The 70,023-nt window shown below is 46.0% G+C and overlaps 4 protein-coding genes across 7 annotated transcripts in view; 2 read left to right on the plus strand and 2 right to left on the minus strand.

The window, feature by feature from the left end:
* Positions 1–5,386: 5,386 nt before the first annotated feature.
* DPEP2NB (DPEP2 neighbor) lies at positions 5,387–8,011 on the minus strand. The gene is made up of 2 exons (XM_039223336.1): positions 7,892–8,011; positions 5,387–6,511 (listed from the first exon to the last, which is right to left on the minus strand). The coding sequence occupies exons 1-2, from the start codon at positions 7,956–7,958 to the stop codon at positions 6,213–6,215; spliced, it is 366 nt and encodes a 121-aa protein (XP_039079267.1). The 5' UTR covers positions 7,959–8,011; the 3' UTR covers positions 5,387–6,212.
* A 2,532-nt stretch (positions 8,012–10,543) lies between these two features.
* On the minus strand, positions 10,544–12,432 carry DDX28 (DEAD-box helicase 28). The gene has a single exon (XM_039222710.1). The coding sequence runs from the start codon at positions 12,403–12,405 to the stop codon at positions 10,783–10,785; it is 1,623 nt and encodes a 540-aa protein (XP_039078641.1). The 5' UTR covers positions 12,406–12,432; the 3' UTR covers positions 10,544–10,782.
* DUS2 (dihydrouridine synthase 2) lies at positions 12,414–59,508 on the plus strand. Of its 3 annotated transcripts, none has more exons than XM_039222729.1 (16): positions 12,414–12,553; positions 22,521–22,663; positions 34,091–34,136; positions 36,829–36,920; positions 37,711–37,754; positions 39,346–39,406; positions 43,408–43,455; positions 47,910–47,975; positions 48,134–48,204; positions 50,437–50,523; positions 51,885–52,053; positions 54,744–54,865; positions 56,163–56,312; positions 57,389–57,476; positions 58,626–58,699; positions 58,837–58,919. In XM_039222729.1, coding segments are annotated over exons 2-16 (1,245 nt in total). In that variant the 5' UTR covers positions 12,414–12,553; positions 22,521–22,537; the 3' UTR covers positions 58,838–58,919. The 3 variants fall into 3 exon arrangements, with proteins under 3 accessions (XP_039078660.1, XP_039078648.1, XP_039078656.1); XM_039222717.1 differs by lacking the exon at positions 58,837–58,919 and adding an exon at positions 58,928–59,508 and having other exon boundaries at positions 12,417–12,553; XM_039222725.1 differs by lacking the exons at positions 43,408–43,455; positions 58,837–58,919 and adding an exon at positions 58,928–59,508 and having other exon boundaries at positions 12,417–12,553.
* Positions 59,509–64,812: 5,304 nt separating this feature from the next.
* The window catches only part of NFATC3 (nuclear factor of activated T cells 3), a 137,834-nt gene continuing 132,623 nt past the window's right edge, over positions 64,813–70,023 (plus strand). For both annotated transcript variants that reach the window (XM_039221750.1, XM_039221752.1), the window contains exon 1: positions 64,813–65,179. In XM_039221750.1, the coding sequence (XP_039077681.1) occupies positions 65,077–65,179 (103 nt within the window). In that variant the 5' untranslated portion in view covers positions 64,813–65,076. The remainder of the gene's footprint in view (positions 65,180–70,023) is intronic.

Raw genomic sequence — 70,023 nt, forward strand, 5'->3', positions numbered from 1 at the left:
AGACAGATAGACAGAGAGAGTGAGGATGAATGAGGGAGAGGAGTAGAGGAAAAGTGAGAATTCCAAGCATGCTTCATGCTCAGTGTGGAGCCCGACACAGGGCTTGATCCCACAACTCTGGGATCACAACCTGAGCCAAAATCAAGAGTGAGACACTCAATGGACTGAACCATCCAGGTGCTTCTACCCTCTTAAAATTTTTAAAAAATTTTTAAATTTTTTTTATTTATTTCTGAGAGAGAGAGACAGTGTGAGCAGGGGAGGGTCAGAGAGAGAGGGAGACACAGAATCTGAAGCAGGCTCCAGGCTCCGAGCTAGCTGTCAGCACAGAGCCTGACATGGGGCACGAACCCACAAACTGTGAGATCATGACCAGAACCGAAGTTGGATGCTTAACTAACTGAGCCACCCAGGCTCCGCTTAGAAATTTTTTTTTAATGTTTGTTTATTTTTGAGGGAGAGAGAGAGAGAGAGCGCATGCACGCACATGCACAAGTGGGGGAAGGGCAGAGAGAGAAGGAGACCGAGGCAGGCTCTAGGCACTGAGCTGTCAGCGCAGAGCCCGATGCAGGGCTTGAACCCATGAGCCATGAGATCATGACCTGAGCTGAAGTCAGCTGTTTAATGGACTGAGGCACCCAGGTGCCCCATGTCTATCCTCTCTACAAAACAGGAATGTGGGGGCACCTGTGTGGCTCAGTCAGTTAAGCATCCAACTCTCAGTTTTGGCTTAGGTCATGATCTCATAGTTTGTAAGATTAAGCCCCTCGTTGGGCTCTGTGCTGAGTGCAGAGCCTTCTTGGGATTCTCTCTCTCCTCTCTCTCTCTTCTCCTCACCCCATACTCACTCACTCTCTCTCTCTCTCAAAATAAATAAACATTAAAAACAAAAACAGGGGTACGTGGGTGGCTCAGTTGGTTGAGCGTCTGGCTTCGGCTCTGGTCATGATCTCACCGTTCATGGGTTCGAGCTCCGCTTCGGTTTCTGTGCTGACAGGTAGCTCAGAGCCTGGAGCCTGTCTTTGGGTCCTGTGTCTCCCTTTTTCTCTGACCCTCCCCTGCTGATGCTGTCTCTCTCAAAAATAAATAAAAATACATTTAAAAAATTAAAAAAAAACCCAAAACAAAAACAGGAACACGGATGAGCCTCAGATTGCTCAGGTTCAGGTTTGCTGGAACCTTTCTCTCCCCCCCGCCCTTTGCCTTTGCTGCCTCCTCCTAACGGAAGTCTGCAGTGGCTGGTCCTGCGAAGCTGGCATGTGAATTCAGTGAGGCCATCAGCACCATATTCTGGCCCCTAGTACCACACCTGCACACAACAAATGTTCAACCAACATTTGTGGAAGAGCTCAGGAGACTTCTGCCTTTCCCCTTTAGGGAGTAAGAGCATGGGACAACAGTAACAACACGTCAGAGCAACCAAAGTTACTGTGTGTCCAGAACTGTGCTACCAGTTTGATGTGTTTCAGCCCATTCAATCTTGACAATAGCCCACAAGGTAGGTTTTTACCAGCCTCATTTTCTAGGTGAGAAAATTGAGATTCATCTAGATGAAGCCAGCAGGTGGAGCTGATTTCTGAAACCAAAATTCCCCTACTCCTAGATTTTTCAAGCTTTGATCCCTCTAATTCTGTGATCCATCTGTAACCACTCCAGGTATGAAGCAGTTGCCCCAGCTAATAGATGCCCTTTGTTAACCTCTTTATCAAGAGTCTGTAGGCCTCCCTGAATCCAAATCCACAACACTGGGCAGGGGGATTCATGAATTTGGGGTCAACTTGTGAGGACAATGGGACTGAGATTGTGGTGGAGGAATGTACTTAGTCTTCTGACTTCCAGGGCTCTCTGGGACCCCAGGCCAGAGTTACTCAGCGTTTTTATCTCTTTGGGTTCCTCCTCTGTGGGTGCTCCAGGCCCTGAAGGAAGAGAACTTTGGAGAATGACTGCCAGCCATTTCGTAAGGTCTGTTCTGCTTGCTTCTGCACGTGCCACTCACCTCCTGTTTACCACTGTCAGGCTTGCCAAAGTTGGGCTAGACTGGCTCTGTCTTCAGTGTGGCCTTGTGGGACATAAGGAAGCCATCTGGGAAAGCCAGCAGTGGTAGAGAGAGTAGCCTACTAGCCCTAGGACAGAACCCTCCTTGAACCTGGCTGAAGGGGAGGAAAGTTAGGTAGACCAGCAGCTGGACAGGCAAATGACCACATGACACCCTTCTGGCCAAGTCAGATAGGGGTTCCATGGACTTCTTGACTTCCAGCTGCTGCTTCTCTCACCAGGAGGGGCCTCAGGTCCCTTACATCATGTGTTTGTCTAGACATTCCCTACTGATCACTCCCTGGAGCTGGCCCCTTACTGGGGTGTGCAGCGAGGGGGCTGGACGAGTCTTCAGTTGTCTACCACACCTGCTGACATAAGCATCCAGAAGGGTGGGCTGTGTGGATACCAGGTGTTGGGAACCCGCTCTGACCAAACAAACATCTACCATCTGGCATATGTGATTTATCATTTGGCCTCAAGTTCAGACATGCTATCTCTTTGCTCAACCTAGCCTGCTCTTCTCTGAGGCCTGTCAGATCTGCAACCACACGCTGTGCACAGCGTCCCCTGCCTCAGAGCGTTTGTGCTTCCTGTTTTTTTTTTTTTATAAATAGTTTATTGTCAAATTAGTTTCCACATAACACTCAGTGCTCATCCCCACAAGTGCCCTCCTCCATGCCCATCCCTCCTCCCCCCGACATCCATCAGTCCTCAGTTTTTGTCAGCATTCAAGAGTCTCTCATGGTTTGCCTCTCTCCCTTTCCCCCACCATTTCTCCCCTTCTTCTCCCCCTTGTTCCCCCGTCAAGTTCTACCTAATCCTCCTATACGTGTAAACATATGATATTTGTCCTTCTCTGGCTGACTTATTTCGCTCAGCATAACACCCTCAAGGTCCATCCACATTGCTACACATGGCCAGATTTCATTGTTTCTCATTGCCATGTAGTAGTCCATGGTATTATAGATAAACCACATCTTCTTGATCCATTCATCTGTTGATGGACACTTAGGCTCTTTCCATGTTTTAGCTATTGTTGAGAGTGCTGCTGTGAACATTGGGGTACATGTGCTCCTATGGCTCAGCATTTCTGTATCCCTTGGGTAAATTCCTTTGTGCTTCCTGTTTTTATTCAGGAAGCCTGCCTTCCTCCACCTGGCTGCCACGGCTCCCACAAGCTAGTGTACGCTATGAAGCTAACCAGCTGAGTCCCCTCGATTCCAAATCTGGCTGGACATCAGGCTGTACCTGATGCTGCCCCCCCCCTTTTTTTTTTTTAACTTATTAGGATAATTTCAAACCTAAAGTAGAAGAGTATATTGAAACACCTATGTACCAATCATCCAGCTTCACCAATTATGGATGGCCCATTTTGTTTCATTTATACGTTACTCATCCCCTTCTACAGAATATTTTTAAGGCAAATCAAATGTTTATTCCATCCATATTTAAGTTTGCATCTCTAAAGATAACAGCTCTTTTTGAAAGACAACTACCATACCATTATGGCACCTAAAAGAGTCAACAATACTTGTTTAATATCATGAATTATCTATCATGTTCAAATTTCCCTGGTTGCCTAATTTTTAAATAATTGTTTTAATTATAATGTAGATAAGGCCACCTGCATTGCATTTGTTGTTCCTCTTCTTTCTTCCTTGTAATTTATTTGTTGAAAAAAAATCATGTCCTTTGTCATTTAGGGTTTTCTGTCTTGGAATTTGCTGTATTCCACGGTGTCCTTTTACAGGTTTCTCAGTCACTTGTATTTCCTATGAAATCATGATTATGAGAAAAATGTAAAACTGCAGATTTCTAGATCCCACCCTAAAAATGCATTCAGCAGAACTGATACAGGTCCTGGGGAATCTCTAGTTCTCCTAGGAGCCCTGGGTGAATCTGTTTGCCTCATGTTTGGGAACTGCCAACCTACTTGACTCCTCCAGGATCACAAATCTTCCTCAGTCACACCAAGTATCAGAGAGCAATATAAGGTTCTAATCTCCAGTGCTGGGGAGTGGGAGCTGCTCCAGGAAGAGGCATTAGCTGTCTTTTGTGGGTTAACTGAGACTCAAAGTGGGAACGCCCCAGGGCCTGTGCCTCCTTCCACTAATCCAGTTGAGGGAAACTCCTTCAGCTCTCAGGACTTTTCCTGGCCTGGAGGCTGTCTAGGGAGGAGCAAGACTCTTGTCTTTGTGGCCCTTGAGGGTGAGTGTGTTGTCCACAGCGTGAGTGGCTTTATCTGAGCCTGAGGGCTACATGCTGCTGACAGTGCCCCCCTTCTGATGTGGGGTGCTGAGGCAGGTGGGCCTGGGACACAGGCCCACACACACCCTGTGCTCTTTCTTCTTTGCTGATATTCCCTCACCCCCACTCCCCAGGACCAACTGTCCCTGTAACTGCTGAAGAGACATTCCCTGGTAACAGCCAGCATCTCACTGGCGTGGCACACAGTCGTCGGAATGACCTTTTTGGCATCTGTATCTAATCATTTCACTATTCGGCTCAACTCCCTCCCATGACTTCCCCTCACACTTCAGATCCGCATTCCTCACCATGGCTGACAAGGTCTGGCCCGTGTCTACTTTTTCAACCATTTCTTTCTTCTCTCTCCTTTCTGCCCATACTGACTTTTCCGTTGGTCCTAGAACAGGCCAGCCTAATTCCTACCCCAGGTTCTTTGCATTTGCTATTTCCTTCTCCAGAAATAGTCTCCCTCCAGCTTGTCACAGGATTCCCTCACATCTTCACTGAGATGTCACCTCCTCAAAGAAGACTTCCCTGACTACCTTGTGGAACCTAGCACCCCCTTCATCACACTATACTCTTATCCTATTTTACTTTTCTTTATAGCAGGTATAACTACTTGAAATTATATAAATTTACTTGTTTCTTTAGTTTGTGGGTACCATGAAGAGAAGGGCTTCAATCATCTTATTCAATGATATACCCTAAGCAACTAGCAAGTGCTCAATAAGTATTTGTTGAGTAAATGGATAGTGGACTGACACACAGAACATCTTCTCAGTCCTGCCTTACATCTCCTTACACATACGTGCGCACGCATGCGCACACGCACATGCACACAACAGGGGGCAGGTCTCATCAAGCTCACCGTTTTTTAAAGTTTATTTATTTTGAGAGAGAAAGAGCATGAGCCAGGGAGGGGCAGAGAGAGAGAGGGAGATGGAGAATTCCAAGTAGGCTCCCTGCTGTCAGCGTGTTAGTGTGCAGCAGGGCTCCATCTCATGAACTGAGATGATGACCTGAGCTGAGATGAAGAATCAGACGCTTAACCGATTGAACCACCCAGACACCCTTGGGCTCTCTATTTCCTAAAGAACCTGCCTGTGTCCTGGACCAATTTGCACAGGTGTCATTGTGGCAGCCACACAGAAGCTGCACTCCTGGGTCTTTTTTGTAGGCAGCATGTGTTTGAGCAACAGATATCCCATGTGGCAATATACTTCAAGGGAAAAGGGAGATTAGGGGCCTGGCCTCAGACAAACTGGATTTCAAGTCAAATATGTTAGAGAAAATGATTTTATTGAACAGTAAGAAATTCCACTGGGGCTAAAAAGGGCTGGGAATGAAGGAGCACGTGAACCTCAGTGGTGGTGCCGCCCAACTCTCCATTTTCTTCCGGCTCTGGGCAGCAGGTCTTCCTGGGTTTCTTTATTCTGCCTCCTGATACTCCAGACAAGAGGCTCCCTCGGTAGACACAGATTGCTTTTTTTAGTTTAAAAAAGCCCAGCCCCTCTTGGTTTAATTGGTGGTTGCTGGCAATGATTCAGGCCAGGAGTCCATCTGATGGACTGAGCCCCTACTTAGGCCACTCTGAACGCTCTCTCTGCTCCTGAGTCCTCCTTAGCTCAAAGAGTGCAAACTTTTCTTTCTTCCTCCCAAGAAGGGGCTCTAGAGAATTGAGCAAAGACACATCAGATTTTCTTCCAGGCCAGCTTTGGCCCTGGGATGTTCAGAGCAGGCTTTTGTTTCAAACTTGAGTTTCTAAGGCTCCATGCCCATGACCAGTTAACATGAAAGGAGGCTCCTGTCTGAGGAAGGCTCAGATAGAATCTGGTTCTAATCTCCAGTGGTGGGCAGTGGGGGGGTCACTTCAGAAAGAGGCATTAACTGTCTTAGGCAGTTAAATGTTTGCCCTCGTATAAAGTGGCTCAGCCAGCAAGTTTCTTTGGGTTCACCCTCCTGCTACTGTGCTGCAATCGCCGAATTTTGGGGCTGGAGCAACCTATGTCTTTATCCGACTCTGACACAGCTCGGCGTCTTTTGGGAGCCCGTCTGGGAGTTGGTTTCTCTGCTTCCGTCTTTGCTGGGGTAGCCATAGGAGCATCCCCATAGGTCCGGTAGCCACCAACCAGGCAGTATGTCTCCCCATGCCAGCCCACCTGGGTTTCTCCACACCCTTGGTAGAGGACATGGTAGTGAGCAGGTGTAGGAGAAGTGGGATCCACTGCTGCTGGAAAGAAAATCAGATCTAATCAGTCACTTGTGCTGTATAGAGTGTCCTGCCAGGACCTCCCTTCTCATGTCTCCCCCAGTTTCTGGCTGAAGCCCTTTAATCTGCTTGGTATTTAAAACACAGCCTTGGTTGGGGTGCCTGGGTGGCTTAGTCGGTTAAGCGTCCGACTTTCGCTTAGGTCATGATCTCGCGGTTCGTGGGTTCGAGCCCCGCGTCGGGCTCTGTGCTGACTGCCAGCTCAGAGCCTGGAGCCTGTTTCAGAGTCTGTTACTCCCTGTCTCTCTGGCCCTCCCCTGCTCACGCTGTCTCTCTCTCTCTCTCTCCTAGAAATAAATAAAATTAAAAAATACATATAAAAAATAAATAAAAAAAATAAAACACAGCCTTGGTCTGTCACCATTGTGAGTTCCCTAGAGAAGGAATGTGGCTGCAAAGGTGATTCTGCAGAGCTCATGGGAGCAGCAGGACACCCAGAAATCTGTTCCCCATTCCCAGAGGAAACAGTAGAACCCGAAAACAGTTGCAACCAGGATTCCCTCCATCTCTCCCTTCTATGGGGGTCGGGGGGGAATTCCTAAGGTCTATAACTTCTGAAGCTTTAATAGAAATTCCTTTCAAGTGTTACAAGAAAATTATTATAAATGGATTAAGAACCCCTCCCATCTTGGCAACTCCTCTTGGGCCCCATTCATACTGCCTGTTTCAACCACACTCTAGCCCTCTGATATTTTTGCCTAGATTAGAAAATGACCAAATACTGAAGTGGAGTTATCAGGAGGTTCAAAGCCAGATTCTGGGTAGCAAGTCTAGGCTCACATCAAGCCAACCTCCTGGGACACCATTTCATCAACTCTCCAGTCTTGGTATCACTTCATCACTCCTCTTGGCTCTTATGTTCTTCCTGTCCACATGACACCACCACCCTAGTACTCAGCAGCTCAGTCTGGGGTATGTCTGAGGGGACCCATGTGGATGTTTAGACAACAGCATGGTGAAGGTGCCTGGGTTTGAAGGGGAGGTTCGTGAGCGGACCTCAACAGTTCTTCCTCAAACTGCTCCATTTATCACTTGCCAACAAAAATTTGTTTGACTTTTGCTAAAAGGCCAATCAGGAAAGGGTCAGAATGGAAGCATCTTGTAGCCCAAAAGGGAAGCTACATTTATAAAGATTAGAAGTTTTCTGAATACTTGCCCAGGAAGGACATCTTACTTGCCTTCAGCAATGAGCAGGAACACTGTAGTTCCCTGAGGGGTATTACTTACAGCTGGGGGAGCTCTGAGGTGTGGCGGGCAAGCCCCAAAGCAACCTGTGGCAGCCAGGTGAAGTTGTGTATATGCCAGTGACTCTTGTACAGATGACTGGCCTAGGCCTACCTGTTGTGCAGCCCTCCCAGGGGACAGAGGACAAATTTGAATGAATATAGAAGATCCGGTCAGACATTCTCTCTAAAGCATCCAAACAGCTTGGTATCCAGTAGAGAACTGGTAGGGAAGTTTCCCCGAGAGTACCACGTTTGTGTAGTTACCCTGCCATGGAAACTGTATAAAGGTTTGTGAGGTCATCACTACCCAGTGAGGTCACATAGGAGCCTGTAACTTGAGGGGCAGGTTTTAAGCTCTCTGGGTTTTTTCTGGAGGAGAGCAGAGTGGAGGCAGAGGAGCACCCTGCCTGGGCCCTCCCTCCTTTCTCCCTACCCAGCCACTCCCCATGGAACATACTTATACTGTGGCACAGCCTCAGGGACCGAAAGAGGGCAAGAGAAAACCACATTCTATGGTTGGCTAGAGAGGCAAGATTAACATAAGAGACAGCCTGGTTATATGGTACTGGCCCTAAGTATTCAACAGCTAGAGAGGCAGAAATTTATGTGGAAAGCTCCTTGGAATTGGGCCTGAAAGACCAGTTAGATTTGGACTCACGGAGAGGAGAGGGAAGACATTCCAGCTGGGAACAATAAAAGCAAAGACAAGCTCTTCTTGAACTTGTCCTGCCCCAAATGTAAATTCATATAACCCTCACGTTTTTACAACTGAGGGCTCAAAAAATCAGGAGGTTAAGGGGCCTAGCCAAGATTACACAGGTAGGGGAGAGGTGTTCTGCTGAATGATAGGGCTTCGTGTTGGGCTCTGGATTTATACCTGATAGGAATGTGAGGGCAAGCTTATCACATTTCAGAGTGACACTGGGAGAGATGTTAAAGGTGCTCCAAGGCAAAATGAGGGTCCTGAATGGCTTCAGAAAATGGGAATAGTGGGCCCATTTTAATATAAAATTCAAAACAAATTCATGACAAAATGACATAATACAGAATGACAACCTGATCATTACATTCATCTCTCCCCGCAAAAGGCAAATTATTAACAATGCTACCACTGTGAAAGGATGCAGTGTGGGCCTATGAGAAGTCCAGGTGAAAAATGTGGTCAAACTGTGGAGAGATGTTATTATAAGTTGGGTGGATCCTCCTGATCCTCCTGAGAGGAGTAGGAAAGAGAGAACTCTGCCCTTAGCCTGATCAGGCTCATAGGAAGGAGCCATATTTGGGTCTGACTTTCATTGATACAGTGCAGCCAATGACTTCCTAGCAATGAGAGATAACTTTCTTTGTGAAGGGGGCTCCTGTTCAGGCTGACCTTGAACATGCAAACACAGGATGCTTGTTTCCTGGGGCAGTTGCGAAGGGGATGTGTTCCGGAGCTGGAGAATGACTAGTCTATTTTAGAGGTTGGGCAACCCTAGCTGAGAACCACATCTTCTATTCCTAAGTTGCTTGAATTAGTGTGGTGCAAGTTAAGACACACAAAATCAAGCCTGATTAGAGCCAATTGCCCTTGGGGAGTGCTAGGGAGTAAAATGTGAAGGGGAGAGCTCTGGAGGAGGTTCATTCTAGCAGGTGAGGAGCATAAGACCACTTAGATTCTCCAAGGCTCCAGAGATTATTGTCTGGGAACATCACTCTGACCTGGTGGGGTTACTGATACCTTATCAGGTATCAGAGACCCTGGCTGGGTCTCTGGGGAAAGCAGAATAGCTTAGACAAATGGTTTTGAGCTCAGGAATCTGTACTTTTTTAAAAGACTATTTCAAGTAATGTGTACACCCATGGTGAAGCTTGAACTCACAACCCTGAGATCAAGAGTCACATGCTCTAGTGACGGAGTCAGCCAGGTGCCCTTGGAATCTGTACTTTTAGACAAGCCTCCTGGGCAGTTTTACCATACTGATTCATGGATAGAGTGACCAAATTATTGTCCAAACTGAGTTGCTTTTGAGAGTCCAAGTGGGCACTATTAAAAGTTGGTAAATAACTCAACCCCCGGTGCAGATAGACCAGATTCTGTCATATTTATGTGCATGATTTTGAGCAAGTTCTTTTATCCCTCTGAGCCTGAAGTTTCCTCACATGAAGAAAAATGCTGATTATACATTTAGTATAGTACTATCTTCAGGCAAAGATTGCTCTGGGTCCATTTCTCTTTATTCTTTTCAGTGTGTAAATATTTTTAAGTTGTTTTGTGGAGTATTATATTTGACTCTCAGCCACTCATTACTTAAGGTTATATAATGCTGCAGAACTGGAACCTGGGAGATAGTGAGAGGAAGCTATATGCTCCTTTTACCAGTTTTGTAAACAGTTTTGTTTCTCTTCTCTTCCCCTCCATGAAGAGATGAGAAAGAAGGTAGAGCCTGGAAATGCACACCATGCAATCCTTTTGTGTTAGCCTGTCTTTTATTCTTCTGCCAGTACTTCCCAGAGAGATTTCACCAAGAATGCCCAAGCTTGCCAGGAGCACTGTTGGTGAAGAAAACCTCTTTATTGCTAGTCACATCCCCTTTCTCTTCTCTGGAGGCTTAATGGGTGTTTTGGGGGCAGGAAATAAAATCTAAATGTTTATCCCTATATTTGAATTCAAACAATTCAAACAGAGCAACTGAAAGCCTCTGTCCTAGGTATGGTAGTCTGGAGTGTGAATCTTCTCACAATCCAATGAAAACATCATTTATTGTTAGAAATTATGACAGAATACAAAGACAAAAATCTACTTTATTTTTCATGAGTCATGTGAAAGACGACAAGGAACCATGCTCAGTAGCTCACTCTCCACATCTGGCCACATCGTACCTTTGGAAGCCAGACAGCAGCTCACTAGGACTTCAGGGAGGTGACTGGGCAGTCCAGTGCATCCTACTGACAAGTGTGCTCACCCACCCAGGACAAAGGGAAAGATCTCTGTTAATGTCATCGTATTTAAGCTGGCTGCTATCAGATTTGCTGAGCCAAAGGCTCTCTCACTGAGGACCCTAGTCCCGGAAGGCTTCTCCTCCGGCGAGCTGCCAGCTCAATCTTCTGAACCAGGTTTACATCCCAGGGATGGGTCACAAAGCTGATGACGGTGCCAGGCACCTCGCTCCCTACACGGCCCACCCTCCCGGCTCTGTGGATGTAGTCTTGCAGTGTGAGGGGGAAATCATAATTGACAACTAGCTCTACATGGGTGCTGTCCAGGCCCCGAGAGGCTATGTCTGTGCAGAGAAGAATGTCTCGGGAGCCCTTCTGGAAGCACTGGAAGATACCTGCCCTCATTGAGGCTGGCATTTGTCCCTGCAGCCTTAGGTGTTGGATCTTGTGATCATCCAGAATATATCCCAGCCAGTTCACAGTGCTTGAGCTATTACAGAACACTAGAACAGTTCCGGAGGGGCCAGTCCTATACGCTCTGCCACGCTGCTTGAGGATCTGCACCAACTCAGTCACCTTCTCTGCTCCCTTCAGCCTCATAAATGTCTGTCTGACATGAGGCATGATGCAGTGGAGCTTGGAGCTGGTGATGGTGGTCAGAGAGTCTGGGCTGGCAACTTTACTCAGCAGCTGGCCTACACCTTCGGGAAATGTGGCCCCCACCAGCACTAACTGAGCTTTGGGATTGAAGGGGTCTTTTAAGTCAGCTGGGCCTTCTGCTATATGGCTGTTCTCCAAGATGTAGTCCACCAGTTCCAGGAAGCTTTCATCCAAAAGTGTGTCTGCCTCGTCCAATACCAAATAGGAGAGCTGCTTCAGGCTGATTAGTTGACTTTTCAGGGCCTTCCACAAAGCCCCTGGAGTGGCCACTAGTACATCTACCGAAGGTTGTTTGGACAGTTGCATTCGGATCCTACTCATGCCATGGCCTCCCCCTAGCTCCCGCACCTGGAGGCCCAAGGAGCTGCCCAAGGGGTGGGCTACTGCCCGCACCTGTTCGGCTAATTCTCTTGAAGGCACAAGGACCAGGCCTCGAGGAGCAGGTAGACTATGGGAGTCCAGGCTTGGTCGGCCCAAGAGCCGTTGAAGCAGAGGTAGCAGGTATCCGAGAGTCTTGCCACTGCCGGTTTCCGCCGCGCAAAGGACGTGGCTGCCGCGAAGTAGGGAAGGGATGGTGCTTGACTGCACGGTTGTAGGCCGAACGACTTCAGGAGCAGCCTCCTGTAGAGCACGCAGCACGCGAGTTTCCAGACCCAGATCCGCGAAGCTGCTCTCGGACGAGAGGTTCCGAACTGCTGGCGCCTCGTGTTGCGAACGCTCGATGGAGAAGTGGTCCCGGCGGGAGCGCCGATTTTTCCAGCCACGCGAAGCCAGAGGCGCGCTCTCCCACCGGCCCAGCGTGAGGCGCGCGGGCTGGTTCAGCTCTGGCCGCCGCGCTGAGATCAGCAGCGGGCCAGGTCGCGCCAACACCAGCCGCGGGGGACTCCGCCGCCCGCTCTGCCGCTGCTCCTGCCGCCGCTGTAGAGCCCGCGGGACGCGCACCACAGGCAGGGGCTCGTCGGGACCGCGGACAGCCAGGTCGCGTCGAGGCGCCAAAAGCAGCCGAGACGCGAGCCACAGGAGCCGCGGCGGCCGTGTCAGATCCATAGCCCCTTTGGTGTAGGAGAGGCGCACGACAATGACGTCACGGGCGCGCTAGGCCTCGGGGACGGTGTCTGGTGTGGCTCAGTAAGGCTTGCGGAGTTGGCGAACCGTGAGGAAGGAGGGAGAAACTGTAAAGTTCAGCTGTGGTGAGGTCCGTAGGCCCGAAACGGGGTTGGTGACATCCAGACCCGGACCAGCCTTGGGGAAAAGGGCGCGATGGAGGCAGGCTCCCGGGTCTGGCGACACGCGGCGATGGAGGCCTGGCCTCTTGCACCGGAGGGCGGAGGGCTTTTGGTGATCGGGTGTCTGATTCCTGCCATTCTCCTTTCTCGCTCTCACCGCACCTTTGCTGGCTTGTCCAGTGCTGGTCTCCTCCTGTAAATTCCGAGGCTGTGGTGGTGTCTTCCCAGATGTGGTCCGCGCGCAGGGTCTGGTAATAAATGTTTGCTGAGGCTCTCAATGAATGGTCAGGCCTGGGGGACAAGACAAGGGACAGATGTCTTAGATGTAGGCGCCCCCACTCCTCCTGGCCAAGAGCTGAGAGCCCAGAGGGCAAGCCGATGGCCTCTTTGTGAAGTGGGATATAAGACCTTCAGGTTTATTTCAAGCAGACCCTTCTCTTCATACTTTTTCCCTTCTTTTTCACTCTCCATTCTCTTGCCACCACTCCCAACTTTTCATTCTGAACCTACCATTCTTGCAGCCTGCCCACCTCCACCGCATCCCAGTCAGATAGCTAAACTGAATAGAGGCGAGGAGGGTCCTTCTACTCTATTGAGTGATCAGATATATGGGTTGCCTCACATAGCCCTAGTCAGACAGAATATTTTACTTGAATTCAGATGTTTAGGTTGCAAAAACCTTTGTCTTTTTTGTCTTTCTCTGACTGACTTCTTCTTTCACTTAGCATTATACTTTCTAGATCCATCCATTATATATATATATATAGTGTTCTTTATTCATATGCCAAGGGACACTTGGGTTGCCTCCATGATTTGGTTATTGTAAATAAGGCTGCAATAAACATAGGGGCACATATATTTTTTCAAATTAGTGTTTTCATATTCTTTGGGTAAATACCCAGTAGTGGAATTGCTGCGTCATATGGCAATCCTATTTTTAATATTTTTGGGGAAACTCCATACTGTTTTCCACAGTGGCTGGACCAGTTTGAATTCCCACCACCGGTGCAGGAGGGTTCCTTTCTCTCCACAGCCTCACCAACAAATGTTGTCTGGAAAAAGATACTTTTAAATTTTCACATGCCACTTTGAATTTTTTTTTTTTACATTTATTTATTTTTGAGAGACAGAGAGAGACAGAGCACAAGTGGGGGAGGGTCAGAAAGAGAATGAATCTGAAGCAGGCTTCAGTCTCCGAGCTGTCAGCACGGAGCCCGATGTGGGGCTCAAACCCATAAGCCGAGAAATCATGACCTGAGCCAAAGTCAGACGCTTAACTGACTGAGCCACCCAGGTGCCCCTTCAGTGCCATTTTGATACATAAGTGGACTTTATGGAGAGTTACCTTTTGAATCAGCAGAGGAAAGAGTTTTGAGTAGTGACAGGAGAACAGAGTCCTTGGATAGAGCCGTGACTCTCTAGTGAGAGTGATTTTGCATTCCACCCCTCCACCCCCCCCAGGACATTTGACAGAGTTTGGAGACATTTTTAGTTGTCACATCTGGAAAGGTGCTACTGGCATCTAGCAGGTAGAGGCAGATATTGCTAAACATTGTACAATGCACAGGCAAGCCCCTCACAAAAAATTATTATCTGGCCAATAGGTGACTAGTGAGCTGTTGAGAAACCCATATAGAGAATGAGGACTGAAGAGAGGCTAAGGTACATGTGCTTTCACTTCAGGTAAGCACATTTGGGAAGCTTTTGCAATGGGTCTGCCTCATTGCCAGAATCTGTAGCAAAGTACACTGATGCCATTCCTTGCTGGGCCCTTGGGATCAGGAACATGGGGACCCTGAAAATCATAAACACAAGAAGAAGTGATTCAAGAGAGTGAGGCTGGAGAAGAGGAGTTAGGGAGAACAAAACTGTCCTTATATATTTAGACAGAGTACCAGATAGAAAAGAGGTCAGGGGCACCTGGGTGGCTCAGTTGGTTAAGTGTCTGACTTTGGCTCAGGTCATGTTCTGGCAGTTCGTGAGTTTGAGCCTCACATCAGGCTCTCTGCTGTCGGTGCAGAGCCTGCTTTAGATCCTGTTTCCCTCTGTGCCCATTCCTTGTTCATGCTTTCCTTCTTTCTGTCTCCCAAAAATAAATAAACATAAAAAAAAAAAGAGATGAGGTATGCTGTGGGGTGTACTGTTCCAAAAGGCAGAACTAGGACCTGTAGGTAACTGGTAGGTTCTGAATTTGATATAAAGAACTACTATAACAACTAGAAGTGTCCAGATCTGTCTTGAGGCTGCTGAGTTTTCCATCACTGAAAGTTCGTACACAGGCTGGATGACTGCTGATTGGCATTATGATAGAGGGGAGTTGATACAAAGGACACTCCAAGATAGTGTGATTCTATACTGCTTTTATGATTCTTTTCAAGAACTCAGGGCTCCTTGTTCCTTAGCTGTGTAGCTTCTTGGATATCTGACTCAACAGGTTTTATCCATTTACATGTGTCACTGTTTTTTCAGATGTAAAACAAAGATTTGATTTGCACAAGTCAGAACAAGCCAGAACAGATACATTAAAAAAATTATCAGAAAAGAATACTACAGAGACATGTACCTGCATTTGGGTTCTGCCCAAATATTTGGGGCAAGGAAGCTTGTTAGTTTATGGCTGCTTTCTCATCATGCTTGAGCCCTTACAATACAATTAACTCAAAATCTCATAAGGATTGGAATCTGAATCTGTTTGAGCTGGTCTCTGCCCATGGCCCTTATTTCTTCTTCTCAGTTTGTTAGCCACTGAATAAGTCCCCTTTCTTTCCTTCTACTCACAGCAGACATTGAGTAACCTCTGGTTGCTATTGATATACATGTTTTATAGTATAGGGCTCTAGAAATTAGAAAGGTTTACTTATTGTGGAAAGAATGTCAACTCCTGGGAGTAGTGGGGCCCTAACTTGGTAGTATTTTGTCCCAGGGCTGCCATGGTAATTTGTATTGCCTGGTTACTCCATAAGTTTTTTTTTTTTTTTTTTAAATATTTTTATTTATTTCTAGGAGAGAGAGAGACAGCGTGAGCAGGGGAGGGTCAGAGAGAGAGGGAGACACAGACTCCGAAATAGGCTCCAGGCTCTGAGCTGGCAGTCAGCACAGAGCCCGACGCGGGGCTCGAACCCACGAACCGTGAGATCATGACCTAAGCGAAAGTCGGACGCTTAACCGACTAAGCCACCCAGGCACCCCACTCCAAAAGTTTTAAAGAGGATTGTCCCTTGGATCTCAGGTGATAATGGCACAGTCATTTATTCATTTATTCACTCAATAAATATTTCCTGAGCACCATGTATGTGCTGGGTACTATTCAAACAGTGAGCAGAACAGGAGTTTACGTTCTGATTTAATTGGTTTGGGGTAAGGCCTGAACATTGGTATTTCTAAAAGCCTTTCAGATGATTCTAATGTGCTGCCAGGTTTGAGAATCACAGTTATAAATGAAACATTTTGGAAATTGCAAGGCGTTATAAAAATAAAAAGTGGCTATTAGTATTCCCTCCCTGTTCCTTCATTTTCCTGCCTGCATCAGGGCTGTGGTGCAAGTGCTGGCCATTTTCTTTTCAGCCCTTGTCACTATATGCCTAGACTATTTCACCCTCTTTCTAATCCAACTCCTTATCTCCTTTCTGCCTTTCACCTTCCAGCCCATTGTCTCTTGTCCAAGTGCTCTTCCATGCCATGCCATGTCACCCCTTGACTTAAAAGCCATCAGTGGATGCCCATGGCCTACAGCTTATCTCCTAATCACTCTCTAGAATCTGGCTCCAACTTCATCTCCTGCTGCTTTCTTACCTTAATCTTGTTCACTCAAGTGGTAGCTCTCATTCACGTTGCATCAAGAGCCTGCAGTCCTTTACTGGGTGAGCAAGGGAGTGGGGTGGCATTTGTCTGCTATGTAACCAAAACTTGAAGTACAACAGGGCGTTTTAAATGCTCCGTGATAGAACACATTTGTCTGTGATAGAGCTCTTCTGAGGCTGAAACATGAACCATAGTATAGTTCTCGTTGCCACTTGACCTGTTAACTTCTTTTCACAAAAAATGCTAAACACCTACCTAATGCTAGATTGTGTGCTCTGTGACAAGGACCTGGTGATGTGCAAGGTGAAGTGGTTGCCTTCACCTTGTGATGTGGCGGGCAGATCAGTAGTGTGTTGCTCTTGTAATTACAAGAATGTATTTAATGCTAGGACAGGAATGAGCTAAGAGTAGGTGCCCTTACTCTGTGTTTGGAAGGTAAGTGTCAGGGCAGGCTTTCTGGAGCAGGTGACATATCTATACAGAGGTTCTGAAAGGCTCCTGGAAGTGAGTCAGGTGGAGGAAATAGGCATGTGTGTTCTAGGCAGAGCAACTTGTTCAGAGAGAGAGAGCAGGCCAATTTGGGAACTAGAAATACTTCAGAATAGCTGAAGCTTAGCATGGGGGAGTTAAGAGGGCAGGAGGCAAGTGATGAAAGATAGGGCTTCCGAGGAAGGCGGGGAGCAGGCCTTGTTTGCACTATTAAGGAGCTGCGACTTAATTCTAAGGGCAGTTAGGGAAGGCTTTGGAGAATGGGAATATCTCATCCTAATTTGTGTTTTGCAAGACCCCTCTGGCTGCTGGAAGGAACACAGATTGAACATATTGAGCCTGGAAGCAGAGACTGGTTTGCAGGCTGTTGCCATCATTCACTTGAGAGGTGGCAGTGACAGAACCAAGAAGCTCCTTGAAGTCAAAAGCTTCGTCCTTTCCATTTCTTTACCTTCAACACCCCACACGGTGCCCTGACCCTCAAAGAACTAGTAGGTGTTTGTTGATGTAATCATCAAATATGTTACAAGTGTACAAGCCCGATAATGAGAACAGTTAACATTTATTAAACCCTTGCTGTGTGCTGAGAACTATTGTGTGTTCCTGAATTGACTCTTCACACCATCCCACCTGACATAGATTCTGCTGGAGCCTTATTCCAGAGAGAGAAGCTGAGCCTCCACTAGGTTAATTCATCTACCCGGGGCAGAGCTGGGATTCCAGTGCAGGTCTGTCTGATTCCAGAGTTCGGAATCTTAATGGTGACATGCTATATCAGCTCTTTCTCGTACAAATATAATAGATTGCTTCCATATTTTTCTTATCACTGGTTTTGAGTAGGAAATAAGGTAATTCTCTAAATATTTAATCCTAATTGACTTTCATTTTAACTCTAAATTTGTATTATTTATTTATTTATTTTTAAAAATTTGTTTCTGAGAGGGAAAGAGAGAGAGACAGAGACAGAGACAGAGATAGAGACAGCGTGAGCATGGGAGGGTCAGAGAGGGAGATAAAGAATCTGAAGCAGGCTCCAGGCTCTGAGCCTAACTGTCAGCCCAGAGCCTGACGTGGGGCTCGAACCCACGAACTGTGTGATCATGACCTGAGCTGAAGTTGGATGCTTAACCAACTGAGCCACCTAGGCACCCCTCTAAATTTGTATTTTAAAGAAATTTCTTTTTAATCAAAGTCGTAGTCTACAGAAAAATTTACATGGATGGGACTGGTAAAGTGCTTTCCCTGAATAGTGTTATCTTCCATCTGAAAGCATTATAATTAATGGGATTTTGTATCCATGCAACTGAAGTTAAGGTTGCAGTTTTGAGAAGGCAATCAAAACTCTCATAGAGAAGACCAGCCCTTAAAAGAAAAGACTGCAGTTTGCGCAGAAAGCACAGAAATGCTGAGCTGGGTGTGATCTCAGGGCGGGGTGAATGGTTGTGGCAGTAACTAGGAAAGGGTGGGGACTGCCTAGCTTCTCTGAGAGGAGCCTTCTTGGAGGCAGGCCCTGTCAGGCACTGCCGGCTGGTGCCAGAGGGAGCTCCTGGACCTACCACCCTACAGAAGGGCATCCTCAGCCACCAGCGAGGTGGGTGTTCAGTCACATCTTCCTTACAAAGAAGCTGCTAAGGGCCAAGTACTGGGCTTCGTGCTAGAAGCCTGGCCGTGAACTAGGCAGCCATGCTCCTGTCTTTGTGGAGCTAGTTGTGCTGGTGGTCTAGAGCAGCTAGGGGTTAAAGAAGAGACCACACAAATAAGTGTGAACACATGGACTGTAACTGAACTATAGGGAAGCACAAAGTGTTGTGAGAGCATGGGACCAGGGACCCGAGGTATGATGGTCTGGTATTGAAGTGTCTCCAAAAAGGGGACGTTCAAAGTCAAGAGGACCTAATGGGGGTGTCTGTGATTGAGTCAGGAAGAGTGTTCCAGACAGAGAGGACTGCAAGGGCATGGGCCCCAGGAGAGCAGAGAGCTTGGTGTGGGAGACTTTCAAAGGTTAGTGTGGTCAGAGAGCAAGGAAAGTGAATGGGAGAAAGGGTCAAGAGTGAGCTGGAGACATGGGCGGGGACAGGTCATGCAGGGCTTCTTGGGCCATCAGAAGGGTTTGGGAGTTATCCTAAACTCAGTGGGAAGCCATTGAAGGGTATAAACAGGGGAGTGATATTATCAGAGTTGCCTTTTTCAAATGCCACACAGTATCATAAAGAGAAAGGATAGGAGGAGGTAAGATTAGATTTGGGAGACCCATTAGGAGGCTGGCTTTGTGCACAGTGGAAGCTCTGGAGATGAAGCAAAGCAGATAGATTAGAGTTACAGTTTGAAGGTTGTTTCACAGGAGGTAGTGATAGTTTGAATGTGGGGAATGTGGATTAATGATGAGCAATTGGGTGAGTGGAGGTGCTAATTGCTGAAATAGGAAACATTTTCTCTCCATGTATTGATTGGCCTGATTAACACCTTCTCTCTCTTGAGATCTCAAATCAGAAACTATTTCTTTCTTTCTTTTTTTTTTTAATGTTTTATTTATTTCTAGGAGAGAGAGAGAGAGACAGCGTGAGCAGGGGAGGGTCAGAGAGAGAGGGAGTCACAGACTGAAACAGGTTCCAGGCTCAGAGCTGGCAGTCAGCACAGAGCCCGACGCGGGGCTCAAACCCACGAACCGTGAGATCATGGCCTAAGCGAAAGTTGGATGCTTAACCGACTAAGCCACCCAGGCGCCCCAGAAACTATTTCTTAAGGGAAGCCTTCCTCAACCCCCATCCATCCCTTTCCTCCTGACACAAATTCTTGAAACCTCATGTCCGTCACATAGCACTGTACATGGTTATAATTTCATGTATTTCTAAGTTTCCTTTCTATAACCCTCTCTTCTACTGTACCTCCTTCTCATCATTTTATCTCTAGTGCCAGCCAGAGGGGCTCAATAAATTTCTGTTGAATGAATTAATGAAGACAGAGGAGGTGGCTTAGGAGGGCAGATCAAGACCTTATTTTGTGCATATTTGGTATAAGATGCCCTTAAGATATCCAGGTAGAGATGTATATTGAGCAGTTGATGTGAGATCACCAGCATATTATCAATATTTTAAGCCATGGGAGTAAATAAACTTTCAAGGGAGAATGTGTGGAATTAGAAGGAAAGAGGACCCAAGACTAAGGAAGAACTTCAACATGTGAGTAGAGCAAGTGAAACCAGCCAAGAAGCCTGAAAAGCAGGACAGACTGGTGGGGAAAAAAGCCAGGAAAGTGAGGGGCCAGGGAGCCCAGGGAGGAGAGAGATCAAGGAAGAGGGGAGTTTCAGCCATGTCACAAGTTGAGTGTCTGGTTGATTGCTCAACTTCCAGGTAATTGGTGACTTTAATCAGAGCAGTTTTGATAGAATGGTGGAGGTGGGGGCCAATCAGAATGGGATGAATACTAAAAAGAAAATGGAGACTGTGTTAGTAATGGAGTAGAGCATAGCATTGACTAGTCAGCTTTGTGACTTTTTGGAGGGGTCCATATTTGCTTAGATTAAATAAATTAATATTAACAGTTCTCTCTGAGATATGGGATTTTGATTTTCTTCTTTTTATTCCTGTTGGTTCTACCTGCCAAGTATTTTTAGTATGTGACCTTTTGTCACCACCTCTGCTACCAGCTCCCTGGCCTGACCGACCATCATCTCATCTTTTATGTTGGTTACTGAAGAGTCTTATACCTGATCTCCCTGTGTTTACTCTGACCCCCAACAGACTGCTCTTTATATAGCAGTCACCGTGATCATGAGAAAACATGATCAGTCATGCTACTCTTCTACTTGAAACCCTTTGCTGACTTCTATTTCATGAAGGGCTAACAAAGACCGTATGGGATCTGACTCTGTTTACTGCAGTGACATTGTGTAACTGTTTCTCTTTTCCTCTCTGTGTCCCAACCATGTTGGTCTCCTTGATGTTCTTCTAATACACCAGGCAAGCTCCTGCCCAAGGGCCTTTGCACTCCCTGTTTCTTCTGTATATTTTTCCACTAGATACCAACTTGACTAACTCAAATCTTAGTTCAAATGTCATCTTCCCATTGAAGCCTGTCTTGGTTTCCCTATTTATTTTATTGTGAACCTTTTTTTGGGGTTTTTTAATTTATTTATTTTGAGAGAGAGAGAGAGAGCAAGAGCATGAGTGGGGGAGGAGTTAGAGAGAGAAGGAGAGAGAAAAATCCCAAGCAGACTCTGTGCAGTCAGCAGAAGCCTGACGTGGGGCTTGATCTCATGAACCATGAGATCATGACCTGAGCTGAAATCTAGTTGGGCGCTAAACAAACTGAGCCAGCCAGGTGCCCCGGTTTCCCTATTTAAAAATGTATATTTTATATTCAAATATTTACATTAAAATATGAAAATATTTATATTAAAATGTACTATTGATATACCAATTATTTACATTTTTCCTGCTGGGGGTGTGGGGTAAATGGGTGAAGGTAGCCAAAAGGTATGAACTTCCAGTTACAAGATAAATATGTTCTGGGGGTGTAATGTATAGCATAACAACTATAGTTGTTAATATTATGCATTTGAAAGTTAAGAGTAGATCTTAAAAGTTCTTATCAACTATAGTTGATAATATTATGCATTTGAAAGTTAAGAGTAGATCTTAAAAGTTCTCATCACAAGAAAAAAATTATTAGTATGTGAGATGATGGTTGTAACTTATTGTGGTAATCATTTTGTAGTATATACATATATCAAATCGTTATGTTGTACATCTTAAACTAATACAGCATCATGTGTCAGTCACATCCCCAGTGTTTTCAGTTTCCTTTCTCCCTGCTGTTTTTACTCTTTGTAGCATTACCAATTTTCCAACATACTATATAGTTTGTTAGTATTGTTTTTGCCTTTCTTTCCCCGTTGGAATGAAAGTTCTACTAGAGCAGCAATTTTTGTCTGTTTCATTCTCTGTCAGACTAGGACAGTGACTGGCAAGACTAGGCACTTAATAAATATTATCTATCTATTTATTTATTTTTAATGTTTATTTTTATTTTTGAAGAGAGAGTTAACGGGAAGGGTGAGAGAGAGAGAGGAAGACAGGATTTGAAGCAGGCTTTGTGCTACAAATGTGATGAGGGGCTCGAGCTGAAGTCAAGCTTAACCGATTGAGCCACCCAGGAGCCCCAGTAAATAGTCTTTAGATGAAAAAATAAGCAAGTAGTATTTTTATGATCAGAGAAAATGAAAACAAAGTCCTATGTGTTGGAAAGAAGAGGAAAAGTCTGCCCTGAGTAACAGAAGAGAGATTTTCTTTCTTTCTTTCTTTCTTTCTTTCTTTCTTTCTTTCTTTCTTTCTTTCTTTCTTTCTTTCTTTCTTTCTTCCTTCCTTCCTTCCTTCCTTCCTTCCTTCCTTCCTTCCTTCCTTCCTTTCTTTCTTTCTTTCTTTCTTTTTTAATGTTTATTTATATATTTTTGAGAGAGAGCGAGAGCAAGACAGAGAATCCCAAGCAGGCTTCTCAGTGTCAGCACAGAGCCCGACGTGGGGCTCAAGCTCATGAGCCATGAAATCATGACCTGACCCAAAAATCAAGAGTAGGATGCTTGACAGACAGCCATCTAGGCACCCCAGCTTTGTTTTAATTTCTGACTCTTGTTTTCCCTTTCTGCAGGCAGTAGCAGAGGAGAAATGATTGAACACAGCCTGTCACTGTGCTACCACAACAAACTCATCTTAGCCCCTATGGTTCGGGTAGGCACTCTCCCAATGCGGCTGCTGGCCCTGGACTATGGAGCAGACATTGTGTACTGTGAGGTAAGGGGCCCCTGATGTTCCTGGAGGGCCTTTTTTTTTTTTTTCCCCTCACCAGTACAGGCTCCTTTTCTGTGGATGGGAGTGGTCAGGAGTTGGTGGGAGACAGAATGGGCACTCACTTCACAGGTGCTCACTGAAGGCAGTGGGAGACAAACATGTGTGACTCTTATGAGTTCTCTAAGCCCTGTTGAGGGCCAGGAGCCCGGGCAGCAAGGAGGGCATTGTGGGGTGCCGGGGCCAGGTGGTTAGATGGGCATCGAGTTGGGTCAAGGCCCCGGCCCCTGTGGGAGTTAATAGACATTCAGTGTGTGAATGAATGAACTCAGGGTTAAGTAGAGAGGGAAGCTGTATGGAGTTGGTTTGGGGGCCACAGGGTTTTCTGGTGGCAGTAACTAGTTGGTTGCCTAAGTCCTGGCTGCTCTAGAGAATAGTAGGACTTCAGACAAAGGTTTAAAAAGTATTTTCTAGAGGCACCTGGGTGACTCCTACTTTTGGCTGAAGTCACGATCTCACAGTTTGTGGGTTTGAGCCCCATGTCAGGCTGGGCACTGACAGTGTAGAGCCTGCTTGGGATTCTCTCTCTTTCCCCTCTCCCTCTCTTTCTCTCTCCCTCTCTCTGCCCCTCCCCCACTTATGGTCACTCTATCTCCCTCTCTCAAAATAAGTAAAATTTTAAAAATAAATAAAAAGCATTTTCTAGGAAAAACAGCATTGTAGGAGTAGCTGATATTGGATAGTGTGGAGGTATGTGCAACGTTTCTCAGCTGGGCATCTAACAGAATTATCTGGAGAACTTCCCCCCAGTCCCTAGTCCTGATATGTCCCCCTAGTGTGTGTGAAAAGTTGAAGAAGAGGCTACTCAAATGCTTCTGATACTTCTGTCCCACTCGTGGTGGGATGGGTACTATGGCTATAAAAGGTCAGCAACAAGGAATCCTGGTGGGGATGGAACTGTTCTGTGTCTTAACTATATCAATGTCAGTATTCTGGTTGTGACATTATACTCTACCTTTGTAAGATATTACCATTGGGGAAGTTGAGCCAACAGTACATAGGAGCTCACATTCTTACAACTGCAGGTGAACCTCTGATTATCTCAAAATAAAAAAAGTTTCATTAAAAAGAAAGCCACTGGTATAGAGAGAAGGGGGATTTGGAAAGAAGACACCCTAATGTATTGGATGTTGCATGTGGGAGGGACGGGCTGGTAATTTTATGATAGAAAAGTAAGAGGGGGGGCGCCTGGGTGGCTCAGTCAGTAGAGCATACAATTCTTGATCTTGCAGTTGTGAGTTCGAGCCCCGTGTTAGGGATGGAACCTACTTAAAATTAAAAAAAAAAAAAAAAAGTAAAATAAAAGAGTGAGAGAAATAGGCAAATTAAGAAGAATGTGTGCCAGGGAAGGCAAACGTCAAGTTTGTCAAGTGTGACAGATGATGCAGAGGAGTCCAGTTGCAAAAAGACCAAAAAGGTGTTTGATTTGAAAATCCAAAGTGCACAGAGATACGCTTGTCAGGGCGATAGATTGTACATGTAGGTACTGGAGGCAAAGGAAGCTGGATGAAGGGAATTGGTTTTGTTTTTGTTTTTGAGAGACAGAGAGCATGAGCTAGTATGCAGGCGGGGAAGGGACACAGAGAGAGAGAGAAAATCTTAAGCAGGCTCCTTGCCCAGTGTGGGACCACATGTGGAGCCCCCTGTGGAGCTTGATTATCACCTGAGCCCAAATCAAGAGTGAGGTGCTGGGGCACCTGGGTGGCTCAGTCGGTTAAGCGTCCGACTTCGGCTCAGGTCATGATCTCACGGTTCATGGGTTTGAACCCTGCATCGGGCTCTGTGCTGACAGCTAGCTCAGAGCCTGGAGACTGTTTCGGATTCTGTATCTCTCTCTGACCATCCCCTGCTCATGCTGTCTCTCTCTGTCTCTCAGAAATAAATAAAAACATTTAAAAAGTGGGGTGCTTAACCTACTGAGCTACCCAGGCACCCCTGAAGGGAATTATTTTTAGGTGACTTGCGTGTTTACAGCATAAGGGGAAACACTTAGCTGTGAGGAGGGGCGTGATGATTTGGCTGATCAGTGGGGAGTAGGTAGGGCCTGGTCTTAGAAGGCAGATTCTAGATGAGGTGGTGGGGCTTAGCTTCAAGACAGGGCCAGAAAGAGAGTGGCAGTTTCATGGAAGCCAGGAAAGCCAAGGGGTCTTTCCTGAGAGACTTGTTTTACAAGATGTGGGAAGCCAGGCTTCTGTTGGCAATGAAGGGTAGCAGGAGCGGGGTGGCAACCTGAGGAAAGAAAGTGAGGGCATGTTGGCCCTGTTCCTGTGGGGAATGGGGTGGAGAGGTTTGCCTGGCAGCTGGGTGTGCAAGTCATACTGTTTTTCAGCTTTATGGGAAGGAGAGCTGTGAAGCTTGGAAGGGGGCTGCCCATGGCTGGGGATTGGCATGCCAGTGTCTACAGCAGGCCAGGGGCAGAGCCATCTAGGGTGCTAACAAGGTGAAATGGGAGGGAGGGAGTCTGTGTTGTCGAAATGTGAGAGTCCGAAAGGGAGGTTCCCATGTTCAGGATCACAGGCTTAGGACCTGACTTCTAAGTGGTTAACTGAAATCGAGGCGAGCAGGTCCAAGAAACGAGAGCTGGGCTTCCATAAGCTTCCAGGCTGCGAGAATGTGCTGAGGGCAGAGAGGAACCTGTGTCCAGGGGCCAGTCCCAGGGGAATGTGGTAATGCACTGTGCGTTATTAATCTTGTCTCTCATCCTTTGAGCCTACACTCAGCCCCCCCAGTGGTCATTCAAGAGTTAGGTATAGCCTTTCCTGGCTTGTACCCTCCTTGGCCTCCAGAAAAACCTCTTGGATTTAGAAAGGGATTGGGAGAAAGGACTGTGAGGACTCATGCACTGTGAGGGATTGTGAGGACTCAAGGTCTCAGAGCCTGAGAAACAGGGACCAAAAGACCAAATCCCAGAGAATGTAACTGTTGTTTTGTTGGTTGTGATACCCACTTGGCATGTTTGATGGATGCTTACTCTGGGAGAGTCAGTATAGCTTATGAAAAAACAGAGAGGCCTCTGCCAGAGGACATCTAGGCCTTCCATCCAGAAGAGAACAGAAGCAAGCTGGCCAGGGACCCTTGCTTGGCATGAGTAGGTGGCTGGAGTGCTGGAGGTGATGTAGTATGGTGCCTGGTGCCCCCTGGTGGATTTGGCATGTCTCTGCAGGCTGGCTGCCTGGATGATCTTCCTGGGTTCACATGAGGTGGTCCATCTGTGGATTAGTTAAACCACCTCACCCACTTCACAGGACCAGGGTATAGGATCTAGGGCATACCAGGCATGCAGGCACCTCCTTAAAAGCCCTGCAGAGCCCTCGGCAGCTGGAGGGGAAGAAACAATGAACTAGCTTAGCAAAAGTCAAGGGAGCAGTAGTCTGATTCCCTGCTAAGGTCTGCCATATATTGATAGGGGTTTTCCAGGAGTTCCTCAAATGTCCTGTATCTATTCCTTTTATAAAAACAAGGGGTCTCTAGTTGCCCAGACTGTGAGAGGACACCTACCTGTTAGATTTAAAACTTTTAATAAGCAAGATTAAGGGAGGAGGCAGTGTTCTTAAGAGGCCCTGATTGCCAGAATGGGTACTTAAAATTATTTTTATTGTGGTAAAAAACATATAACAAAAAATTTACCATCTTAACCATTTTTGTGAGTGTGCAGTTCAACAGGGTTAAGTTGTGAAACAGATCTCTAGAACCTTTTCATTTTGTACAACTAAAACTCTATACCCGTAAAACGAATTCCCCTTACCCCATCTCTCCAGCTCCTGGTAGCCACTATTCTGTTTTCTGTTTCTATGAATTTGACTACTTTAGATACCTCATAGAAGTGGAAGCATGCAATTTTTGTCTTTTTATGACTGGCTTACTTCACTTAGCATAACTTCCTCAAGATTTATCCATGTTGTAGAATGGAACAGGATTTCATTCCATTTTTAGGCTGAATAATATTCCATTGTATATATATGCCACATTTTGTTTATACATTCATCTGTTGATGAGCATCTGGATGCTTCCACCTTTTGGTTATTTTGAATAGTGCTGCCATGAACATAGGTATGCAAATATTTCTTTGATATCTTGCTTTCAATTCTCTGGGATATATATAGCCAGAAGTAGGATTGCTAGATCAGGTGATGGTTCTATTTTTAAGTTTTTTTTTTTAATGGTGTATTTATTTCTGAGAGGGAGAGAGAGAGACAGAGAGAGAGAGAGACAGCGTGAACAGGGAAGGGTCAGAGAGAGAGGGAGATACAGAATCCGAAACAGGCTCCAGGCTCTGAGCTAGCTGTCAGCAGAGAGCCTGATGGAGGACTTGAACCCATGAACTGTGAGATCATGACCTGAGCTGAAGTCAGATGCTTAACCGACTGAGCCACCCAGGTGCCCCTAGTTTTAAGTTTTTTGAGGAAACTCTGTACTGTTTTCCTTAGCAATGGCACCGCCTTGCAGTCCCACGAACCGTGCACAATTTATGCACATCCTTGCTAACACTTGTTCTTTTCTTTTTTTTAAATTTATTTTTAAGTTTATTTTTTATTTTTTAAAGTTTATTTATTAGTTTGAGAGAGAGAGATCAGGGGAGGAGCGAGAGAGATGGAGAGAGAGGATCCCAAGGAGGCTCCACACTGTCAGCGCAGAGCCTTATGCGGGTCTTGATCTCACAAACCACGAGATCATGACCTGAGTCGAAATTAAGAGTTGGATGATTAACCAACTGCGCTACCCCTGGCCCCTTTGGCCTGTTTTCTTTTCTTTCTTCTTCTTTTTAATTTTTATTTTAAATAGTAGCCATCCTAATGGGTTAAAGGTGATAGTTCATTATGGCGTTAATTTATATTTCTCTGATGATGAGTGATGTTGAGTATGTTTTCATGTGCTTGTTGGTCATTGATGTATCGCCTTTGGAGAAATTTTTCTTTTTAAGCTTATTTGTTTTGGGGGTGGGGAGAGAGGGAGACAGAGAGAGAGAGAGAGAGGGAGGGAGGGACAGAGAGAGAGAGAGAGAGAGAGAGAGGGAGGGAGGGGGAGAGAGAGAGAGAGAGAGGGAGAATCCTAAGCAGACTCCAGACCAGTAGCACGGAGCCTGATGTGGGGCTTAAATTCACAAACAGTGAGATCATGACCTGGCTGAAACTTAAGAGTCAGTCACTTAACTGACTAAGCTACCCAGGCACCCCTGGAGAAATTTTTATTCAAGTCCTTTGCCCAGAATAGGTAATTTTTTAAAACTTAAAAAAGTATTCAGATTTATAGAAAGTTATTGTATGTATGTCTGTACTTAAATAAAAAATAAAATTTTTTTTAAATAAAATTTTTAGGGGTGCCTGGGTGGCATGGACAGTGTGGAACTTGCTTGGGATTCTCTTTCTCCCTCTCTCTGCCCCTCCCCCCACTTGCTTTCTCTCTCTTTCTCTCTCTATATCTGAGTAAATAAACTTAAAAAAATTAAAAATTAAAAAAAGATTAAAAAACATTTTTAAAAAGAGAAAATATTAGGGATGCCTGGTGGCTCAGTCGGGTAATCATCCAACTTGGCTCAGATTATGATCTCATGGTTTATAGGTTTGAGCCCATGTTGGGCTCTGTGCTGACAGCTCAGAGCCTAGAGCCTGCTTCAGATTCCTTGTCTCCCTCTTTTTCTGCCCCTCCCCCACTCACGCTTGTCTCTGTCTCTCTCAAAAATAAAAAACATTAAAAACATTTATTTATTTATTTATTTAATTAAATTTTTTTAAAATTTGGGGCGCCTGGGTGGCTTAGTCAGTTAAGCGTCCGACTTTCGCTTAGGTCATGATCTCGAGGTTCATGGGTTTGAGCCCCGCGTCGGGCTCTGTGCTGACTGCCAGCTCGGAGCCTGGAGCCTGTTTCAGAGTCTGTATCTCCCTCTCTCTCTGACCCTCCCCTGCTCACGCTGTGTCTCTCTCTCTCTCTCAAAGAAATAAATAAAAATATTAAAAGAAAAATTTTTTTTAATTTATTATTTTTGAGACAGAGACAGAGTGTGAGCAGGGGAGGTGCAGAGAGAGAGGGAGACATAGAATCAGAAGCAGGCTCCAGGCTCTGAGCTGTCAGCACAGAGCCTGATGTGGGGCTTGAACTCAGGAACTGTGAGATCATGACCTGAGCCGAAGTCGGCCGCTTAACCGACGGAGCCACCCAGGCACCCCTAAAAACATTTTTTTAAAAATGGGAAAAAATTATAGGAAAGTTGTAGGAATAGATAGCATCCATATACCTTTTGCTCAGATTGACCTGTGATAGACATTTTTGCTTGATTTGTTTTATAAATTGTGCTCTATCATATATATATATATCATATTGTATATACAATATATAAATATATTTTTTTTCTAAGAATAAAGTCTTTTTTTTCTATATATTTATGACAGGCATCATCTTCAGTAAATTTAACATTGATATAATACTTCTTTAAAATCTATTTTCCATGTTCTAATTTTGTCAGTTGACCCAACTTTGTTCCTCTAAGCATTTTTTAACATCTTTATTGAGATATGGTTGTATGGAGATATGTATATGTACAGAATTGTGCATCCATCACTACAATCAATTGTTGAACATTTTCACCACACCAAAAAGAAACCTCACCAAAAAAAAGAAAGAAACCTAAATATCCATTAGCAGTCCCTCCCCAATTTCTCGTTCTCCTAGTCTCTGTAAACCACTATTCTACTTTCTGTCTCTGTAGATTTGCCTGTTTTAAACATTTCATATAGATGGAATGGTACCATATATGGTCTTTTATGCCTGATTTCTTTCACGTAGCATAATATTCTTAAGGTTCATCCACATCTTTGCATGTATCTGTGCTTCATTCCTTTTAGTGGCTGACTAATAATTGTATGTGTACCCCACAATTTGGTTATCCGTTCATCAATTGATCGACATTTGGATTATTTTTTTTTCATTTTTATTTATTTATTTTGAGAGAGAGAGAGTGAGAGCTCATGTGCATGCATCTGAGTTGGAGAGGGGCAGAGGGAGAGGGAGAGAGACAGTCCCAAGCAGTATCCACACCATCAACACAGAGCCTGACTTGGGGCATGATACCAGGAAGCATGAGATCACAGCGTGAGCCAGGATCAAGATGGACACTCAACTGACTGAGCCACCCAGGTGCTCCGAGTGACACTGGTGATAAACTGTTATGATCAGCTCAGGCAGAGAAAACAAGCCAGGGAGATTGGAGGAGATGAAGGTGCAGGGCATATTTCAGACTTAGGAGCATAGTATGTAACAGACAAGGAAGAATAAGCCCATACATGATAGAGCCTTTCATTTCATTTCATTTCATTTCATTTCATTTCATTTCATTTCATTTCATTATTTTGAGAGAGAGAGAGAGAGAGTTAGTATGTGTAAGCAGGGGAGGGGCTGAGAGAGAGAGAGAAAGAGAGAGATTTTCAAGCAGACTCCCAGTACGGAACCTGACATGAGGCTCAGTCTCACAAACTGTGAGATCATGACCTGAGCCAAAATCAAGAGTTGGGCATTTAAATGACTGAGCCACTCAGATGCCCCTGATAAGACATTTTAAAATTAAATGTTGTGGGGCTTCTGGCTAGCTCAGCCAGTGGAGCACTTGACTCTTGATCTCAGTGTTGTGAGTTCAAGCCCCATGTTGGGTGTGGAGCCTAATTTAAAAAATTTTAAATTAAATTAAATTAAATTAAATTAAATGTTGTTCAGAACATTGGATAGCCATTCGAGGAAAAAGTGACTTATAAATGGCCTTCATTTTCAGATAAATTAAAAAGCTAAATTCATTTTAAAAAGAAAAACCAGTTAAAGTTATATTCTTAACTATACAATAGAGATATATTTAGAAACGAGAAGGCACTGTTATTGGCAAAGTTAGGGTGGTCTCTTCTATAAAAATAGAATGTATGTCTAATAGAAATTGAGGTTTGTGACAACATGGATGGACCTAGAGGGTATTAATGCTAAGTGAAATAAGACAGAGAAAGAAAAAGACCGTATGATCTCACTGCGTGTGGAATCTAAAGAACAAAGCAAATAAACAACAAACAACAAAGAAAAGAGAAACAAATTCATAAATACAGAGAACAAACTGGTGGTTGCCAGAGGAGAGATTGGGGGGATGTGTGAGATAAGTGAAGGGGATTAAGAGGTACAAAATTCTTATTATAATATAAATAAGTCACGGGGTTGAAAAGTACAGCATTGTTCCCTAAAAGGAAAAAAAAAAGAGAAAAGTACAGCATAGGGAATATAATCAATAATATTGTAATAATTTTGTAGAGTGACACATGTTAACTACACTTCTCGTAGTGAGCATTTCATAACATATAGAATTGTTGAATCACTATGTTGTACACTTGAAAATATTATATGTCAACTGAGGTGCCTGGCTGGTTCAACAGGGAGAGCATACAAATGGTGATCTCAGGGTTGTGAGTTCAGACCCCACTTTGGGTGTAGACATTACTTAATCTTAAAAAAATAATGTCAACTATACCTCAATTAAAAATAGAAAAAAATGGGGGTGTAGGTAAAAAAAATTGAGGAATGGTAGTGACATAGGAAAATAATTTGTGATAATTAAGACAGAAAAACTCAATATCCAGTTTGACAAAGAATAGACTTTTTCCTGCAACTTGCATAGTTGTAAAAGGCAGTGTGCTATGAAGATGCACAGATGATAAACTCTCCCATTTGGAAAAACAATGTTTGTTTTCACTAATTAAAAGGAAATACAGTGAAAACCAAAGCAAAACAAAACGATGAGGTTCCATTTTATATTCATAGAACTAACTAAAATAAGTAAAATTGATGAACAGTGGTGTTGAGAGTATGTGAGTAAGTGGACACACTTGTGGTTTTATTGATGACAATTTAAGTTAATTTCTTCACTTAAGCAGGTGAACATCTGCTCTGTGTAAGGTCTTTAAAAAATTTTTTTTAAATATTTTATTTATTTATTTATTTATTTATTCATTCATTCATTTATTTATTTAATTAATTTATTATTTATTTATTTATTTTAAACAGCCAATCTCACCAAGGTAGGGAGGTTCTTTTTTTTTTTCTAGGAGAGAGAGAGAGAGAGAGAGAGAGAGAGACAGCGTGAGCAGGGGAGGGTCAGAGAGAGAGGGAGTCACAGACTGAAACAGGCTCCAGGCTCTGAGCTGGCAGTCAGCACAGAGCCCGACGCAGGGCTCAAACCCACGAACTGCGAGATCATGACCTAAGCAAAAGTCGGACGCTTAACCGACTAAGCCACCCAGGCGCCCCTAAAATATTTTATTTATTTATTTATTTATTTATTTATTTATTTATTTCTGAGAGAGAGAGAGACAGTGTCAGAGAGAGAGGGAGACACAGAATCCGAAGCAGCCTCCAGGCTCTGAGCTAGCTGTCAGAACAGAGCCAAACATGGGGCTCGAACCCACAAACCATGAGATCATGACCTGAGCTGGAGTCAGACGCTTAACTGACTGAGCCACCCAGGCTCCCCCGCTCTGTGTAAGGTCTTGAGGCTCCAGCAGATGTTAAGTGAGAGCTTGTAATGTGCTGGATGCTGGTGGTTTGAAGAAGATAGAGACAGTAGCCAGGCCCCAAAGGCTCTTTTGATATGGTGAGGCGATGGAAAACAAAATAAGACAGCTCAAGGGCCATTTTGCCTTAACTCCTCCTCTTGGGGCTCAGGCTACCTGGCCTGGGTCCGCAAAGCCTACTTTTGTGTGTACACAGGATCCTCCTCGGGGGGTTCATAGTCTAAGATATGACAGGTGTATCTATAACTGGCATATGAAGAGATAGTAAAGGTGGACTCAGTGGAGGGGGCTTTGGGAATCCTGAGGGGGACAAGTTATTGCCGGCAGGGCTGGGGCCTCAGCATGGGCCTGCCATGCTTTACCCCGCTCCTCTCCAGCCAAAGGCCAGCCTGGCTGCAGAGATGCTGCTGTTGCTGCTGCTGCTGCTGCTTCTTTTAATGTTTTATTTATTTTGGGGGGGAGGAGGGGCAGAGAGAGAGAGGTGGGCAGAGGATCCACAGCGGGCTCCATATTGATAGCAGACAACCCAATGTGGGGCTTGAACTCCCAAACCGTGAGATCATAAACTGAGCTAAAGTCGGACACTCAACCGACTGAACCACCCAGGCGCCCCCGCAGAGCTTCTTTTTATAAGTACAGGCCCACTTGTCCCCTTGCCTTTTTGCCTGTTCCTGCAACTGAGATCACTGGCTACACGGGTCTCTGTGGGGCTCTGTCCATCCCTTGGGACACAACATTGGTTCTTAGGGCTTAAATGGCAGCCGTTTATCCATAACTGTTTGGTAGTGGTGATTTGTTCGGCCAGGCCTGGTGGACATCAGATACTTGTTGAACTGACTGCCACATGGAGTGAAGAGCCACAGAAACACCCACAGTGTGTACTAACCTTGCTGGTGGGGATGCTGTGGGAGCCCCACGGATGCTATAGGTGTCCTTTGGCCGCTTTAGCCCTATGGCTCCCCTCAGGAAGCAAAGGCTGTTGTGCCCACCTGGCTGGAGTTGCCAGGTAGTCAGTATGGAGTAGGTAGGTATTCAGTATGGAGATGAGGACCAGGGGACAAAGTTCCTTCCTATATTTTTCGGAACCCCCAGAGCCCCTGGGCATGAGCTTCTGGGCAGTGTAACAGGTGCCTGGCTCCTGTGATTTTTTTTTTACACATTTTTTGAAATGATCACTGAACAAAGCAGATCAGTTGTCTCCTACCAAGAGGCAGAGGATCTCAATTCTTCAGGGGACAAGAGCTTGCCATTCATTTTCATGATCCCAATTTTGAAGAAACCTCTTTGTCCTTTCTTCCCTGAGTCTGTTTGAATATGTCCAGGGCTAAAGAGCTTACCTCTTTTGTGTCCACACAGTGTGACCCATGTTGGACTGGAGTTTTAGACTCAAGTCTTCTCCCTCTGCTTTTATTAACTGGTCCTGCCTCTGTCATTTGGATGTTTCCTGGGAGCCTTTCACTGTCTGCTGTTTGTATAAGGATGAGGTGCAAGGTTCTTTGAGGGGATCGACTGGAGCTGAGACGAGTAGGTGAGGAAAGTGTCTAGCCCATAATCTGGGCTGTTGTCTTGTCTCTGACTCCCTGAGTGGCTCACCCTTTCTAGGCCCCCAGTATCTCCAAGGTCCCTGGGAAGAGCAGCTGATTGAGTGTAGCTCACTCAGGCTCCTGCTTGCCATGTTGAGGTGGGGAGGTCAGCACTACATTTCCCAAAAGCCATAATTTGTTGTTGGTAGTAGGGTGACAGACCAAGTGACCCCCATTAGGTTGTAATGAGGGTCCCTACCCCTGTACCCAGGATGTACATTACCAGCACTGACAAATGCCCTCTGATTCCTCTGTAGGAGCTGATTGACCTCAAGATGCTTCAGTGCAAGAGAGTTGTTAATGGTGAGTGTGATTCTGGTCCCAGGATTGTACATGTGCCTGGTCAGGCCCATGCAACTCTACCACTTCCCCTGCCTGGGGTGATGGTGTCCTTCTGGTGTGCTCCTTGTCTGACTGTGTAATTTTGTGAATCATGTGCTCCCTTGAAAAGAGTCACTACTCTCCAGAGACTGTGATGAAGAACCAGATGTGGAACAGGCTGAGACTGAGATTACCTTCCACCACAGGCTTGCTGGCATAGAAATAAACATAGGAAAGCCTTGGGCTTGGGATGGCTTCAGCATTGCTCCTGGCTGTGCCACTCGATAGCTGTGTGACTTTGGGCAAGTCATATGACCTCTCTGCCTCCATTTCTTCAGCTATAAAATGAAATCAAAATCCCTGCTTTACTTAAATCATAGGGTTGGAGTGAGAATCAATTAAGATAAGGTACATGTAAGTACTTTGCAAATAGAAGTGGTTGTGCTAAATTGTGGTTTTGCTGGTGCTTTATTGATGAGGCTGATTCTGTTTTGATTAGAGTTGTGGTGGTGTTTGAGGTTTTTGAAATGTATGCACATTTGTGAAACCTTAATATCAATTCAACAGAAGTTATGACTCAATTTTGTCTTTAATTGTTTTAGAGTTGTAGTTTTTTTTAATGAAAACTTATTATTGTAGGCATGTATAACCTAGAAAATGAAAATCCCCCATAATCTCATATTTGAAGAAATAATCACAGAGAGGAATAATGTATATTTTTTACACATTTAGTAAAGTGTGTATATACAAATAGAACATGTTTATATATATACCCTTTCTTATGATCAGGCTATGCATATTTTGCTTATTTTTTGCTAGGACATTTTCCCATGTCAGTACCTACAAATAACTATATCAGAACTGATTTCATTAGTCCTTTAACAAGTATTCCGGTATTTTGCTGTTATAAATAAAGCTGTCATATAAACACACTAAGTTTTTGTGGTTCTTCTCCCAGTCTTCCTACTGCCAGTCATGAGCCTGTGCTGTTGGAATTCATTTCAGTTACCTCTTTCAACATGTTACCAACTCTATCCTACCTTTTTAACCTTCTAATCTGTTTAGTGCTGGAGTGATAATAACTGCTTCCATTTGTGGAAGTGCTTGATGTGTACTAAAGATCTCTTTTATTTCTCAAAATAAATGCACAAGGTTGGTGTATTCTTCCATCTGCCATGTTGGATCTCTTCCATGTGGCAGTCATCTTTGAAAGCTAATAATGGTAGTACTATAGAACTCTATTATGAAGAGCATATGAAATTCTTGTTATTTGCAATAGTGATGTTATATAAAGTTGCTTTGAAACCCAGACTAGCAAATACTGAAACATTGCTCTTAAGAGAAATACAGGATTGGGGTGCCTGGGTGGCTTAGTCGGTTAAGCGTCCGACTTTCGCTTAGGTCATGATCTTGCGGTTCGTGGGTTTGAACCCCGCGTCGGGCTATGTGCTGACTGCCAGCTCAGAGCCTGGAGCCTGTTTCAGTTGTGACTCCCTGTCTTTCTGACCCTCCCCTGCTCACGCTGTCTCTCTCTCTCTCTCTCTCCTAGAAATAAATAAAACATTAAAAAAAAAGAGAGAGAAATACAGGATTAGGTTCCTGCGAGCCTCTGGTCACAAAATTTTCACTAAAAGATCAATACACAACCTTGTTTTATGTGTTTTTCTACACCAACATTGAACTCACAGCCAGCAGTACTAAAACTTCATGTTAGAACAAAAGGTTGTTTAGCACTGTGCTTGGGACCATTTTAAACAGAAACAAAAGACACATAAATGCAAAAAAATGTGGCATTAAATATGCCACCAGAAGGATATTTATTTATGGAATGAGAGCTGAAACAAAAATGTAGAGTATTGCCTTGTTTAACCTCAGCTGGGAACATGTGCATCAGGTGACTGAATTTTTTTTTTTAATTTTGTAGTTCTACATACTGACTTTGGGGTTACAGATACATTTTAGCAAGCAGGCAAATTTGCAAGTACATAAGTGCACATAATGAGGTTGCCTTTAATTGAATAAATCTCTGCTCATAGTACCTAAATAATTAAGTAAGAGCAACTAAGGGGCACCTGAGTGGATCAGTCGGTTAAGCATCTGACTTTGGCTCAGGTCATGATCTCATGGTTCGTGAGTTTGAGCCCCGTGTCGGGCTCTGTACTGACAGCTCAGACCCTGGAGCCTGCTTCAGATTCTGTGCCTGCCCTCTCCCCACCGCCCCTCCCCTGCTTGTACTCACTCTCTTTCTCACTCTCTCTCAAAAATAAATAAACATTAAAAAAAAAATGAAAGAGCAACTTTATTGAACTTCAGAGTGATATCTGGGGAAATTTGGGCCAAATCTGAAACATAGACAAGGTTTCTTGTATGTACGTTTTTGTGAACTGTAAACACTACACCATGACAGTGCATAAAACACAAGCATAAGCAGTGTAACAAACAAGTGTGAAGCAATCAACCATGTAACTAAGCATCACCTAGGTCGGGGAAGGGACCATCATCAGCATCTCAGAAGCCTCCATGTGCACACTGATTTCTTTTAAGAATTGTATACTTCCAGCATCCCTTTTTCCCCCTTCAAAGTGATATTTTTCCTGTGTTTTCTTCCAGAGATTAGGCTAGGTTAAAGTTGCTTCTTCATCAGGTGGCCCCATGTGTTTGTGTTTTCTTGCAGAGGTGCTGAGCACGGTGGACTTTGTTGCCCCTGATGACCGAGTAGTCTTCCGCACCTGCAAAAGAGAACAGAGCAGGGTTGTCTTCCAGATGGTATGAGATCTCAGGGCTGAGCGCCTCCTAAGGCCCCCCATCTTTAAACAGCTGGGCTCTGTTGCATAGTGGTGGTTTCCTAAAACTCTGCATTAATATTTTTCAAATATTTGTTCATGAGCAATTACACTGTTAGAGACAATTTAAGGAAATCAAGCCATAGTTCTCTGCTGCATGCCTCTAGTGTTAAGTTTAATTTCCTTAGTTGTAGGAATTGTTTGTCATGACTTAAATATTTTTACCCCCTAGAATTGGATATTCAGTTCATGTTCCTTGTTTTTGTATAGTCTGTATATATTTCCCGTAAAAAGAAAATTCTGTTTCCTTAAGGGTAGTTCATTTATGTAAGGGTTGTAATGACTCCTAGTGCTCTTCTCTCACTTTGGGAATTTTTGGTGATTTTTCAGAAATAGGTTTTGAATGATGTTTACATTTTTAAAAAAATGGTAAGAACAATAGGTAGACAAGATAAAGCAAATATAGCAAAATGTTAATTGTAGAATGTGAGTAGTGAGTATACGAATGTTTATTATAAAATTTTGTTAACTTTTTTATACAATTTGAAAGTAATCACAGCATTGAGGACATTTTCTAGGCCTTTTAGGTCCAATTTTTACCTCTGACAGTGAGCTAGTTCAGTGGGCTGGCTGGCTGTTTAAGAGAATGCCAGCAGATTCTGTGTGTGCACCCATGTGCATGCATGCGCACGTATGGCACACACAGAGGTATTTGTCTGTGCATGTGTTTCTGTGTCAGGGATGGTGGCTGATGCAGCGTCTTGTGTTCCCAGGGGACTTCAGATGCAGAGCGAGCCCTTGCTGTGGCCAGACTTGTGTAAGTTCTCTTTGGGGTTGCCTTGCCTCTCCTGTGAAGCTTTATTATTTCTGGTGACTTAGGAGGTGACCACCCTCTTACCTCTTAACTCATTACCCTCTCTTTCCAGGTTAAGAGTGTTTTTTTTCTCTGTTTGTGGCTTTCGAGGACTGGCCTGGGACTCACATGTACCCACTATGCCCAGATCCCAGATAACCTCTGTTTGGGTGACTATTTTCTAGGGTTTATTCGTGAAACTTCCTTTCCAGGGATTCTTATGACTATGAGCCTTAAGGTTTTAAGTCTCATGAAGTGTAGGTAAGGCTTTTTGCTGCCTAAGTTAATGAAGGTGAGAGATGGGCTTTGGAGTCAGACAGACCTGGGTTGGAATTCTGGGTTGCTGCTTGCTGAGTGACCGTAGGCGTGTTACTTAACCATACTGAGAATTTAGTTTTCTTATCTTTGAATGAAACTGTAGGGACACCTGGGTGGCTCAGTCAGTTAAGCATCTGACTTCAGCTCAGGTCATTATCTTGCGGTTCATGAGTTTGAGCCCTGCATCCGGCTCTGTGCTGACAGTTCAGAGCCTGGAGACTGCTTCGGATTCTTCTCCCTCACTCTCTGCCCCTCCACCCCCAATGTGTGTGTGTGTGTCTCTCTCAAAACAAACATTTAAATTAATTAATTAATTAATTAATTAAAATGTCAAATCTTAAAAAAAATGAGACTTGAACTACTACCTACCTCTAGCATTATAGGGGAGGGTAAATGAAATAATGCATATAAATGTCTTTGCAGTAAGGCACATACTAAGTGATTAGTATTAGCTGTTATTATTTTCAAAAATTGTTTTCATGTTTATTTATTTATTTTGAGAGAGAGACAGAGAGCGAGCTGGGAGGGGCAGAGAGAGAGAGAGAGAGATTGAGAGAATCCCAAGCAGGTTCCACGTTGTCAGCATAGAGCCCGATGCAGGGGTTGATCTCATGGACTGTGAAATCATGACTTGAGCCAAGATCAAAAGTCAGACGCTTAACCAACTGAGCCACCCAGGTGCCCTGTTAGCTATTGTTATTAATTAAAGTAATAGTGAGAAGGAACTCAGGCAGTAGCTACAGACTGTTAACTATATATATACCAGAAGATGAGCTAAGGGTCCTTTCTACATCTCAAAATTGTCTGGCATAAGCTAACTGTGCAGCTCAACAAACAAAGACAGTCCTGTAACTTCTACTAGAACCAGTGCTTCAGGAAGGGGCTCTTGTACTCATGTTACTTCTGTGCATTGACAAATAGCTGTCACTACCCCAGCCGGAACTGGACCTCTAGGACTAGGTTCAGTGTGGCTGTCACTCAGTATTTGGATTATTTGATAAAATCCCCAAGTAACAAAGTCCTCTACAACTAGCCCTTTTAGATGTTTGAGCCCAAAATACTCTTCCTCTTGAGGTCTGCTCAGGGAAGGCAGTTGTACATTTCAGAGGCCAGTTTTTTCACCTTCTGTTACTGAAGGACACAGTAAGAGGTTCATGAGCACAGACCCATGCCTTTGACTCTAACTTCTCTGCTTAAGTTGAATATTGATTACTTTTCTTATTTCATGTTTTTCCAGGGAAAATGATGTGGCTGGGATTGATGTCAACATGGGCTGTCCAAAAGAGTATTCCACCAAGGTAAACTGATTTGTTTACATGCCTTAAAAGTACACAGTACAGAGTAAAGGCAACTAACAAGACATTACAACTAAGTATGATAACCTGACTCTGGACTAGAACTAGATCCTCTACCAGATGGGAAAATGTGCAAAAGGATATTATTAGGTCAACTGGCAAAATTGGAATACGGACCTTAGTAGATTAGCTAGAAATACTGTATCAGTGTAAATTTATCAAATTGATAACTCTTCTATGGTTTTATAAGAATATCTCTATTCTTTTTTTTTTAAGATTTTATTTTTAAGTAACGTTTACACCCAATGTAGGGCTCAAACTCACAACCCTTAGATCAAGAGTTGCATGCTCCACTGACTGAGTCAACTAGGCATTCCAAGAATATCTCTATTCTTAGAAAATAGACATTGAAATATTTCGATGTGAAGGGGTATAATATAATGTAACTTACCTTGCCTGAAATAGTTCAGGAGAAATTTTATATATATACGCGTACATACACGTATACACATAAATAAACATACCCAAAGCACTCATGCCTGAGTAATTAATGATGTAAATGTTAAAAGAAAAAATAATGTGAACAGGACTTTGTCTTTTCATGAATAAAACTGAGACATACATTAAAAAAATAGAGGATGCCATATGCATGTCCCCATTGTCGTATCAGAAGGTCAGAACAGAGTGCTAGGGTAGCTCACAGAAAGGAGTGGAAAGGCAGCCCTCCTCAGAATTATATAGGAAAATGTGGAGATTTGGGACCCTGCAGGCAGAGGGAGCGGCAGAGGCAGGGGCCTGGAGGCCAACATGAGGTAGAGACAGAGAACCTTGATTTGACTAGAGAATTGGGGAGCGAAAGACAAAGAGGAAGCAGAGGAGCAGAGGATTTTGGTTAGGACCAGATTAGCTGAACTTGGACTTCTGATATTTCTGGGCTTTTTGAACAGAGAAGGCCTGTGATCAGAAACTTAGTTTACTTCCCTAGGGGAAACCAGTGTTACTAGTTTCTTATGTCTCTTTCCAAATATATTCTGTGAAGAATACTTAGAAACACAGATTTAGGAGATGAGGGTCCTGGGTCCATAGGGGAGACCAGGTATGGAGAGAGAAGTGAAACGAGTAGAAATTGATAGGACTTGGACGGCAAATAATCAGACCAGGTGTGGGGAGGTAGGGCGAGTGGTTGGGGGAGAGGGAGGAAAGACCAATGGCGGGGAGGACAGGTGGCCTTCAGCGTGATTGGGACTGCTGGAAGGAAAGCACGTGTGGGGCAGATACCAAGGACACTGGCTGCAGGGCTGCCGCTGGGAGCCTTATCACAGGGTGCATGGTCAGGATCTGCAGTGTAGACATAGCAGATGTCCCCCTGGATCCACTGCCCAGAGTCAGCCACTCTGCTCCCAGGAGTTATATGGCTCGGGGCTCTGGCTTTAGGCCAGGAAGCAGAAGGCTACTTGAGGGAAAGGATCGTTGGATGCTTGAAAAGCAAAGGGCTTATCGACAGCTATTTCAAGGAATTATGGAGGTTTAAAATTGTCTATGAGGAGTTGAAAACTTGGGACCATATTTTGCTGTCTTCTAATTACTCCTTTGTGCTTCTGAATTATGTAAGAAGCGGAGTTTAAATTAGTGGCATAATCTCCCCAATACATTGTGGAATGAAAAAGCAAAGAGCCAAATTAGATATTGTGTACCACCATTTATTTATTTATTTTAAGTGTTTTATTTATTCTGAGAGAGAAAGACAGTGTGAGCAGGGGAGGGTCAGAGAGAGAGGGAGACACAGAATCCGAAGCAGGCTCCAGGCTCTGAGCTAGCTGTGATGCAGAGCTAGAGCCCGATGCGGGGTTTGAACCCATGAACCGTGAGATCATGACCTGAGCCGAAGTCGGACGCTTAACTGACTGAGCCACCCAGGCACCCCGGTGTACCACCATTTAAATATGAGGGATGGGGGGGCGCCTGGGTGGCTTAGTCGGTTAAGCGTCCGACTTTCGCTTAGGTCATGATCTCGCGGTTCGTGGGTTCGAGCCCCGCGTCGGGCTCTGTGCTGACTGCCAGCTCAGAGCCTGGAGCCTATTTCAGTCTGTGACTCCCTGTCTCTCTGACCCTCCCCTGCTCACGCTGTCTCTCTCTCTCCTAGAAATAAATAAAACATAAAAAAAAAAAAATTTAAATATGAGGGATGGGGAATGAATATTTATATATATATATATATATTTACATTTCTCTTCATACAATATTTTTGGAAAGACACACAGGAAACTAGTAACACTGTTTTTCCCTGGGGAAGGAAACCAAGTTTTTATTTGGTTTGGCATAGGGAATAAATTCCCATTTTAGGGGTACTTCTCAAAATAACTAACAACTGGCACAGCACTGGCCCTGACCAGTCAGAAGAGGTACCTAGTAGTGTGCTATATCAGTACAGGCCACCTGAATAGCCAATCTCTTCTCATGGTTCAAAAATTGAAGCCTTATAGAAAGTATAAATTGAAAAGTTTTCCATTCCTCAGGGAAGGAGAGTTCTTACTTTTTGCCCTTTTGAGCCTTGAAAATTTTTAATGTGTTACCTATTCAAAAAATTCTATTAAGTTAAATAGAAAGGAAGGAAGGAAGGAAATACTAATTGAGAAAGCCCATTGTTGTGGAGGGGCCAGTGAGACTGGATTTTAGATTCCGTGATTCCCCAAGGAAGGGCTGGATCGTGCGTGAGTGTGGACATGTGGAGCCTGGGTGAGCGGCCAGGGCTTTCCGTAAGTTCCTCTAAGGTTTGTATCTGTAGCCAAGGTATGCCAGGGCTGGTGGCTCCTCTGCTCTTCCCATTTTCTTCTGAAATGCAAGCTCAGGCTGGCTGAGTCTGTAGTGGTTCAGGGTTCTCTGATTCTAATCTGTCATCCTTAAATAGGAAATTAGACTGTAATAAGCGAACTTAAAATTTCTGGGCACATCATCCTATGAGCATTCATTAGTGTGCAGTCTATATACAGACAAGGGATTTATTTATTGGATTTGTTTTCTCCCTTTCACCATTGTAGAGATCCTTCCCTTTCCTGATTATTAAAGCAATTCATACCGTTGTCCAGAACTTGTGTGATATAGAAAAGTACAAAAAAAATAAATTAAAAAAAAGACCAATCACCAGTAATCCCACTATCAAGACTCAACCAGTGTTAATGTCAAGATTTAAGTAGCTCCTCAGGTTGTTGGTTTCCATTAGCTGGGGCTTTTGCTAGAGTTTGATATTGGTCTGGAGCATTGTTGCTGGCAGGGAAGAAGAGCCTGGACAAGATTTGCCAGTTATATTCCTCTAACTGGCTTTGCTGGCAGTGGTGGTACCAAAGCAAGTGTTGGTAGGATAATACATTGTATCTCATTTCAAAGGGAGAATGCTTCATTGCTTTCTTAAGGGTTTGGCAGATTGTGAGGTTTAGTGTATTATTTTATTTTTATTTTATTATTTTTCTTTAATGTTTTATTTATTTCTAGGAGAGAGAGAGAGAGAGAGAGAGCGTGAGCAGGGGAGGGTCAGAGAGAGAGGGAGTCACAGACTGAAACAGGCTCCAGGCTCTGAGCTGGCAGTCAGCACAGAGCCCGACGCGGGGCTCGAACCCACGAACCGCGAGATCATGACCTAAGCGAAAGTCGGACGCTTAACTGACTAAGCCACCCAGGCGCCCCAGGGGTTTAGTTTATTAAGACACTGAGACCCTGGGTAGGGAATGGGCACTCCTGAGAAACAATTTTTATAGAACCCACTTCTAGATAGATCTGTGGGCTTTGCTAAGATAGGAGTGATGACTTTTAGAATTCATCAAACTCTGATCCCTGACATTATGGGCTTGGTTGCTGCTGCTTTCCTACTTGCTGAGGGGTAGTGCTAATTGCTAGTGAACCTTGGTCTCTTGGCTGTGAGTGTCAGGTTGCCACACCATGTTGCCATACCATGGGGAGGGACCACCCTCCTCCAGGTGTGAGAAGACCCTCTGTGTGCTTTTCCTTAGGGAGGAATGGGAGCTGCTCTGCTATCAGACCCTGACAAGATTGAGAAGGTAAGTCCTGCAGGAGTGAAAGTAGAAGTCCTTAAACATGCCTGTGAACTAGAGTTGTTCGAACATGCACCCACCTTCATCTCCCCCCCAACAAGATTTTTTTAAATGTTAATTTATTTTTGAGAGGGAGAGAGAGAGGAAGAGAAAGGGAGAGAGAGAGCATGTGCACGTGAACGGGGGAGGGCAGGGAGAGGAGGACAGGATCCGAAGTGGCCTCTGCACTGCCAGCAGAGTCTGCTGTGGGATTCGAACTCATGAGCCATGAGATCATCGCCTGAGCCGAAATCAAAGTCAGATGCTTAACCAACTGAGCCACCTGGGTACCTCCTCTGCCTCCCCAGATTTAATGAATCAGTTTCTCAGTTACTCCACGTGGAGTCTGGAATTTAAAAAAAAATTTTTTTTTAAATGTTTTATTTATTTCTGAGAGACAGAGAGAAATAGAGCATGAGCAGGGGAGGGTCAGAGAAAGAGAGGGAGATACAGAATCTGAAACAGGCTCCAGGCTCTGAGCTGGCTGTCAGCACAGAGCCTGATGCGGGGCTCGAACCCACGAACCATGAGATCGTGACCTGAGCTGAAGTCAGATGCTTAACTGACTGAGCAACCCAGGCGCCCCTTGAAAATTTTTTTTTTTTTTTTAAGTAAGCTCTGTGCCGAATGTGGAGCTTGAATTTGCGACCCTAAGATCCAGAGTTGTATGCTCTACTGACTGAGCCAGCTAGGCACCCTTGGATTCTGGAAAATTTTTGAAAGGCTTCCTAGTGATTGTGACATACTGGGGTTTGGGAACCCCTGAGCAAACCCACAGCAGCCTTGGAGTTCCTTCAAAGCCCAGGGCTTAGAGACATGTTAACTGAGAACCGAGGGGCTTAAGGAGTCATTTAGAGGCTCCTCTATATTGCGTGTTTCCCTTCTAAAAAGATCATGAGAGCATAGGCCAGGCTACCTATAGACTGTGGACAGACTCCGTGCCAATGGTGGGGATTGGCTTCTCCCCAGGGGGCTTGCTGAGAGCAACGGTGGATCCCTTCCACTCCACACTGGTAGAGTCCACCACCAGCCTTGAGAGCAGCCAGACCAGTGTCATGTGAGGCAAATTGAACTTGGTTGCCTCTGCTCCCTTCCCTTAGTGATTCCAAAAGCCAGGTTTATGAGGCCCTGCAGACAGGTTGGCTTTGGCCTCCGTGTTGCGAGCTGCCAGGGCCTGTAGGGGTGACATTTTCTACCACCCCTTTTACTTCTTTCTCAGTTTACCAGCTCTCTTCCTCGTTGCTCCTCTTAGTTCCTTTGTTTTCATTCTCCATTCTCGCTTCCCTATCTGGACTTTAAACCTTTAGTGCCTCCCATGGGCTAGAGCGACTTGAGATAGGGCACCATCAATAAAAGCTGTCATTATTTTTACTGGCTACTGTGTCAGCAGCTCAACCATACATATTCCTCTAGCCCCACTGTCTTTGGGATATTGGAAGACCAATGTGTTGAGGGGCTTGGTGCCTTTTCATACTTCCTACATGCAGATAGGGGTACACACACACACACACACACACACATTATAATACTTATGTATTACATATAAATAACATTATATGTAATATATATAATATGTAATAATAATATATATAATGTGCCTATATATGTATATAGTACCTATAGTATATCCTTGCAGTTTGTAGGGTAATTTTCTTTTCAAAGTATATTCTAGCATTTATTCCATTTGTTCCTCAAACCCCTTGAAGTAAATAGGGCAGGCATTTGTTATCTCTATTTGATCAAGAATAATAAAACTAAAGCACAGAGAGATAAAAGTGGTTTGCTCAAGATTATGTAGCAAGTAGGTAGCAGGCAGAGCAGAGTCTAGAGCCATGGTCTTGTGACTCCTATGCCAGTATCAGTGCCCACTTTTGATGGCATCTCAATTTAAAGGTGCCTGGGTGTATTTTAGGAGTGTCTAGCTATGGGTCAGTTGACATCTGGACTTAGGAACCTCCAGTCAGACACCTCTGTCTCTGCAGGATGGAGTGGATATGGACAACTGTGGATGTCAAACTCATCACCACCCTTAGGGAAGAGGGCCCCAGCATGGGGTGGTATTGCTTCACAATGTGTGCACTCAGACATCTTTATTATTCTCCAGTTTTCTGGCTTCTACTACCTAGGCTGTTGGGTCCGTCTTCTCCACTGCCCCTCTTTGGATAAGGCATGTTTCACACATGAGGCAGAAGAGTTACACCACTCAGTTCATTCTGTTCCTTCCCTTTTTGGTGTTCTAGCTGTTGAGAATTCTGTATAGGCGTGCGGTGGATAGGGGCAGGAAGGAAGTATTAATTAGTCTTTTGAAAAATCTTCTTAGGTAACTCTGATATATCTTTTCTAGATTAAGAACCTTAATTTTAGACCCTTTGTTAGTAATATCCTTTCTCTAACCCCTAGACTACAAGATCTGCTGGGCCCCCTGGCTGCCCAGGGCATCGCTCTGTGCATGTTGCACTTAGGCCAAGGCTAACAATTGGCAGGGCCAGAACTTGAACTCAGTTCTCAGTGATACCTAAGCCTATGCTCTCCCATCATCCTTTCCACTCATTCCCCAACAACCAGGGGAGCTAAAAGTCTGCTTTTGTGAGTCAGCTGGTAGATCTGGTGAGTTGAGCTTGCCTGTGGGTAGATGTGTTTTGTTGTCTGTGTTACCTGTTATGAGCCTGTCTCAGGTCCTTCTCCCCAACAGACTTCATACTACAGAGACAGGTGGTGTGACTTGGATCTGGGAGAGTTGAGTCTAGGAGGATTTCATGCTAGAGCCATCCAGAAGACAGATTCTAGTCCCCCATTCCCTTAAATGTGACCCTTGCAGGTGGCTGGGGATTTTGATTACTAATTTCCTTCCTGATTCTGAACAAGCACATGAAATGAACAGAAATACCAAAGAAAGTGCTTAGAGCTACTTGGATGAAATACAGCAAAGGAAGTTCTGCAAAACAGAGAACTGGATCAAACCAGCTGATGTTGCTTCAGTCACCAAACATCAGGGGGTTCTTTTGTTTTTTAAAAAAATTTTTCATTGTATTTATTTTAGAGAGAGAAAGCACCACATGCATGGGTAGGGGAGAGGCAGAGGGAGAGGGAGAGAGAATTCCAAACAGGTTCCACACTCAGTGCAGAGCCCGACATGGCCTGAGCCGAAATCAATAGTCAGACACTCAACTGACTGAGCTGCCCAGGAGCCCCAAATATTACAGTATTGTAAGTCTGCACTAGCAAAGGAACCTTCCAGAGATGCTATTGTCAGCATGAAGGATAGGACTCAAGGGAGAATTTTTATTGTGTATCTCAGTGGATCCTGGCAGTTCCCCACACCCACTGTCTTAAAGGGTAGCTGCCCCCTTAAGGCCTGGCCGAGTGACCCTAGGACCACAGGTCCAGTCTGCCTCCTGGGGCAGCATCTGGGGAATTTTCATTCCTGCTAGTCTTTGGTATTGGTACTTGGGCCAACAGGCCCTGTCTTGCCCATGATCTGTCTACCTTCCTTTTCAGCCCAGCCTTTTGGTCTCATGTCTTCTGGAGCTGTTTGCCTGAGAATGTCCCCGAAATGCCTCCTTGACTGGTTCTGGCAATCTGGCTCTCTGCTGCCCCCACTTGTCTAGAAGGAAGACTGACACCAGCTGCCTGGGTGTCCTCTCAGCTGTTCTGGCAATCCAGTTCTTTCTTGGAAGAGAGCTCTTGGGATCACCTTCCCTCCAGCTTGCTTAGCCTGAAATTAAACAAAAATATTTTTAAAGTATTATTCTAAAGTAATGTCTACATCCAATGTGGGTGGGGCTCAAACTCATGACCCCGAGATCAAAAGTCAGATGTTCTATGACTGAGCCAGCCCAGCACTCCTGGCCTGAAATTTTCGATGAGGGAAGAAGATAGCAATGCCACAGACATTCACTGTCATCTTCATGTCTCTTGATCTCTGATTCATGCATGATCTGGCCTTGCCACTTCTCTGACACTTTCCTGTATAACTTCTTGATCTTTCTTTGAAGTCTTTTGCAATTACTGTGCAAATTAACACTTTTTAACGTGTTGAATATGTTGTCTTTTCCTTTGCCATTTCACTTCTGTATATCTGACTCACCTAAAGAGAGGCACCTGAGAACAGGACCCAGGACCTGTAAAACCTTCCTGGCTTTCTCACTCAGTTGGTCCTGGAACAGCACTCAGGGAACATTGCCTTCAAGCAGGAGAAGCTGTCAGCTCTGTGTTCTCAACCAGGACTAGGCCTGAGAATCATATGGAGGAGGGAGTATGTTAAGCTGAACCTTTTTTAAAAATTGAAAAGATTTTTTAGTTTTACTGAGAAATTGACATACATTACTGTAGGCACCTGATACACAGGTCTGTAGCAGAGTTAATTAGTATGAGCAGTTGTGGTGGTTTTTCCAGAAGAGTTTATGTTTTCCTCTCTACAGATCCTCAGCACTCTTGTTAAAGGGACTCGCAGACCTGTGACCTGCAAGATTCGCATCCTGCCCTCGGTAAGGATTTTTTCTGAGGATGTTGAATTGGGCGGTGATGAATGGTTCTCAAGGAGCTGACTTAGGTTGGAGAAGGGAGTGGGGCTGAGCCCATGTTCGGAGCTGCAGCTGTTCGCTGGGTAGCTTCTGTAACCACCCCAGACTGTTCTCTTCCTCAGCTGGAAGATACCCTGAGCCTTGTGAAGCGGATAGAAAGGACTGGCATTGCTGCCATTGCAGTTCATGGGAGGTGAGTGGTTCCCTATCTAGTGACTGGCTTGCAGGGCCATTGTAGCAGTCCTTTGCCAGACCCCAGGTGACAGCCAACTTTTCTTCTACATATGCAGCCTGCCTCTGCCTAACTCTTTGACATCCATTGAGTCCCAGGGGCAGCTAAATCCTTCATGGGCCGGCATTTTTCTTTGTTTCATTCACTGAGCACCTATTGGTGGTAGACACTACACTGAGTGTAGAGACAGAGAAGGAGAGGAAGATTGAGTTTAAAGACATAAGAGGAAGGGGAAACGCCCCTACCCTCAGGATGTGTAAATGGTAGAGATTGAGTGATAGGTTCACAGTTGTACCATGCAGCCAGGAAGTGGTGGAATTAGAACTCTGACTCTGAATCTCACTTGCTTTCCACTGTGTTGAGCAATAGCTTCTCTCCTGAATGACCTCATGCAGATGGCTGTGCTTTTAAAGGCTCTGTCTCTTTTGTCTGCCCTTTTTGGACTGCCAGCTGTCACAGTGACTACTTTAAACAGCTTTTGTATCTGTAGCTAATGTGCTGTCTTCTGGGAGCTGAGGTGTTGCTGAAGGCTACTTTTGGTTTCCCAGTCAGACTTGTTCCGTGTCCATGATGGGTTTTTTTGCTTTGTTTTGTTTTGTTTTTGTAAAGTTTACTTATTTATTTTGAGAGAGGGAGAGAGCACAAAAGAATGCGAGCAGGAGAGGGGCAGAGAGAGGGAGAGAGAGAATCCCAAGCAGGCTCCGTGCTGTCAGTGCAAAGCCTGAAGAACCATGAGATCATGACCTGAGGTGAAACCAAGAGTTGGACACTTAACCAGCTGAGCCACCCTGGAGCCCCTATGATGTACTTTTGTACAGAATCCCAGGTCAACAGACTTTAGCAGAGTGATCTCTCTTCTCTGAATGATGTTCCTTTTGGGTTCAGGGGTCTTATAGGAACAGCCCACTTTTTGCTTTTGTGTCTATGGCAGCATTTTCAGAGAAGGGAACCGTAACTCCCAATATGTGTAAGAGAAAAGGAGAGCTGTGTGGGTTGAAGCCAGTAGGGGGCGGTGAAAGGCTACACATGTACACACAAGCTCCTCCCTGTGGCAGCAGGCTCTAGGCTGTCTGGTTTGGGCTCCCAGCCCTGCTGCTTGTTGGCTGTGTATCCTTGGATAAATCACTTAACCTCTCTGAGTACTGCATTTTTAATTTGGAAATTAAGATAATATCTGCTTTATAAGGTTGTCTTGAGGCTTTTATGAGATTGTGAATACATAGCCTTGGCACAGTGCCTGGCATATGGTGTTCTCTGAATAAATATAACTATTCCTTTTTACCAGTAGTTGGAAACACCAGGAAGACAGATTTGGGTGAGCTTAAAGAGGGGGCTTTCTGGCCATCAAAGCTGTTGAGGATGAGTTCTGGACTGGAATGGGCTGCTGGGGGCATGGGGAGATAGGGGTGAGGTTGGGTTGACAGGGCCTTCTGAGGCCCTGTGGCCCCTAGCTGTTTTGTTGAGGAACATGCCAGAGGAGAAGCACGCAGACAAGACCTGAGCAAGGGCTGTCTGGCTGACCATCTCTCTCGCTTGTTCCTGAGCACAGCTTAGATCAGGCCTCACTTCAGCATCCATAAGACTCACTCACTCATACACAAGAACCTTTTGGAGTTGACCGTGGAAGGTGGGGCTTCAGGTTGTGGCCCTACCTTTCTGGGGCTTGTTGTGACAGCCATGATCTGTGGCCTGTCCTCCCTGCTGGGTCTGCCCGGTGCCAGGTGCCTCGCCCCAGGATCAGCTGCCCAACTCAGCCTCAGCATAGGCAGCTGTGTGGGAGTGGCCAGTCTGAGGGCAGCAGCTGTTCCCAGTCTCGCAGGGAGGGCAGCACCGGGACAGTAGGAGCAGCATTCTTATAGCACTGCCTCTCATCTCTGGCACAGGTGAAGGGAAGCCAAGGAAAGTCAGTGTGACCTTGGGAGCCAGGCCACCTACACCAGCCCTCTGCAGTTATGCCTCACCTGCAGGCCTGTAAGAGCTGACTTGCCTTCTCAGCAGAGACCTCTGCTGCTCCTGCCCCTTACAACACAGGTCATGGAGAACCATCCTCTGCAGCCCAGAACCCTGTCCTTCATGGCCACATGGCCTTCCTGAGGTTCAATAGGGAGGATGGTAGGGTTTGGCTAAGGTAAACGTGTTTGCACTGTGATATGGCCTCAGCCCTCAGCCCCATCTTATTTCTTTATCTCCAAGAAAACGGGAGGAAAGACCTCAGCACCCTGTAAGCTGTGAAGCCATCAGAGCCATTGCTGAAACCCTCTCCATTCCTGTCATAGCCAAGTAAGCCTCTCTTCCTCATCATTTACTTTTTTATGTTCTACTTCACTTAGAGAGATTTGAGCTGGCATACAAACAATGGAATGATCTAGCATTAAAAAATGACCTAAGGAGAAAGGAAAAAAGGGTAGGACAAAAAATGAGGTTGGGCATGAGGCTGAAAAATCCCTATCATGTCCACTGGCCTCTGGTGAGTGGCTGATGTAGGTGTGCAGTAGGCAGGGTCCCAGGGCATTCTGATAGATGGGTTGAGGGTAGGAGTGTTCAGGGGACAAGGAGAGCAAGAAAGCAGCTGCTAAAGCAGACCCAAGGGGAAAGTGATGTCACACCCAGAGTTAGGTGTGCAGGGTAGAGGGCGAGCAGTCCCAAGCCGGAGCACACAGAGCTGTGGCTCAGGGGGCATAAGGCAGGTCACAGTCCAAAGCCCAGATCAGCATTCTGTGCAGTTATAGGACCAGGGAATGAGACTGGCAGTTCTAAGGTACCAATGACTATCCCAGAGGCTTAGCAGTAAGACAGTGTCCAGTTGTCATTGGAGTGCTGTTCATGTAGGCCAGTCCATCGCAGCCTTGCACCTTAGGATGGCATAGAGCCTGATGGCAAAATGGGAACAGAGAAGTTCCAAAGCCCCGGAGCCCTGACAAAGGACATGCCTGCCTGGTGGGAAGGAGGGAGGGAGTTAAGGTTGGGGATGGTAGCCAGGATTGGTTGTTCTCAGGCCAGGAGTTTTAGGGGTGGTGTGGAGAGGGTGGGGCTTCTCAGGACCCTGGATCCTATTGCAGCTGCTACCACCTGAGGGCCTTCCCCACCAGACATACAAGGCTGTGTCTGGATTGAGCCTCCCACCTGACCCCTGAGGGAACAGATGCAAACAGAGCAGTTTCCAAGGGGGCCCTTGTGGCCTCGGGGTGACAGGAAAGGAAATTGCAACCAAACTGGGCCTCCTTCCTTCCTCTCATGATCACCACTGTGTCTGTGGTTTTTGACCCACCCGTTAGTAGGTATATAGGTGCCCCAGGCTGGGGGTTTTCCTGTGATCCCAGCATCCACTTACAGACCTATGTCTTCAGATTTGGGCTGGCTTTAGCCACTATTTAGGATGAAGAAGGAGGAAGGAAGGTAGAATTTCTGGGACACCTGCTAAGTGCCAGGCCTGGTTCAGGCTGTTTCACTGTATTCTCTCACTTGGTGTTTCTGACCCCATGGTGGGGTTTGTGTTATAACCTCCAGTCTCCCCAAGTACTCACAGCTGAAGGATTTGGCCAAAGTCACATGGTTCATGAGTAGCAGATCTGGGAGTTGCTTTTTTCTGAAGATGCTGGTATGAGGATGGGGACACCCCTCACTCCCCTGTTTCCTTTCAGCGGAGGATCTCATGACCACATCCAAGAATATTTGGACATAGAGGACTTTCGACAAGCCACAGCAGCCTCTTCAGTGATGGTGGCCCGAGCTGCCATGTGGAACCCATCCATCTTCCTCAAGGAAGGTCTGCGACCCCTGGAGGAGGTCATGCAGAAGTACATCCGATATGTATGTCTATGTACTTTTTCAAAAGAAACATTTTTCACTGTCTGCCACATTCCTGCAGAAAGTGCCTTGGGTGAGCCCCCAGCCCCCAGCAGACCTTGTTGTTCCTTTCCTTTTCTTTGCAGTTCTTTTTTTTTTTTTTTTTAATTTTTAATGTTTTATTTATTTCTGAGAGAGAGAGAGAGACAGCGTGAGCAGGGGAGGGTCAGAGAGACAGGGAGTCACAGACTCTGAAACAGGCTCCAGGCTCTGAGCTGGCAGTCAGCACAGAGCCCGATGCGGGGCTCGAACCCACGAACCGCGAGATCATGACCTAAGTGAAAGTTGGACGCTTAACCAACTAAGCCACCCAGGCGCCCCTCTTTGCAGTTCTTATAATGTAGCATTGGGCCTCCCTGGTTGCAATGTGAAGAAAGGATGCTAGGGAGGCCCCTACTATCACCTCTTTCTAAAGCTTTCTAGGTGATGGGATTCTATCAAGGACCCTGGGATTCAGGATGCTGCTGAGGCCCCAAACATGTGAATCTTTCTCTCTCACATCCCTTCACACACATACACACGCATGCACAATGACAATGGGATCTGTGTCACTGAATACACTCATGCCAATGGATTGGTACCTGAGCAGCTACAGCCAAGAAAAGTCATTGTAACTATTGTTGAGGACAGATTATCTATGTAAAGACTTTGCATCTTGTCATGAGTCAAAATCACTTCTAAAACTGTTTTCTTGTTGGGGTGCCTGGCTGGCTCAATTGGTGGAGCATATGGGTGATGATCTTGAGGTCGTGAGTTTAAGCCCCACACTGGGTGTAGAGTTTACTTAACAAAAACAACAGAAAAATTGAAGTAAAATAAAACTCTTCTTTTGCTCCTTCCCAAAACCCTTTAACCTCTGAATAGCCTAACTTTAACCTTCTCCTTAGGGACTAGCTTTTTCCTCTCACTGAGAGCTTGATGGTAGTGCCAGAAACATTTCCCTGTAAAGGAATTTTTTAAAATTCTTAAAAAAAATTTTTTTTTGAGAGAGAGCACGAGCGGGGGAGGGGCAGAGAGAGAGACACACACACAGATTCTGAAGCAGGCTCCAGGCTCTGAGCTGTCAGCATAGAGTCCAACGTGGGGCTTTGAACTCACGAACCACGAGATCATGACTTGAGCCGAAGTCAGATGCTCAACCAACTGAGCCATCCGGGCACCCCATCCCTCTAAAGGAATTTTTTGACCAGTTCACCTGCCCTGACCCTTTGGTACAATCCTGGAATTCTGTGAGTCTCTGTGATTAGCTGTACATGTCTGCAGGCAGAGACAGTCAGTAGACTTCTAACTCTTCAGTGCATTGGGCTGAGCAGAGAGTCTAGCCCTCATCCTCTTCAGTACTGGGAGTTGCACCCTCCTAGGAAGGTCAGGAGCTTCTCAGATCTGCAGACTGCCCATGCCCCCTTCAGGCCATGGCCATGCCTTTGGTACTGTGGCTGCCATGGCATGTGGATATCTCTGGGACTGTGCAAGCTGGGGATGGTAGGAGGCCCTGGGGCTTCTATCCAAAGATGGGCCATTTCTGTCCCTAGAGTCTCCTCTGCTTGATGCTACAGCCCTCATCCCCTGGGTTCCAGATGTCCTGTTGGGCAGGTTCATGACCACCAGCCTCTCCAGTACCCTGGGTCAGCTAGAGACAAGGGGGCTTGCCTTAGCCTAGGTCACCTGTCTAGCTCTTCCAGCTGGGTGGCAAGTCTGTAGCAGAGAAGATACCTTCAGCAGTGCTGAGCTTGCTAACTAGGTAAAAGGTGATGTTATAATTCTTGCTCAGTATATCCCTTGGCAGCTCCTCAAGAGCTGTTGTCTTGGAGGAAGGGAGTGGCTTTCAAGCATAGGCAGGGCTGCTTCTGGTCCAGCCAAGTGCCTTCTGACAAGCTGAATCAAGACCTTGCCACCATCTGGGGGTTAGCCAACATATCTCTGCTTTGTCCTCAGTGTGTCACTATACCTTCCCAGGTACTGAAGACACGGGCCTAGATGGAGAGATTAGAAGAGTGCACGGAGCGAGCGTGGGAGGGTGTTCTAGAGGGCCAGGGCGTCCTTCACTCACTGCTTTTCCAGGCTTCTACTGGGTATCCTTGTGTAGTCAGCTTGCCTCCCTGAGCCTGCATTTCTCAGTCTGTGGAGTAGGGGTGACAACTGCATCTTATGCTTGTGAAGCTCAGTGAAGTGACAAGTAACATGTGAACATGATTGGCAGATTGTGCTGTGCTTTACCCATGGAGGGGGAAATTGGAGACAGGCTGTTCTACACTGTTGAGAAATAGAAGAATCTTACCCATCCTGGTGCTGTTCCTGCTGTACCACATTTTGACTTACTCCCCCTCCCTGCCCTACAATGGCAGTGGGTCCTCTGTGGTAGCCTATGGTGTCTGAAGCAGGAAGGGTTCCCCGCACATCTGGACTTCTGTCAGGCTGTTCAGTAGAGTATGCTCCTGACCCATAGGCCTCAGCTGTGACTCTTGAGCTTTATGCCACTAACTGGAGGAACAGATGACCAGGGTGGAGATGGCTTTTCTTATGAGGTCCTACTGCCTCATCAGTAAGCACACCTCTGATGCACTCTTGGAGGCCCTTTCTCTGCCATCAGGGCATAGTTCAGGCCTCGGAGCCTGTCTGGGCAGCAAGTGGGCTCATGTTGGTTCTTCCCTCAGGCCGTGCAGTATGAAAACCACTACACCAATACCAAGTACTGCCTGTGCCAGATGCTACGAGAACAGTTGGAGTCGCCCCAGGGAAGGTTGCTCCATGCTGCCCAATCTTCCCAGGAAATTTGGTGAGAGGGGCTATGGCTATCCATCATTCTTTGCAGATGCTGCCCAGGCTTGACTATGAGCCCTAAGTTGACTATCAGGGGACCAGGAATATAACTTCTGGAGGTGGATGTACTGGATTGGAGTGGTGATACAGTTTTACATCACAGAATAGGGTTCTTAAGAAATCTTTGGAACTTTCCATCCATGGACTGATCCCACAGCAGAATTTGGAACTAGAATGCCAGTAGGATGGAGGAATGTGGGGGCTGGGCTTGGAAATTCCTGGGGAGGAAAGGACTTTCATGGTAACAGATCTGTCACACACCAGGCCATCAAGATCCAATGGTCAAAATTGAGCCCCTGGCCTGAACCTGCACCCACATCCCATCACTCTGCAGTCTGGGAGGCTACCCCTTAGTCCTCTCTATTTGGCATAGCTCCAGTTCAGGTGTTTGACCTTTGGGGCCCCTCACAACCTGGCCTAATACCTGTTCCTTTGGCTTCATATCTACCTGTCTACTTCCTCAGCTCCACACCTGTATTCACACTAGGTCTTCTGCCTGAATGCACTCTCTTCCTCATGTTGGCTATCTGTTTCCTCCCTCCTCAAAGAAACTTTTCTAAACCACGCTTCTGCCCAGGCACCCATCCTCACAAATATCCTCCAGCACTCAAGATGCTTCCTAGGAGGGAAAAGAGTTGCCAGAAGTCTCTTCCCAACCCTGTACTTATGTTGGTTCTGTCCCTACCCCACATAGCTTAACCAGGGTTGACTCAGGTGTCTTGTGAGCCCAAGAGAAAGAGTATAATTCTGCAGCCCTTGATGGTACCTCAGTTTAGTCTAGGCCCAACTGCTTGTGGCTGGGGCAGGAAGTGGGGAACCACTTAGTGGTCGTGGCCTCTGTGTCTTCCTCCCTTGGGCCCACATGAGGATGAGGCTGTGCATAACCCGAGCACTTGTTCAGTGTAGGTCAGTTCACTCACTGTTGGCTAGAGACACTTGCTTTTGTTTTCTTCTTTGGAAGAGAGGCTGGGCTTAGGTGGTAGAGGTGACCTTTACAGCCTTTTCCACCCACCCCAGCTTGTCCTCCAGTGTCAACCCTCAGAGGTTCACATTCACTCTCTACCAGTCCAGGCTGATCACAGGGGTTGGTAGGAGGCTTCCTCTGATGGCTAGGTCTTGGTGGTGTTTTCATGTATATGTGTGTGGGGGGGAGAGAGGGCATTTCTCAATGGCAAGGCCATGGGCTCCTGCAGTAGTTTCCTAGATGCTGGCTCCACTAAAGGACTTACACTGCTCTGCTTATCCCTCCACAGTGAGGCCTTTGGCCTTGGTGCCTTCTATGAGGAGAAGACACGAGAGCTGAATGCCCGGCGGGCTGAATTCTTAGCCAGGACCCCAGAGGCAGCGGGAGAGCCAGCTGAAGACATCTCTGGTGTCATTAAGATGGCTGTCAAGTTTGACCGGTAGGTCTCCAGCTTGGCCTCGGCTTGACCACCGTCAGTGCCCTCAGCTGGCTGCTGTACATGGTTAATGCTAAGCTTAGGGACCACAAGTGTTCTTGGTTTGGATACTTGTTCTCATTTTTCAGTGTCCCAGAGAAGGCATTCTGGGAAACATGGCCTCCAAAAAAGCCCAGGCAGCACTGTCAGGGGTGTGCATGTTGTCCCAAGTGTGACTAACCTCCACCTTTTCCTTGATCCACCCCCTCCCACAACTCAGGATGGAGAACTTGTCTCCTGTTCTTGAAAGTCTCTGCTCTTCCCCTGGCCCTGAGCATCTAGCTGCCTCCAAGGCAGTGGGACCCTCACCCTCATCTGGCTGTGCAACCCCTGCCCATACCCATTGGCCCATACCAGCCCTGTGGCACCCTCTTTAGGCAGAAGTAGCCTCAAGATGATTATTGCTTCTGAGTGTGACTCAGCTTGGAGTAAGGTCCTCATCCATGTCTTCTGCCGTCTGGGATCTGAGACTTTCTCAGGTCCCCAGGCCCATACCAGAGCCAGTCTTGTCTGGCAAGGGCTTGGGAGGAAGGAATGTGGGCATAGTTGTTGGTCAGTCATATCTGGAGAGAGCTCCTGGTAGGAAGTTGGAACATAGTGCCTTCTACCCTATCACCCTATCACCGACTGACTCTGACTCTGAAATAAGAGTAAACCGTGGCCAAGGCAGAAAGAGATCATCTTGATACTCAGGGGACATGATAAAGGTGGGTAGTAAGGTAGATCTGAGACCACTGTGTAGCCATCTGTGTTCCCGACCCCTACCCACTCTTTCCTGTCTTGTCTTAAGAGGCAAACTGGATCTTCTTTTTTGGCTGTTGAAGGCTGTTTTCCAGGCTAGAGTTCAGACTGCTGGAAGTTCATGTCCTATCGCAATTCCTCAAGCATACTGAAGCCCATCTTCCTTTTAGGGAGAACCCAGGCCCCACCCCACTGGTAGGACAGAAATGGGAACTCAAGGGAATAAGTACAGGAATCCTAAGGCAGAAGCCTGGTGGTGATGGTGGATGAGCCCTAACTCCTTCCCCTCCTTTCCCCAGGAGAGCATACTCACCCCAGATCACCCCCAAGATGTGTCTGCTGGAGTGGTGCCGGAGGGAGAAGTTGGCGCAGCCTGTGTATGACACGGTGAGGTCCTGCACCTGGCCCTATGGTGCTCCCATGGCTGATGTCATCACCCCAAACACACTCATAGCTTGTACTCTGAACTCCAGACTTCTTGACTGGAGCCTGGCTTTGTCTTCCATGAGCAGGCAATATGCAATGGTTGGTGGCGGCCAGACCAATTGCTGATATGAAAGCCCCTTCCCTGAGTCAGTGGGCCTGTTTGTCTAATTCTGGCCACTTTCATAAAACTGAAGTTGAGACCTATGTAAGGGGCTGCTTGGGCCAGTCCCTGCCAGTGGTGTTGCTTAGACAAGGGAGACTTCTTTGGAAAGGGCCAATTGGCTTACTTAGGAAGGATGCTCAAACCTAAAAATTAGACATGCTTTTAGACCAGGCCTTAGTCATTGGGGCACAGAATTGGGCCCCAGACTTGTGGCCCCTTGGTGGAAACTTTTAAGACATTCTTTCTTCACCTCCCTTGGTCCCCGTGGGCATGTCTTATTTAGGCTGCTCTGTCTCTTTTGGACTGGTCTTCTGACCTCTGATCTCTAAACTTGTACCTTCTGGGACTTGTGTCCCCCTCTCCCAGAGTGAGTTTTCCAAAATGAACTTGACCTCTGCCTCCCTGCCCAAGTCCTCATCCTCTCCCCGGTGCCTTTGGGATCAAGCTCCAGCACCTCAGCACAGAGCACAAGGCCCCCCACATGCCTTTCTGCTTCATGTCTCATCCACTCACCTCTGTGTCCAGCCACGTCATCTGGTCGCTCTGCCAAGAGTACCTTGTCTGCCCCATCCTTGCCTTCTCTCACTGCTTTGCCATCTGGTGAACTCCTCCTCATTTTGAGTGATCTGGCCCATCCAGATGTCAGTAGAAGCAGGATCCATAGTCACGCGCAGCTAAGGGCTCTGATGGCCATTTGCTTACGTCCATGATTGAACTCCTGATACACTGGAATGTCGTTACCTGTTTGTGTATCTGCCTTTCTTCCCTGGCAGATGCACTAGGCACGTCTGCTAGGGAGGAGCATGTGATACAAGTAGCTTCATTTAACTTAGGTGGGAGTACTTCCCTTTATCTGCCTTCCATGTGATCCTAGTAGGTGAGCCCCAGGGCTCATTCCTCTTGCCCCCATGTAGCCATCCCTGTTGTCTTTGCTCTCTTTGCACCAGGTTCAGCGCCCCTTGGATCGCCTCTTCTGCTCTATTGTGACTGTTGCTGAGCAAAAGTACCAGTCCACCTTGTGGTGAGTGTCCTCATCAATGGGTTTGGGGCTTGGGATGAGGGGCCTGTACCCAGCATTGACATAAGAGGGTTTGGGGAGGATGGTGTACCTGGGCAGTGGCATCCCTGGGTAATGACTCCCTTCCTCAATCTTTTCAGAATCTTTGCCCAAGGGTGTGTAGAGTCAGGCCTTTCTGGCCTCTAGTCCTCCAGCCAGCCTGCCTTATTGTCCCATCCCTCATCTGTCCAGGGACAAGTCTAAGAAATTGGCAGAGCAGGCTGCAGCCATCGTCTGTCTGCGGAGCCGGGGCCTCCCTGAAGGTCGGCTGGGTGAAGAGAGCCCTTCCTTGCAGAAGCGCAAACGGGAAGCCCCTGACCAAGATCCTGGGGGTCCCAGAGCTCAGGAGCCAACAGTGCCTGGGAAGCTGTGCAAGAAACCCTTTGTGGCCTTGGGAAGTGGTGAAGAGAGCCCCCTGGAAGGCTGGTGACCATTGTCCCTACCTTGGCCACCCCGTCTAGGGGCCTGGTCATAAGTTGGCTGTAGGTGCAAAGCATGAACCAGATGCCATTGGACAGTTTGTTGACTGTTCCTGGCAGGAGTTAAGAGGTCCTGGCCTGGGCTATCAGCCTGAACCAAAGGGTTCCTAGGGTACACATCTTCCTTGATGGGTCTGAGTAGCAGGGCCAAGTTCCCAGTGACGTCAGTATTTTCTTTGAAAACAGGAACTTTTTGGGTGGCACCTCCTCAACCTGACATTGGTACAGTGCAATAAAGACACCTCTACCCTTACCCGTGGCTGCCTGCTTCAGCCCCGGGCATTGTCACGCACAGACTCATGGCCTTGCCTAATTCTTTCACTCCTACCCTCCGTGCAGAGCTGGAGCTTGCAACAGCATATCCCCTACCCATCCTTATGGATCTGGTTGGAAGTGGGGGATGGGGTATCTCCTTTAATGCTCACTGGACTTGGGCTGAGCCACGAAGGCCCAAGAAGCCCATTTTACTGATGGCAAACCTGAGGTACTGCCTATCAACTGCCTATCAAGCCTATCAACTGACTTTCTTGAAGAGAGATGCTATAGAATCTGGGGAACAGTTAGGATATAATTAGGGTATCTGGTACCCCAGTGAGGGACCAGCTCAGATAAGTTGGGCAGGTTGTGGGTCAGACCCCCCAGCTGGCTGGAGCTCAGACCTGAAGTAAGGTGTCTGCTCTGGGTAGGGGACACTGAGAACACAGGTTGCTGATGCCAGCAGTTTGGGGCCCTTAAAATTGCCCACCCACACCACTGTTTGCCCCCAACCCCCACTATCCCACTTGGGCCGGAAGGAAGTGGCAGATTCTCTTTAATTTCCTCCTGGCAGTGAGAAGCAAACAAACGGCTACCACATCTCATGGGGCCTCCCCCTCTTACTGGGAGGGGCGTTCTGACCAAAGGTCCCTGCCCTGCACCACCCCCGCTTCCTCCACTGTAAACACACTACTTCTCCTCCCCTTTTCCAAGTTCTGTAGGGAGGGGGATTCCCCTCCAGGCCAAGGGCATGTTTCTCCCATGTCTCTAGGGTCAGGCTCCTATGCCAGCCAGCAGCCCCTGGCCTTGGTGGCCTGGGACCACCAGGTGGGCGAGGCCTCTGGCTCAGTCCCAGAGCTGCATCCCTCTGCATACTTGTTCTTCTGTCTGCAGATAAGGATACTGAACTACCAGCTGCCTCCCAGAGCCCATTGCTGTCTGACCTTGGGCAAGTCACTTCTAGTTCTCTTTGGGCCTAAGGGCCCTCTCTGAGAGGGAGATCAGCTGCTCTGCCTGCATGAGGCTGGCTGCAGGATAAACAGGCCTATGAGAGGGCACTGTGTGGCTAATGAGGTCAGTCCATGCTGGGGTTGCCCTAGCTTCCCAGACCAGAGCTCCAAGGCCCCATCCAGGAGACAGACTGAGGCTTGTTCCCGGCTTAGCCATCAAGCTTTAGGCACAGTTTCTGACTTTTCTCACAAAAAACTATCTCAGTTAAAATGCCCCAACTGGAACAGGGCAGACAGAGCAGCCCCATTAGACCCCCAGGCATCCTGAGCTAGTCAGATCCTATGGGAGCCAAATACCAAGTCCATTTCTCCTGTAGGGTTGTACTGTACTCTCAGGCCTCTTCCACCAATGTAGCTTCCCTGGGGAAGCCCCTTTGGTGGGGTCAGGTTTATTTCTGGGCTATGGAGGAGACCTGCAGACTTACCTGAGGTAGAGGTCAGCTGTTAAGATAGAGACTAGAGTATTGGGACTTAGAGGACACAGGAAAAGCACTGGGGAGATGGGACATTCATAGGAGAGCAGGTGGGGGAGGGGCTAGTGTATATTCCATAACTGAGGATGTCTGGCAAAGATTCTGGTTGAATATGTTGGCTCTTAAATGGTCTCACTTTAGCATACCTCAGAGACGCCTGCCATGGTCTCACAGTGACCTGCCCAAGGTCTGGGACCTACTGGGAGGGTCCAGTTGGGTCTGAAAGCTCCACTCATTGTTCTCACAATGCCCACCTTAAACTAAGGCTATTTAGATGCCCAAACCTCTGTCTGAGCTAGTGTCCATAATATGTAGTCATCCATTCCAGCCACCTAGATTGAGGACTTGCTCTTAGCTCATCACACTTTGGGGACATATAAGGATGAGTAGAGATGGAGAGGGTGGCACATCTGGAGATCACAGCAAGAAGACTAGACTTTGTATAAAGATGAGTGGGGAATCTTGGGGTGCCTAAGTGGCTCAGTTAAGCATCTGACTCTTGATAATCCCAGGGTCAAAGGATTGAGACCCATATTGGGCTCTGCACTGAGCGTGGAGCCTGCTTCGGATTCTCTGTCTCTCCCTCCCTCTGCCTCTCTCCCCAGCTCATGCTCTAAAAAAGAGAGGAAGGAAGGAAGGAAGGAAGGAAGGAAGGAAGGAAGGAAGGAAGGAAGAAAGAAAGAAAGAAAGAAAGAAAGAAGAGATGAGTGGGGAATCTCTTAACCCTGCAGCCGTGCACATTTAGTTCCTTCCAGATGTCAGTCCTATTCAGAACTCTTCTATGGCTCTCCACTCCCCTCTGGATCAAGTCCAAACTCCTCAGCCTAGCATCTGAGGACAAAGTGCTGACCCTGTCTTCTCAGCACCCTGTGCTGACTTCAGCAACCAACTTTTGTCAATGTAGTTGGCTGGTGTTGCCTCTGTCCAGATTAGGAGCTGCTCAAGGGCAGTCCTTGTGCTGCCTATGGCCAGCCTCAGCGTGGGAGTAGGGAGCAGGCACAAAAGAAGACTCAAATAAGCTTGTTGCATGGGATATGTGGCATGGAAAGAAAGAACTTTTCTAAACTCTGACTTTGCTCCAGAGCTCCTGTTTCCCCTAATAAAAGGGGCTGGGCTGGGCTGTTTTGGGCTAAGCTGTACCATGGCTCAGAGGCCACGGGAGAGACTTCAACAGTGGGGTTCAGGGCCAGGCCTATGGCAGCTGATGAAAGTAATGGCTTTTCCTAAATCTCAGATCTGGCTGGAATTCATGGAGGAGGGAAAAGGGGATATATAGCGATCTCCACAGTCCTTGTCCACCAGTCACGAGTGCTGTCTATTGCTCTGGTCCCCTGGCCTCCTGGTTCACAGTGCTCTCAGAAGGCTGGAGGTAGGTCAGATGACCTCCTACCATCTAAGAGAGCTTTTGAGCTGGCTGAGGAAAAGGAATGGAGAGAGTTCATGTATTGATATGTGTGAGTGGGGGCAGGCTTCTGTCCAAGGCTGCAGAGCTCTAAGCCATTGCTAATTTTCATACAAAGATGGTGACACTCTTCCTGCAGTCAGTGCCTACTGATGCTCTAGCCCTTATCAATCGAGAGTTCTGTTTTCTCCAGACCATAAGCCTTCCCAAGAAATGACCCCTTCTAAGTGTTCTCCAGGTACACAGTGGCTGGGAACGTAGATGAATAACACAGACACACAGATGGATGCATTTGGTGAATTGGTGAATTTTTCAAGCCATCTCCAGCTTCTGTGGTCCCTTCCCAGTGGTAGGGCTGGTAAGTCCAGGGTCTCCCTCTTGCATTCTTTGTGGCCTGGTTAGCTGAGTCCCTGGTTGGAGGACAGAGGGGCTAGATAAAGATCCATTTTTTAAAATTAATTAATTAATTAATTAATTTATCTTTATGATAAAGATCAATCCAGATGATAAGTAACTTGGAAAGTATGTTGGGGGGAAGTTGGGGGGGTGGTGGACAACACATCCTGAAGTTGCCCATTAGGAGGGCACAACACCATTTTCTCCCTCTTCTTGTTATTTTCTTCTACCCCTAACTTCACACTCCCCCGGTCCATTTTAGTAATTCATCCAAAATTCTGAGTATGTTAAATTCCTTGCTCTAAATCCTTCTATGGCTCCCTGTTTCCCTCAGGATAAAATCTAGGTAGTTTGTAGTGGCCTGCAGCACTCTGCCCATTCATCTGGCCTTATCTTTGGCTTCTGCTCCTGCAAGTACTTTCTGATTTCTAAGTTTTTGGAAATCTGTTCTCTGCCTGGAACCATCTTCCTCACTTCTTGGCCATCTTTCCAATTCCTACTTAGTCCTGTGGAGGCCCTGTAACCCTGGGGGGAGGGAGGATTATGAACCTTCTTGGAGATCCTGGCACAGGCCTGATCTCTTTGCACAGTGATGATAGATTTGCTGTCCTCCTCTCCTCCCCTGAAGGGAGACTAATTTATCTCTGGTTCCCTAGGTTCAACACAGGTATGGGTACAGAGCACTGGGCAGGAAAAGTTTTCTGACCTCGGGGATGAACCAATCCAATATGAACATCTTATCTACTTTGGACATTACCTGTCCTCCAGAATTGAGGCCTAGTTAGGCCTTCTCTAAGGGCTCCCTGGTAGCTCAGGTATTGGTCCATTGAAATCTTCCTGCAAAGCACTCCACTTCGCCCTCTTCTCCTTTTTGTGGGAGAGCGCCTGAGCCTTTGCACCTGCACCCAAGCCCCTGAGACCTAGTGCCCTGAGTTCCTAAGGCAACATGCTTCTAGAGATACTATGCCCTGTGGGGCCTGGAGCTAGGGAAGTAGGTCACCGCTGCTTCTCCCAGTTCCCGAGCTCTTGGTCCACCCTGCGTCTTGGAGGAGTCCTAAGTAAACAAGCCAGGCTCAGCGTCCCCTGGCACAGCCTCCACCCCAGGCCCAGGGGGAGGCGTCTTGGGTCTCAAGGGAAGACAGGCCAGCTGGAGAGAAACCGAGAGCGAAAAACAGTTCTTCAGACAGTGTCACTTCCGCTCCTCTAACAAACCACTCAGTTTGGGTATCGGGCCCTCCTTTCACGGAGGTGCACCGGGATGCTGAGGTCTCCAAGCCCTTGAGCGTTGCGAGTTCACGACAGGTTTTCTGGTTCAGTCGGCTTCGGCTTACAACAACGAGCAGACTTTGCCCATGGGCTCTGCCGAGTCCTCGAACGCGCCAGTTGTCCTCCAGGGAGAAGTTGCCCGCTAGCAGAAGGGACAAAGGCGCAGCTACACGGCGCGGGCCCCGCCCCGAAGGGGTGGATCTGCATCGTTGAGGAGCCGCGCAGGTCTCCGACTCCGCCCCAACTTAGCTGGAGGTTCAGCCAGCCTCGTCCTTTCCCAGACTCCGCCATTAGGGTTGGGGTGGCAATATCAGAGTGTGAGTGGCGTTCACGTAACCCTCTGGGGCCCTGACACCTTCCCCAAATCCAGCCATTAGAGTAACGTTTCAGCCGACCATCACCGAAGCCATAACCCCACTCGACGTGAGCTCTGCCCAATAAGGAAAGAGATCTTCGATTGGCAGGTGGATTGGATTGCATTCAATCCAATAATACAGGGCTATCCGCCTCACACGCGGGTGTAGGGCCCTGGTTTAGAAGTTGAAGACAGAATAGCAGCCGAACTACAACTACCGAGAGAGGCTGGGATTATCCAGCCCTCCTTATGCACGTGACTTCCTTCTCCCGGAGAGGGAATCACGCGGTAGACCGGTGAGGGGGCGGAGCCATTGGGCTAGCCGGGGCGCCAGTGGCCTATGGGCAGCATGCTCCGATGGGCGCGCGGTAGGGGGCGGGGTTAGGCGTGAAGCTCTGCGCGGCAGCGCGCTGGCTGCGGCGGCTGTTGGGGGGCGGGGAATATCGGCTAAGGCGACCGTGGCGGCTTAGGCACCAGAGACTGGCTGTGGCGGCGGCTCCTGGTGCGGCTCGGCGCGCGGCCCGATTTCAAGTTCGGAACGGAACGCTCGGTGTCACGGTCTTCGCCCGGAAACTTTGCTGCAGAGCCGCGACCTCCTGGCCCGAGCGGCCGGGCATGAAGCGGCGCTGAGGAGCTGCCGTCGCCGCCGCCTCCGTTGCCGCCGCCGCCGCCAGAGGAGGAGCCGCAGCACCCTGGGCCACGCCGATGACTACTGCAAACTGTGGCGCCCACGACGAGCTCGACTTCAAACTCGTCTTTGGCGAGGACGGGGCGCCTGCGCCGCCGCCCTCGGGCTCGCGGCCTGCAGGTGGGTGCCGGGCCGGGCCGGACGAAGGAGCGTCTCCTTTCCTCGTTCGCAAGAGCTCGCCCCTTCCCTGGTGGCTTGGCTGTCCGGGGTTTAGTAATACCGTGTGTGTGTGTGTGTGTGTGTGTGTGTGTGTGTGTGTGTGCGCGCGCGCGCGCGATGAGCGAAGAGCAAAGAGTGGCTTTGTGTGTGTGTGTGTTCGTGCGTACGGTGAGTGAAGAGCGGATTTAATTCGCCTGAAGAGGCGTGTGGGTCGTAGCGACGTGGAAGTGGCCGCGGTCTTGGCTGGAAACGAAGTAGTGGGGAACTCGACTCTGGGACGCCTGTGGCCAGTGGACGCCTGCGGTTTGGAGGCCGAGGGTCGGGGCCGCTGCCCAAGTGGCGTCTGGTTGTCGCTGCTTTGCCAGAGTGGTGCGGAGAAAAAGCTGTTCCTGTGAAGTGTAAGCGCAATTGACTTTTCACCTACCCTAGGTTTTTAACACTTTTTGCTTGAAAGATGCACATTCTTGAGCTGTAGGAGTTCTCTGAAAATTGTGTTCATGTCTGTTTAAATCTAAAGAGAGTAATGCCGTCGTATTAGTAGCACTTGGGCAAGTTTATGGCCCACATTTAATTCGAAGTGTAACTATAACGGGTCTTTTCTGAAAACTGTATTTCCTGAGCAAAGTGTTTTGGAAGATTAAGAAAAGGGGGGGGTGCCCTGTTCATAATTCTAGAAAGTTCTGGGCGTCAGTTTTCATTTTAATTAAAAGCCCACCTCAGAAGATGTTTTAAAGGAGATCGTGAATTGGGAAGGTTGGGCACCATAATGCTTGGAGGTCAGACCAATCAGGAAATAGAAACAGGATGGCTGGGGACTTAGAGCTCTCCTGTGACCTGGTTTGGAATACTGTGGTTCATTAAGTTCAGTTTCCCTATTGCACATGTAGGCAAACTTCAAAAGAGAGGTGGATAAGACTAACCCTTATTTATTCTTTCTGGGTATTAGTTGAATTACTTCATGATCATATTGATGTTCAACAGACTGTTCTGTAGAGATGCAATGAAAAACATAACCTGAACGTGAGGCTTAAGGATTCTCTGGACAGTTTTATCAGTCCTTTTAAGTCTTTATAAGTTGTCTTTGTCAGCATAATTAATTTCAACAAAATACATTTATTTCAACTCCACTGACATTATTTGAGCACCTTTTATGTTGAAGATACTGTTAGGTAATTTGTAGTGTTATGATGGGTGCAAAAAAGGACTGAAGCCCCTCAAGGAGCTTGGGAAATGGGAGAGGGACACATAACCCAAATAATTCTGCTCTCAGGCAGACTGAATGGTGGTGTGTTATAACGTAGGTAGAAATTGGAAAAGTGATGTGTGGAGAGAGTGGCACTGAATTATGTGTTTAGATTATTGGGATTTGACAAAGTAAAAACAACTTGTTTTAATGAGTATTTTTATTATAAGAAGATAAATAGTTGATGTCTGCAAACTTTACTGAGGACAGACATGATTAGAACATGCTATATACCAAATTCATGGTCAATAAAGTAGTATCCTCATGTAAGTAGGGATTGTATGTACATCCAAAATATTGGACAGCATTTGAAAGCTATGAAAACAGCTTTTTAAGAAATTACTTTTGCCATAAGACTCTCCAAACAATTTTGGTATTAAAATGGGTCTAATAAGTGTTAAGGTTTGAAACTTGATTTGTAACTGAAATTCCCAAATTTAAACTTGAATAGTTTTATTTGACAAAAAGTCTGCTTTAAAATATTGTAGCTGTTTCAAAGTTGTTTTTTTTTCTCCAAATTAAGATGAAATACACATGACATAACCATTTTAAAGTGAGCAATTCAGTGGCATTTAGTGCACTGATAGTATTGTGCAACCACTTCTATCAGGTTCCAAAACATTTTCATCACTCCAGAAGGAAATCCCAAACCTATTTAATTAGTTGCTCCTCATTCTCCCTTGTCCCCTCCTAGTCCCTGACCTCCCAGTCCCTAATATGGGATTTGTTTTTATGGATTTACCAATTCTGGATATTTCATGTAAGTGGAATCATACAAATGCGGGCTTTTGTATCTGGCTTCTTTCACTTAGCATACTATTTCCTGGTTCACCCATGTTGTAGAATACAGTACTTTATTCCTTTTTATGACTGAATACTCTATTTTACATATACCCCAATTTATCCATTTATCCATTGATGGACATTTGGGCTGTTACCTTCTGTTATCCTGACCCTTCAGTTGCTTTGAACATGTAGCAGCTAATTTAAAAATTCTGCTGAGAAAGATGCTTTGTTTATTCAAAATTACTTGTTTGCAAAGTTAGTTTACATTGTTTTTTATTTTTTAAAATTTATCCTTAGTTTACTTCTTTATCTTTAGAAAGGGGGGGTGGACGGGGAGGGTGGAGGGACAGAGAGAGACAGAGAGACAGAGAGAGGCAGAGACACTCCCAAGCAGGCTCTGCACTGGCAGTGGGGAGACGCGGGACTGGAACTTATGAACCATGAGATCATGACCTGAGCTGAAATCAAGAGTCAGTTGCTTAGGCGACTGAGCCACCGAGGTTTCCCTCGTTTTCATTTTAATAAGCATAATTAGAGTGTGTAGTTTGAAGGAACTAAGTGGATTAACTGACATGCTTTTAGGATGATAATATGCAGTAATATGGGCCATAAGAATAAAATTGCTTGGTAGACTTCAGATCAGTTCAGATCGGTTGTATCAGTGTGTTTACTTGTTTTTGGATTCTTTTCATTACTGGATTGAAAGTTCCATGAAGGCAGGGATAGTGTCTGTATTTTGTTATAGTTGTATGATTGGTGCCTAGCATAGTGCCTTTAACATAATTGGGCACTCAGTATTTGGTGAATTAATGAATACTGCTTACGTTTTGAGTCATTGCTCACTTTTTTTTTTTTTTTTTGTGGTAGACGATGTTAATGAGACTTGTTTCAATTCTTTGGCTTTTATCGGTCAATTCCATAAGACAGTAGATCTCTGTAATTTTATGCAGCAAGTTTCCCATCTCTCTGAGGGTGGTATGAGAGAACTTGTATCATCTCTAAATTTCATTACAGAATATTGCAAAGTATTTGGAGGAGGGGATAATGGACTGGAACTGAGGACAAGCTAAGGGGCTGAATTAGTAAATGTCCTAAGAGCAAGCTTATTAAAAGTACAAATTAGATGATTGGATACTTGATAATGTTGGATACATTTATGATTGACTTTTTTAAAATGCTTGTTTATTTTTGAGAGAGAGAGAGGCAGAGAGAGGAGAGAGAGGATCCAAAGCTGGCTCCACGCTAACAGCAATGAGCCCGATCTGGGGCTCCACCCCACAAACCGTGAGATCATGACCAGAGCCGAAGTTGGACGCTTAACCTATTTAGCCACCCAGGCTCCCCTTATGACTGACGTTTTAAGATTATTGCTTATTTAAGTGTTTTGAGTTTTTTCTATTAAAGAAAATTTAAGACCCTGGGGTCCTTAGCCTTTCTCTCTCTCTCTCTCTCTCTCTCTCTCTTTTAAATATGAGGACAGTGCTAGTTTTAATTTTTCCAATTAAAAATTAATCAGGGGCAACTGGGCGGTTCAGTCAGTAAGTATCCGACTTAGACTCAGGTCATGATCTCACCGTTTGCGTGTTCAAGCCCCCACATTGGGCTCTGTGCTGACAGCTGAGCCTGGCTCCTGCTTCAGATTTTTGTCTCCCTCTCTCTCTGCCCGTCCCCCACTAGTGTGCTCTGTGTCTCTCTCTCTCAAAAATAAACATTAAAAAATATATATAAATGAATCAGACTGTTTTATTTAAATTTTCTCTTAATAACCTAGCTTCAAAATGAAGATATACTTCAGTAGTAAATAGAGAATTTTAAATTGATAAGTGTTTCATGTATTTCACTAACATTATTTACCATTATAAAGGGCAGTCTCTGATGCTTTGAGGGTACTGATTGTATATTGCTAATTTAGTTTGATGTCATAATCTTATCAAATTCAGAGTTTCATTCTAGGGTCTGTTCTTTGTTAAATATTGACCCTGTAGTCCTGAATGAGAGTCACTGGGACAAGTGTGTGCTATATACTGACTGCATAATCTTTCCTACTGTTGCTTTTTTAAGAGGAGAGAAATATCGGAGATACGATATGTATTTTTATAAGACATTTACCTTAGGATAATTTCATCAGATAGCACTTCAGTACACAACTTTTTCCTATATAAAGTTGAGAAACTTTTCCTCGATTGTTTCTTTTTTTTTTTTAGTGTTTATTTTTGAGTGAGACAGAGCATGAGTGGGGGAGGGGAAGAGCGAGAGGGAGACTCAGAATCTGAAGCCGGCTCCAGGCTCTGAGCTGTCAGCACATAGCCTGACACAGGGCTTGACAGGAACTGCAATGCAAGATCGTGACCAGAGCTAAAGTCATCCACTTAACTGACTGAGCCATCCAGCCACCCCTGTTGATAATTTTTGGTTTTGTTTTATCCATGTTAAATGAGATAATGTATTTAAAGCTCTTAGCACAGCTCTTGGTCCAGTAGTACTCAGTAAGTGCTGATAATTAACATTTTTTAGTGTGAGTGCACACGTGTGCACGCACACACGCACACACATACAGATACACCCTGATGATAGGGTAGTTTTTAATTTCCTCTTCTTTCCTAGATCCTTTTCCCTATGCTAACCTAAAACACTGAGAGAGAATAGGCGCAGATAGGAGATCCAGTTATTTAAACCTTACTTAGGTAAGTTGAAATATTTGTCTTAGACATTTTTATTTTAGCTTCTATAATTCTTTTTGTTAACCTCATTTCTCATATCTTACTAAATAAAAGTA

Source organism: Hyaena hyaena, unplaced genomic scaffold (genome assembly GCF_003009895.1).
Source record: "Hyaena hyaena isolate Hyena2069 unplaced genomic scaffold, ASM300989v1 scaffold_18, whole genome shotgun sequence".
NCBI classification, from domain to species: Eukaryota; Metazoa; Chordata; class Mammalia; order Carnivora; family Hyaenidae; genus Hyaena; species Hyaena hyaena.

Excerpts from the sequence above, each read along its gene's own strand:
- DPEP2NB (XM_039223336.1), bottom strand. The coding sequence starts at position 7,958 with ATGTCTGACCGGATCTTCTATATTCATTCAAATTTGTCCTCTGTCCCC. Across the intron at positions 6,512-7,891 it reads CTGGGAGGGCTGCACAACAG|CAGTGGATCCCACTTCTCCT; the intron begins GTAGGCCTAGGC and ends TCTTTCCAGCAG.
- DDX28 (XM_039222710.1), bottom strand. The coding sequence starts at position 12,405 with ATGGATCTGACACGGCCGCCGCGGCTCCTGTGGCTCGCGTCTCGGCTG.
- DUS2 (XM_039222717.1), top strand. The coding sequence starts at position 22,538 with ATGATTGAACACAGCCTGTCACTGTGCTACCACAACAAACTCATCTTA. Across the intron at positions 47,976-48,133 it reads AGATTCGCATCCTGCCCTCG|CTGGAAGATACCCTGAGCCT; the intron begins GTAAGGATTTTT and ends TCTCTTCCTCAG. Across the intron at positions 50,524-51,884 it reads TCCATTCCTGTCATAGCCAA|CGGAGGATCTCATGACCACA; the intron begins GTAAGCCTCTCT and ends GTTTCCTTTCAG.